This window comes from Lygodium microphyllum, chromosome 26 (genome assembly GCF_053477565.2).
Source record: "Lygodium microphyllum isolate KBCC chromosome 26, Lygodium_microphyllum_v1.1.10, whole genome shotgun sequence".
In the NCBI taxonomy this organism is placed as follows: Eukaryota; Viridiplantae; Streptophyta; class Polypodiopsida; order Schizaeales; family Lygodiaceae; genus Lygodium; species Lygodium microphyllum.
Genome location: NC_141160.1, coordinates 21859080 through 21931168, shown reverse-complemented (window position 1 = coordinate 21931168; position 72089 = coordinate 21859080).

Here is a 72089-nt window from a genome sequence, read left to right as displayed (position 1 = left end):
TTAGTTATTAGTTAATTATTACTAATTATTCAATCACTTAATTAATTATTAGTTGGTTCCTTATTAATAATTGGTTAATTAAATAATTATTACTTAATTAGTATATTATTAATTAATAATCAATCAATTAATTAGTTACTAAGTGATGACTATTAATTAGTTATTTAGATATTGATTATATAATACTAATTAATACTAATATTTATTTATATAATTAAATGCTTAATTAGTCATTTAGTAAATCAATAATTAGTTATTAGTGAATTATTACTAATTATTCAATCAGTGAATTAATTATTAATTGGTTAGTTATTAATAATTAGTTAATTAACTAATATTTACTTAATTGGTAGATTATTAATGAATAACCAATGAATTAATTAGTTACTAATCGATGATTATTAATTTGTTATTTAGCTAGTAATTATACAATACTAAATAATAGTAATATTTATTTCTATAATTAGATACTTAATTAATTATTATTAATTAAATAATGGTAATTATTTATTAGAAAGTAATAGGAAATAATTAGTTATTTTAATAAAAAGAATTTAAATGTATTAGTTATATTAGTAAGTAAATATATAATATTAATAAATAAATTAAATAATAGTATCAATTACTAATAATTAATTTATTAATATTAATAAATAATTACAAATAATGAAAAACTTAACACTAGAAAATAAATAATGTTAAAAAGTAAAATTATTATATACTAGTTAATTATTTATTATTAATTATTTGTTAGATATGCATTCAATTTTTTGATTGGTTAGCTATTTATAATTTAGTTAATTAATTAGTTATCAATGAGTTAATTGCTTAGTAATTATTACTTAGTTATTTAGTTAAGTGAGAATTAGTTAGTTACTAGTTAATTCTAAGATAAAAATTTTATTACTTAGTCAATTAGTTAATTAATTACTTACTTAGTTTTTAATTAGTTATTTATTTAGTAATTAGTCAATAGATAATTAGTGATTAGTTATTGATTAATCAATAGTTACTTAATAATTAGTAAATTATTTAGTTATCAATTACTTAATTTATTACTAATTAGATAATACTAATTAAATAATTGATTAATAATTAACGAGTATGAATACTAACAATTAAAGTGAATTAGCTATACTAGTAATTAAATACATAATACTAATAGTTAAATAATAATAATAGGATTACTTATTTCTAATTAATTTTTTAACGCTATTAAATAAGTACTAGTAATTCATAAAAATGTAGTATAATTAACGCCAATGTAAATAACTATATTCAAAATAAATACTAGTTTATACTAATAAATAAATAATTAAAAGTAATGAATGAAAGAGGTTAGCTACTTCACAGAAGATGGTGATGGCACTGCCAATAGGGCCTTAACTTTATTTGGATCCACTTCAATGACCCTCTCACTTACGACATGCCCTAACAAAGTTACACTGCTTTCAATGCGACACTTCTCATGGTTTAACTGCCCCCCCATTTGTGAGAGGCGGTTGAAAGCTTCATCCACCTTTCCTAGATGCAGAGCCTTAGAGCTATAAATACAAAAATCATCAATAAAGACCCAGATGGACTTACCAAAATATGGTTGGAAGACATAATTTATGAATCTCTGGAAGGTAGCCGGGGCATTTGTTAATCCAAATGGCATTATTTTGTAAGCAAAATACCCCCAAGGTGTGATGAAGGTGTTCTTCTATTGATCCTCTATTTACCGCAGCACAGAGGAACGAAAAATGGAGCAGAAGTGTGAGAAAAATGGAAGAAGGAGACAACCAAGAAGGCACAAGACAAAGGAAGGAAAAGGCATCTTGGATGGAGGTCAGATTCTGAAAATCTGAATGACGGTGTCGCCTAAAGAAAAGAAAACAGTAAAAGCTCGCCATTAAATATGAAGATGCTCTCGAATCCTTGTAAAAAGAGCGCCGGTCTCACTCCTGTGCCAATTGTATGCATTAGTGGGAACGTGATAAGTTAGAATGGTGGGAAATAGGAAAAGAGGGCCTAGAGGCTAATGGCCAGCCATGTAAAAAGTGGGGATGACCGCCCAAAGAGTAGGGCATGTATATAAAGTTCAAAGTGAATGAGAAGTTCATTCTTGGGTGTGGCTAAAGCTTCTTCTTCCTCTTCTCTTGCTTCTTACTTTCTTTCTTGTGCTTGAGTGAGGGAGTGAGGGAGTGAGTGTGTGAGAGTGAGGGATCATGGAGAAGAAGCTCCCCATCTTCTCTCTTCATCTTTCCTTCCCTTCTTCTCTTCTCTCGTCTCGCGCAGCTATGAAGGATGGAGCTTGACGGAGAGGGATTGAGGTTGCTTGAGCTTGCCACAAGGATCGTGGAGCTACTAGAGTGTGAGAGAGAGGAGGGAACTCGATCGAGCATCAAGGTAAGCTCACTACACCCACAAGGTAGGCATTGCGCATCGGCTATGTGAGAGGTAGCCATGGCCGCTCGGCTTGAAACGCTTGATGAATAAGCAGTCCGTAGGTCTCGGGGTAGAGCTCCGTAGCTCCCCTACATTTTGGTTCCGTTGCCGGGACAGACGGAATCGATCTTTGAGCGCCACATGCATCATATTGAGGATGGCAGTAGGGTTTGCAACTTGAACTGGTGCTCGAGATAGTTAGGAGGATTAGGAGGTTTTAATCCCTGGAGCAAGTAAGTATTTGCTGCTAAATGTAGAGTAGGACCATCTGTCTTTATTTCTGTTTCTGATTTCTATTGCAATAGGTTAAGGGTAAGATAGGAAAAAGAAGGGAACAGAAGGGTTCTGCTGCTACTGGAGACAAGGAAGTTGGGGCACAGATTCAGACATCTGGCTGGTGGAGTGTATGAGATTAGTCTCTGAGTCTACAACAGATTGAAGGAGGTAATAAGGGGCCCAGTAGACTAGGGTACCCACATTTGACACCCTGTTTTCTGAGGCGACTATGAGACTGGGAGCCTGAGAGAGAGCGAGAGAGGGAGAGAGCTGCGGGAGATCGTGAAGTGCTGACCGATCGAGCACCCCATCACTTCGAGGTATGCCAGACATTTCCCTCTGTTGCTCGCATTGATTTGGAAAAGTGTGGCATGATTTGATAGACTAGGCATTGACCTAAAGGCACTGTGTGCAACTTGCGGGCCATCGGCCGCACCGTCGGACCAATTCGTGCGATTCCCAGAATTGGACCGTCCGATTTTGAGAGTCGGGCCGTCCAATTCCCATAATCAAATCAGTTGAATCTGATTCCCAGAATCAGACTAGCCTACCAAGTCAAGCCACATGTCGGAGTCCCAGACTTGAGCCACTCGACCCACTGCAGTGGTCGGACCATCCCCGTTCGACTGAGGGAAGCTGGACCAAAGTAAGACTGGACTCGCCCATCCGATTCGCAGAATCAGACCAGCACCGTTCGATTCCTAGAATCGGACCGACCCGTCTAATTCCCAAAATCGGACCGGAATACCAGAGCTTGAATAGAAGGTGGTTCACCTAGGCCACAGTCCTGGGTACCCTGGTCATGTCTCTAACTCCCCAGGGAACCCAGTTTGATCTTGGAAGCTAGAGACCAGACAAGGTGACCGAAGATTCACCCCGAATAGCTAGACACCAGGTGGACATAATTTGGAATTGGACGTGACGTTCAACGACCAGCCAACCAACTATCCGACCCTAAAGCAGGATAGGGAATGCAGCAGGGTCTTTCTGTAAGACTTTAGATTGGCCAGGACCTACACCAAAAGCCACATCAGACCAAGGATAAGCTTATCAACAAGCTAGCCACGACATGTGGCCGAAGAGTGGTGACCAACGGGGAAGCCAACAACCCAGCGACCTCCTCACCACCTTAGTAACCACCCTAGTGACCGTTAATTTGGGAGACCTGCTTCGACAACACCCTCCATTGTGGCGATAATTGAGGCACTGGGTGGAGGGGAAGGGGGAGCATGCTGCCGCTGACTTGCATGAGCAGGATGCAGTCACGCAAATTCCAAGCCTAACGCTGCACTCGGCTCCAAGATCACTGCACATCAACGCTTTCTGGGAAGGCATGGAGATGCATGCAGTCCTACCTATCTTAGCCTTAGGGGACACAACACAGAAAGGAATTGTGGACACCGGCGTAGTGGTCAATGTCTTGAGCCACGCAGTTCTATAGGCCTGGGGAAACCCACCTGTGGAAGCGGCTAGGTTCAATGTTACATTGGCCAATGGAATGAAGGTCAGACCATTCGGGGTCTTAAAAAACTGGCCAGTGAAGATCGCAGGAGTGTAGTTCTCCGTAAATTTCATTATCATGAAGGGGGTGAACTATGACATATTGCTAAGCAACCGGCCATGGATGAGGAATGCACGAGTGGTTGAAGACTGGGGAAACAACCTCATATTCTTGGGGAATAGGACGGAAGTGGTAAGGGTTGAGATGGACACATGGAAGACTACCCCAGTCGACCTCGATGCTATCTCAATCATGCTAAAAGGTGATGCCCAGGCACGCAAGCACTATGAGATGCTGACCAAGTATATTCCCTGCCCTGAGGATGAGAGGGATTGGATGCACATCTTGGAAACCATTGACCTGCCATTCTCAGATGAGGAAGAGTTGTATAAGCAAGTGGCTAAGTCATCGAGCATGCCAACAGAGGAGCCCACTGTGCCACTCTGCATGATGGCGGAGAGCTCGCAGGATCCAGGGAGATCGGTACCATTCCACACCCCCACGAACAAGCTCGAGCTTCAGGGAATCGTAGGGTACCTAACCACTAAATTGAAAGGCAGCAAAGTGGCTAATCTAAAGCCCCTAAGTGATCTCTTGGCTCGGCCTTAATGGGAATGGACCAAAGTGCACGATCTCAACCTATCATACAACTAGGATTTAATCACCAAAGAATAGGAGATCAGAGAGGAAAGCCTAGGGGATGACGAGTAGTCAAAGGGGCAAGATTTTGGTGATGAGGAGTATGAGCACTATCGCTCTAAGACAGATGAGAGCGAGGAAGGGTTTAACATAATAGATTATGACATTGAAGGGAGAGCAATCGAGCAGATCGAGGTAGACTCTAGGCCGAAACGGGAAAGGGATGGAAAAGGAGTCATGCGGATGGAATGCAATAGGACATGGCTGGAGCAGGTGGGAGCTATGGATTATGAGCAGGTAGGGGTGGCACAATCGCTGGTAGTCCCAATACTGAAGACGGAGTCGCCTACTGAACTACGACCCCCGGGCGAAACCCCTTCCTCAAGCGAGGGATGCGAGTCTGAAGTCAGTACAGAGAGTGATCCTGAAATACCCCAACCCTCTAATGTCAGACGCAATAAAGGGGACTTGCCAGTCCACTTAAGGTGCAAGCGGATTAAGGAGGGCACCAAGAAGCAAACTAGAGACTCAGAAGGAGAGAGGCAAAAGAAACCACAGGACCTATCCAAACGCTTCACAAAGTTTAAGAAGGGTGATAGAGTGGTGGTTTTGCTAGGAGCAAAGAGACAAGGGCAAGCTAGGGAACCAATTGAGGGACCCGTCAAGGTTAAGGAATTCGACCTGGCAGGGAAGGGCAAGAAACCTCGACCCCTGCTCATTGGTGACGACCTGACCAAGGAGGAGGAGGCGAGACTGGTTGCTCTCCTGCGAGAGTATGTCGATGTGTTTGCCTGGTCCTTGGAGGAACTGAGAGGAGTTGATCCTAGGGTTGTGACCCATAACATTCCCATGGTCCCAGAAGCGGTGCCAACGAAGCAGCGACCTTACCCTATGAATCCCAAACACGCTCATGCAGTGAAGGTAGAGATCGATAAGCTCATGAAGGCGGGATTTATATATGAGATCAAGCACACAGATTGGGTATCACCCATTGTGATTGTTATGAAAAAGAAAGGCAAGATTCGAGTGTGCATGAATTACAAGAAGGTGAATGCCACTACGAAGAGAGACAACTACCCTTTGCCATATACCGAGTACATGCTGGAGAGAGTAGCAGGCAAATAAGCTTACAGCTTTTTGGATGGATTCTCATGCTACAATCAAGTGCAAGTGCATCTTGACGATAGGCACAAGACTGCCTTCACCACAGAGTGGGGTGTCTTTGCCTACATCGTTATGCCCTTTGGGCTGATGAATGCTCCTGCAACCTTCCAACGACTGATGTGCACGATCTTTAAGGATATGCTATGATGCGAGCTTGAGGTGTTTGTAGATGACCTATGCGTACACTCCAGTTGATCTGAACACTTAGAGAGGTAGGGAGCCGTCTTCGAACAATGTTGACTATACAACCTCTCGCTGAACCCCTTGAAGTGCCAGTTCTGGGTGAAGCACGGATGCATCCTAGGGCATGTAGTGTCACAAAATGCCATTGCCACTGACTTCTCAAAAGTCAGGGCCATAACCGACCTCCTACTACCCACCAATTACAAGGGCATCGAGTGTTTCTTAGGCCACACGGGATACTACTGACGCTTTGTACTAAACTACGCGCTAATTGCTAGACCATTGTACAAGCTGCTGATTGTATTCGAGTGGATTGAGGACTGCCAACGCGCCTATGAACAGTTAAAGAAGGCTCTCACTACTGCACTAATCTTACAAGCCCCAGACTGGAATGTAGCATTCCATGTACACATAGATGCCTCCAAATTTGCTATCGGAGCCATTCTATGCCAGCCTGGTGAACATAGTCTGGATTACCCCGTGAGCTTTGCTAGCAGGCAACTCACCGAAACAGAAATGAACTACTCCACTATGGAAAGGGAAGGGCTAGTTATGGTGTTCGCTGTAAAGAAATTTAGGCATTACCTGCTGGCCACACCCTTCATCTTTTACATGGACCATCAAGCCCTGTTGTATCTTGTGAAGAAGCCATGTGCCATAGGTCGCATAGCAAGGTGGTTACTTCTCCTACTGGAGTTTGATTTCTCCGTGATTGTGTGCAAAGGAAAGTAGCACTACATGGTGGATCACATGTCCCACATACCCACCAGGGAAGCGGCTGGCCAAGGCATCCTTGACGATTTACCGGACGCGCACCTCTTTGGCCTGTCTAGCGAAGGGGACTTGTTTAGAGCTGATTTGACACCTTACTGGAGGGCATACGATGTTGTCCAAGTGTTAGAAAATGGCCTGCTAGAGAGACCTATTGAGAATGCCAGGCTAAGGAGACTCATCTTAAAAATCCAACCATACCAATTAATTGCTGGCCAACTCTATAGACTAGGACAGGATGGGCTGTTATGTAGATGCGTGTGCGAGCACGAGATGCACAATGTATTGAGAGAGGCGCACAACAGGATAGCTGGCGGGCACTTTAGTGGGGACACAGCTGCTCGTAAGGTATTACAATCCCAACTCTGGTGGCCCACCCTATTTCGTGACGCCGCTAAGTTCGCGTCAAACACTGCGATGAATGCCAGAGGACTAAGATGCCCATGCACAAAGATAAGATGGAGTTAACCCCCATAATAGCTCGACAACCCTTCGAGAAATGGGGCATTGACTTTATCGGACCTATTAGTCCAGTGGCTCAATACTCCCAGGTGTGCTACATCATTGTGGCAATGGACTACCTGACAAAGTGGGCGGAGGCATGAGCCACCAGAAGGAATGACGCTAGGACCACTGTGAAGTTCCTGTGGGAGCAGGTCTTTTCACGGTTTGGTTGCCCAATCGAACTAGTGAGCGATCGAGGTGCACACTTCGTTAACGAAGTAATATCCCACCTGCTCTCAACCTTCTTAATCATTCATAGAAGGTCCTCTCCCTACTATCCTCAGGCAAATGGCCAAGCGGAGTCCACAAATAAAATCCTGGTCAATGTGCTTACTAAGGTAGTATCTATATAAGACGGCTGTCGGGCAAACACCCTTTAGATTGACCTACGGGACGGAGGCCATTCTACCTCTAGAATTTTTTGTCCCTAGCTTGAGAATAGCAGTGCAGGAGCATTGGGAGGGGAGAGAGGCTTGGACTACCCGCTTAGAGGAACTAGAGCGTCTCACAGAAACTCGGCTTTTAGCCACCCATGCTCTAATCTATCAAAAGGCATGACGAAAGCTGTGGTATGACAAGCACGTCAACCAGTGTAACTTTGATCACGGGGACCTCGTATTACTCTACTTAGTGAAAGGGCACAAATAGAAAATGAAATTTTGAGGGTTGGGGCCTTTTTGGGTGCGTGCAATTAGCAGAACGGGCAATGTCGAGTTGGAGATGCTCGAAGGGAAAGGAATAAGCTTCTTCAATGGTAGTCGCATGAAAAAGTACTATCCCCCTTCCCATCCACTGCATGAACCACCGATGCGCAAACCTCTCGTTGCTGTCTGCATGGACACAATCACCGAACTAACCGATCACAATGAAGAAGCAGTGGCACCCACCTACCTTCGAATCACGGTCACCGCAAAGCGGACATATTCTTTTGATGCTCTGATCGACGAAGGGGCCGACCGTAATGTCTTGACACACAACCATTGGACACGCATTGGTCAGCCCAAATTACAGTCCACGAACGCGAAACTTAGCCCATTTGGGGGCAACACTTACCCTCTCTTAGGGACATGCCAAGCGATTGTCTCTGTCGAGTCTGGGAGTATCCTAGTCATCTTTTATGTGTTACCAAACACTAAAGGGGCCGGTGATAAATCACTACTAGGGCACACTTTCAAAAAGCAGACAAGCTGCAATGTGGACTACAACCTAGACCGCATTCACTTGACCATGGGTAGTGTGCGTATGGTAACTACTTTCAACAAGGGCCATCTTGCGCCTTCTATAACTGCAGAGCCATCAATGGAGACCCCCGTAGCCAAGCCTAAGGAGAAGGGTATGGATGTCTTACCCTGTATCCCAACTGCCAGAAGCAAACCCACCCAAGCTGGCCACATTGCCAGGGAGCCCAGCACATATGGGTGCCGAAACGGCGAGCGCCACCTCCTGGTAGACCACAGAAACATGCTCCTAAATGCAAAAATTATCAATTGTGGCCTAAGAGGTAGCCCAGGCGCCCTCGACATGGGTGCACCGCCACACCACAATGGATACTGAAAGATCTCCTATGAGCATAGGGATACTATGAGTGCAACCCCTGGGTATGGGTGCCTAAGGTTAGACACCCGAAAGAGTCAACTTTGGGCAGCCCCACTCTAGCTGGATAGACCGACATAGGCAAAGCACAAGTCGCACGGAATGTCAAACCAACATCAATGACGGTTAAGGCCACCCAACACCTTCAGTGTCCCAAACCGGATGATCTAGCACCATCCAGGTCAGAGGAGGTGCACACCCCCATGCCCGCTCAAATGAATTGCAGCACGCTCCCTATGGCACGGGAGCCCGCCGCAGCATTGCCAAATGATCCAAAGTGCACAGTCTCATTAACGATGCCTGCAAGGAAGTCACTACTGTCCAGCCCAACTACTCCATTGCCACCAGCGAGTCTGAAACCTTCGTACAAAAGACGATCCTTCCTATCAGCGGCCAAGGATCTCGCTGAGACCTCTGGGAATGACGTAGTGACATGCATCAAGGAGTTGGACAACACCTTCACTACATTCGCTAGAAGCTACGAGAGACTTGACCTAGGACTTCTTGACAAACCCCTCGCTTTCGTTGCCATGCACTTGGGAGGACTACGAGTTCATGACCATCAAGTTTCCCAAAATTGCGGCCGAGCTAATCGCTAATGGAGAGATCTCGAAGGAACAAGCTGTTCTCAGATGACTAGTCACCTCATACCACAAGCCCGCTCACTCTACGTCGGAACATGAACTAGAGGAGCTTGTGCAGCTTGCCAGCTCTGCTTTTCCATTCCTGCAACTATGGTACGCCTTACGACTCCAATGGGAGAAAAAAGGCCGCCAGATCATGACTAATGCTGAGCAAAGGAGGGCAATCAAAACAATCGAACACGACCCTACGTATGTGGCACCTCTTTCATTCAGAGTTCTGGCCATTACATGCAACCTGCACTTAGATGATTAGGTACTGGCCCATTTGTACATTGACCAATTCCTCACAGAAGAGGAGTTGCACATTGCTAGTCGCCTCAACTCGGGAGACATCTTTCATGACGTCTTAACCTACATCACTCAAGCTTCCCTGCAACCTGGCGAACTTGATCACCATGCCCAGTTTGAGTACAACCCTAACCTATATACTTGTCTTATGGCCAAGTAGCTCACCCCACACAGCCCATGCGAGCCTTCCCTCCCCCGTGCCACTTAGAAAAGAGGGGGGAAGAGCCAGTGACAACCAAGGGACTGACCAAGTGAGGTAGCAAAAGGGTGAAGGCTAACAACGCTCTACTAAATTCAAATAGGAAAGAAAGCAAGGAGGAAAAGATGTTGGTTGATATATTTCTAAAAAAGTTTCATCTCCTTAAATTTGCCTGGTAAATTGGCGCATATATTTTTTTCTTGGGATATGCTAGGAATGAATCAGATCGTAACTCTAATGTTGGTTGGGGTAATGACAGGCACATACCATGGCAGGACAGGGCAGACTTCCATTTACGAAAGCAGAGATGACGAAATATGGAATCAGCATCAAAACATGGGGATTCAACCAATTTACTTTCAAGCATACCATGAACTTGGATGAGGCTATCTCGAAGGAGCCGGTCGTAAGAGAGCTGGTGAACAAATGCAGCCTCCAAAAGTACGTAGAGAAAGTCGGGCAGGCTGTCGACTACAGCATGTGTGCAGAGTTCTTGAGAAATTTCAATGAAGGATGAAGCTGTAGCACGGTCATGGTAAGGGAAGGTAATCAAGAAAGATGGGTACAAGTTCCCCTTGACGCTGCCACTGTTGAAAGAGCCCTGGGACTCGTGCCCAAAAAAGAAAGACGCCCAAAAAGGGACGTGAACGCCATGCTAGGAGTCAAAAAGAAAGATGTACACATGGTCGATGGAATTAGTCTAGCTGACATTCTAGACCCGGCAACAAGAATGCAGGCTAAGATGATTCATTCTCTCTTCTCCAGCCACCCACAGGTATAATGCCCTCATGAATAGGATCAGTGTGCCACTGTTGGAAAGCATTGCGATAGGAGTCCCAGAAGAGGTGGACTGGAATGGTTTTGTCCAGAAGACTATAAAGAGTTCAGCTGCCCTTCTAGCTCTAGCCACAATGCCAGCCGATGGGGAATCCCCAGCCACCACCGCACGATCCACGAGGAAAAAACCTGCCATCAAGGCCTTCACGATCAGGTACGAAGGTATACTTACAGCAATCATTGACGAGGCCATCAAGGGTGCTGGCATGGAGGGAGAGTAGATTGAGCACCAAGACTCACCATGTCGAGAGGAGGAAGACTTGAGCGAGAGGACGGCTAGCAATGCAGGAGACCCTAAAGTACCACCCTCTCAAAAGGTCGGGCCTCAAAAGCAAACGAAGGACGGCAAGGGCCAAAAGAAGGCGAAGACACTGAGCAAAGGGGAGCGAGTTGCCGAGGTGAAGAGGGCTCGAAAAGAGTCATGTGGATTGAAAGAACAACTGCAGAAGGAAGAGGAGGAAGAACTCGCAAGAATTAAAGAGGAGTCAAAAAGGGCAGAAGAGGAACCACAGAGAAGGGCAGAAGAGGAAGCCTATGAACTGAGCATGAAGGAATTGGCTGAGTTGGCTGAGGCCACTTGCAGGTCTGTTGAAGAAACTCACAGACCAGGAGGAATCGACTCCTATGGTCCTCACCATGAAGCCGAAGCGAGTGGCAGTGCGAGGGCAACCTCGATGGTCGCAGGCAAGGGAAAGTCACCATTACACCCCCTGCCTCCCTCCTTCGTGCTGATGCCAACAGACACCCCAATTGCCCCATAGCCCACGCCTTCTCTGGACATAGCCCAACTGATGAGCATGATGTAGATGCTCATCAGTAAGGTGGTAGAGATTGTCCCAGAACCTAGCGCAAAAAGACCTACCACCGCTGATGCTGAATCCAAGAAAGACCCTAAACATCAAAAACTTGAAGCATCGACCACCACAGCTCCCATCGCCCTATCACCGAGAGCAGACTATGATGCCTACGTGGCCGAGCTCCTAGCGTAGCTGGAGGTGAAAAAGGAGAAAATGAAGGTGGCCCCACTGGAGCTAGAGAAAGAAAGGGAAACCTCAGCGGCCCTAAAGCTCAAAGTTTCAAAGAAAGAGGCTAACCGGTGAAGGGAGGTCAAGGCATTACAAGACCAACTGGAGACAAAAAAGAAGGAGGCCCAGGACAATGAGAAATGCCTACCTGTTGGGCTGAGGACGAAGAACAAAACCTGGTGGCTGAGCAACAGAGCTTAAAGTTGCTGGTGCAGTAGTATGCCGACCTAGAGCAAAGAACAGCCAGACTGGAGGGGTATGGACTATTGGCAACTCAAGGAGGTGAAGCAAGGGCAAGGGGACGCCATGGCAAAGCTTCAGTATGAGCTTGAGAAGCAAAATAGTGTCAAGATTGTGGGAGAGAAGGAAGGAGTCTCACTTGTAGCTTTCTTGCTTGCACAACGGGGGAATACACACAGAGATGGAGGCTGAAAACAGTTTTCCTCTTCTTAGTTGTGTAAGCCAAAAAGAACTTTTGTACAAAGAAATAGAAGAACCCTATATATGGGTCTCAAACCAAACTCAACTAACTAAGGTGGCATACTAACTGAGCCACGAACTAGAGTAGATAAGGATAGCTGTCATGTAGCTATTATTCATGGGCGGTGTACCAACCCATCTGCAACAACTGACAAGTCGGTGACATAAATGCAGAACGGTCACCCTGGCATATCACGAGTGGAGATCGATATCTCAACACTCCCCCTCGAGCTCAATCCCAATTCCTGCACACCAAGTAGGTCTCTGAACTTGCGCAGCTTCTCTGCGCCCAATGCCTTCGTGAATATGTCAGCTACCTGATCCTCTGTGCTGACATAAACTAGATCAATAAGACCTAGTAAAACCCTCTCCTGCACATAGTGATAATGCACCTCAATGTGCTTTGTTCTAGCATGATAGATTGGGTTATTTGCCAAGTGTATACTACTCATGTTGTCACAATAAATGACAACTGGCCCATCTGTAGGCTGATGCATATCATAAAGTAGCTTATGCAACCAAGCTATCTCACATGCAGCCATTGCTGCACCCCTGTACTCGGCCTCTGTGCTCGAAAAGGCAACTGTAGGCTGTTTCTTGCTGCTCCAAGTGACTGCAGCACTCCCAAAAGAGAACACATATCCACTGGTAGATCGTCTATCAGAAATACTACCATCCCAATGAGCATCAGTGTATCCATGTAGCTGTATCTGAACCCCAGTCTCATAAAATAGTCCATACTGCAATGTGGACTTCACATACCTGAGTATGCGTCTAGCCGCATCCAAATGCGGTTTCCTTGGAGGCTACATAAACTGACTTACCAATCCAATAGCATAGCTCAAGTCTAGCCTGGTAATAGTCATATAAATCAAGCTTCCTACTATGCGTCTATACATAGTAGGGTCTTCCAGAAGCTCACCTACATCTGTGCTCAGCTTCACATTTTGCTCCAAAGGAACTGAAATAGGCTTACAGCCTGTCATCCCATATTTGGACAGCATGTCCAATCCATACTGCCTCTGCAAGAGCTGTATCCCACTTGGTGATCTAATCACCTCAATGCCCAAGAAATAACGCAGCTCTCCCAAATCCTTCATCTCAAACTTCTGCTTCAATAGCATTTTCACATGAAGGATATCTTCATCACTGTCACCTGTCATAATCAAATAATCAACATAAATGACAAGTAGCATAATACCTTTATCTGTTTTTCTCACATAAAGTGAGAAGTCTGCCTTGGAAATCTGAAAGCCAATAGTGACAAGATATTGTCCTATCTTGTCAGACCATGCTCTAGGTGCTTGCTTCAAGCCATACAATGCTTTCTTCAACCTGCAAACAAACTCAGGATGAACAGCATGCAACCTCCCACCAGATGAGCCTGAAGATGCCCACATGCTGGAGCGCATTGTGGCACCCACAAGAAGGAGGCAGGAGCTGGCAGGGAATGCACAACATAGAGCCCCAGACAATTCTCTGACGAGCCAGTACCACTGCGAAGGGACCCCAACCCCATTGATTGGCCGCAGGAATTGGTCATCTGGTGTGACCGGGAGTTTCAGACGAGGCCTTTTGAGATGTCCTTCTCCTACCCGCGCTCGCTGGACTGAGCGCTGCTGCTCAGTATTCTATCCAAAATCAAGGATCTAGCCAATGCCCTTGCAAACAAATGGGTGGAATAAAGGAGCCTAATTATGACCAGGTGGAGGCAAGAGCCTACAGACTACTGGTAGGACAAGGTGAACAAGATTCCCAAATCCGTCCAAGGCTATGAGGCACAGCCAAAGTGGTGGCGGAGGATTTGGGACACCAATTTCGATGCCTGGACTGCCTTCTGCAGCTCACTCCCCGAGGAGCAAAATGACCCCTCCTACATGCCCTACCCCCGCCGGCATGGAGTGGACTATCACCGCGCCATTCATGGGGATTTTGATTTTCCTAAAATATATAATGTAAATGCCCACACCCCCGAGGAATGCTTAGTTTTTAGACAACAGGATATCCTTCCATCCATCGCCCGCTTCCTCGCGGACTTCTTCTCCTTCCGAATCCTGCCTTCCTAACCACCTGCAACTATCTTAGGTTGCTCAAATTCCTATTAATACAGAAACCTACCATTGAAGAAGCTCACCTTCGCCCCCTCTTTTTTGACATCAATCTAGGCATCGATAGTAGAGCTATGACTTGATTAATGATGAGAGCATCCCTCCTCCCCTCTTTTTGCTTAAAGCTCTTAGAAAACATGAATGACACCCGCTTCACAAGGTGTAACCACCCCTTTTTGTCATCCACACCTTTGAAGGCCCGAGCTGCAATTAAAGAATATCTCCAAAGCCGTGCCTTTCTATCCCAATGCCTGCGACCTCCCCGCGCTTTGGCTGGTGGTGATCGGCACTAGCCAAATGCCTTCTATATTATTATTATTATTAAAAAAAAAAACTTTTCTCCCTGCACCTAGGGATCGTGTTGGAATATCAAGCTCCCATTACTCTCCTATCAATATGTATGACTGACATTTAGCTGTGTCGAGCTATATCAGCAACTGTGGGACATTAAATAAGTCGGTGGTCTTAGACCCAGTGTGAATGGTCCTACGGACCTTAGTACTATTGTATACACTTATGTTATATTAGTAGTCTATGAAATAATGGAATATGATGAACGACCTGAAGGTCAGGTTGCTACTCCATTACATTGTCTCTCTCCCTCTCTCTTCTAACATGGTATCAAAGCCATCATGGATGGGCTCTTGAAGGCATGAAGCTGTGAGAAAGACCTACAACCTGAAGACTCAAGGCAGTGGTTGAAGAGAAGCAGGCTGTCATTGTGCAGGCTGTCATTGTTTCTGCAGAGAGGTATGTGTTGAATGCATCTTCAATATACTTGAAGGAGAGTGTGTCAGGACCTGTTTGGAGCCTTGTAAAGGCTTGGTTGGTCATCATTGAGTGGATCTACAGTAAAGTGGTCATCAATGTGAAGCAGGAGAAGCTCAAAATAGTCCATGCAAACTGTGCCAATTTGCTAATCTGCATCTGTTGGCTGAATAAGTACATTTGAATGGAATGGAGCACTTAAATGATTGTTGAATCATCACTGGAAGATGGTTTATTATCCTAGAATGCTAACCCATGATGTAGAGCTCATTTATGAGCTGTGACAGTTGATTACAGATCTGAAAATAATGAAGACCTGCTGTAATCTGTGAGTATACAACATATACTTGAAACTCTTCTCTCGTCTCGCGTGGCTATGGAGGATGGAGCTTGACGGAGAGGGATTGAGGTTGCTTGAGCTGGCCACAAGGATCGTGGAGCTACCGCATGGCCGCTCGACTTGAAATGCTTGATCAATAAGCGGTTCGTAGGTCTCGGGGTAGAGCTCCGTAGCTCCCCTGCATCCTCCTCAACTATTCGGATCTGGAAATAACTTGAATACCCATCACAAACAGTGTATCTCTCATGCCCAGCCACCTCGTTGAGTATTTCATCCTGAAAGGGAAGAAGAAAGTGATCTCTCTTTGTTGTAGCATTTAGCAGTTTGTAGTCCACACAAATCCACCATTTGCCATTATTCTTGGGTGTCACCACTATAGGTGAAACCCACTTTGAGTCCCCTATTGGATAGATGAAACCTGCCTTCAAAAGTCACTGCATCTCAGTGAGTAGAGTGTTTTGTTGAACTACTCCTAACCATCGTAGTCGTTGCACCACTGGCCTTGCTCCCTCTTTTAGATTAATGTGATGTTGTACTACTGTCACACCTGTGATGTGTTCATAATCAAAATAAATAGTGCAGAGTGTTTTATTACCACTTCCATGTAGGCTGCCTTCTCCTCAATTGATAGATCCTTAGGCCTTGGCATGGTTGGTAAAACCTGCATGGGCTCAACTCCCCCCTTCAACTGGTCTTGATACTTCAATTATCTATCTTTCTCCCTGGCATAAGTGACTGATTCTTCATAGGATGTGGGAAAATTTCCTTTGACCTTATCCCTTAGTAGAGAATGGAGTCTAGCCAAAAAACAATCTTTCTTAAGGCAATCAAGTACTCTCTCTCCTTCGACTAAGGAGGTTGTCCATTTATCCCATAATTTTATAAACATACCTTGATATGCTTGGTACTCCCCTGGTAAGGTTTGGCGAAGATGAGCTATCTCCAAATATCTTTAGGTGGATTTGTATCTTGGTACTTGTGCATGAATGTGGTCTTGAGATCCTCCCAATTACCCCTTGTAGCCTTTGGAAGAGCTTGATACCACACTCAAGCATCACCCTTTAGAACTAAAGAGAAGTCCCGTACTTTGGTTGCTTCATCGTCTTGGTCTATGACTAGGAAGGCCATTTCTAAGTCATCCAAAAAGTCTAGAGATTTCTCCCCTTTATGCCCAAAAAAGCTTGGAAAAGCCATGATAGGAAGATGTTGATCAAGCTCAATACAAAATAAAGATGAACACGTCTAGGCCCAAGTCATATCTTATTAAGGGTAGAATAAATGGATTCACAAATGCATAAATTTCAGCAAAACGACAAGGGCCCAATAAGCCCCTTATGATATTTTGAAACCTGAGCTTTGTGCTAACTATTATATGCACGGTTTGCCTAGCAAGTGGACGAATAGGTCCATACAAATCCTTATGGTTCATGGGATACACTTAGAGTAAAATGAATATGTGCATATTAAAGGAGATGTTATAATCCAAAATAGAAAATATTATGGAATCAGGGGACAAAAAGATCTCTCTCAGCCTCTCAGCTCCAAAATAGAAGACCAACCTTTGCTAAAAATGTATTTTTCTACTAATGCACATATCCACCCGAATATTTTGAACCGATTGAAAGTTGTAGAAAGTAGGAGTAGTCATTTATGCATTAACTAAAAATTTCTAGTACAAACTTTCATGAAGTGTGTTGTTGAAGCTCTGGCCTCTTAGATCCCACCAGATGCAAAGGATTTGCTCACCACTGATTAGCATAGCTTTGGTGTGACCATCATCAGCCTTGTAAAGTTCATAGGCTTTGATAGCTACCTTCTCAATTACTTTGAGTCTTCTTGCTAGTAATAGTTGAAGCACATCACCATATGTAGCCTCTCGTCAATACTGTACATCATTGATGTGTAACTTCCCCTCCAAAAACTTGTTAATCCCCAAATTTGAAAGCGCCTTCACCACTTGAAGACGAGGCTCCTTAGGGAGTGTCTTTACACTAGACACCAAGCATTGAACACAATGCCTTGACCTAGAGACTTGATGAGAGTAAGATTTCTCTTGAAGCAAAGAAGGGTGTGTGTAATTAACTTGCTTTACCTGCATACATGCCATTTGTCGATAAAGATTCTTCTTCTCTTGAGCTTCTTTTGGAGACCATAGTGGTACTCTTGAGCAATGAATCCCTTGAATAGGGTTTATTGAAGATTCCTCAGTGATTCCTTGACAAGAAGAAGAGGACAACTCTTTAGATGTTTCTTCCTTCATAGAAGTTGTAGAGCGTAGCTTGAGAACTCCTTAGTGGGGGCACCAAAAATGAGGGCTAAAATGATGAATGGGTTGCCTCTTACCCATCCAACCTCCAATCCTCACTAAGAGAACTAAAGAGGGACACCACCTAGCTAAAGGGAGGATGGGCTAGGACATCCCTTTTCTCAAAGAGAATCAAAAGAACCAAGACACAAATTTACAAGAGAGAATATATGTACTAGACACCATATTAGAATATAAGAGAGAGATGAGAGGAGAGGGAGACAAGAGAAGAAGAGGTAGAGGAAGCTTGCCATTATGCTACATAATAAAAGAACTCACTCATAGCTTACCTCAAAGAGATGGACTAGCATGAGGGTATTCTAGAGACTGTGCTCTTGTTAACCCCAAAACGAAGAAAGCAAAAGGAAGTGGAAAAGACGCAAGGCAAAGGCGGAAAAAAGGTAGCCCGACTGAAGAAAGAAAAGGAGAAAAGGCCAAAAGCACAAGGGCAACCTTAAAAGTCCTAGGCAAAGGCAAAAGGGGAAAGGCACATTTTAAAATAAAAAGGCGCACCCTGAAATCTTGTAAAAGAGCGCCCGGCTCTCACCCGTGCAATTTGTAAATGTAGATGGGCGGTGGAAAGGAAGCTAGGAAGATAGAAGGACAATGGGAAAAATGGCCAAGGCTATGGCCGGCTATGTAAAAAGGGAAAAGGGGATGACCGCCCAAAAGGGATTTAGGGTTTTGTATATAAAGTTGAAAAGTGAATGAGAAGCTCATTCTTGTGTGTGGCCAAAAGTAGCTCTCCTCTTCTTCTTCTTCTTCTTGTTCTTGCTTGCTTGAGCTTGTGCTTGAGAGAGGGAGTGTGAGAGTGTGAGGGAGTGAGTGTGTGAGGGTGAGGGACCGAGGAGGAGAAGCTCTCCATCTTCTCCTCTCTTCTTCTCTTCTCTTCTCTTCTCTTGTCTTGCTCGCGGCAATGGAGCTTGGAGCGTGGAGCTTGAGGATGGAGCTTGCTTGAAGCTTGCACTTGGATCGTGGAGCTACCGGAGTGTGCGGGAGAGGAGGTAACTCGAACGGCACGGAGGTAAGCTCACTACACCCATAGGTATGGATGGCGCGTCGGCTATGTGAGAGGTAGCCATTAGTGCTCGGCTTGGAACGCTTGAAACAATAAGCGGTCCGAGGGTCTTGGGGATTGAGCGAAAGCTCCCACATTTTGGTTCCGTTGCCGGGACCAACGGATTCAAGCCTTGAGCGCTTGCGCACTTCGAATCAAGCATCAAAGTAAGGGGTTTCCCCCGAACCAGTGCTTGAGGTAGATAGGTAGGAAGCGAGGGGTTGAAGATGGTATTCGATCTCCTTGGCAAGTAGGTTTGTTGCTTTCTGAGATTTATGTTGTGGAATAGAGTGGCATAGGTATTTATTTTGTGATTTGGATGCATTTAGGGTAGGAAAAAAACAAAGAAAAAGAAGAAAAAAAACAGGCAAACAACAGGGTTTTTTGTTGCTGTATAACAGGCTAAAATAGGGAAACAGGGGACCAGATTCAAGTTCTGAGTGAGGCAGGGACATGGAACTAGCTGTGAGGTTCTGCAGTGCTGGGAAAGGACCTTAAGAGGCCTGGGAGGACAGGACGGACCTCATTTCCTTGGTTTGCCTTGTGAGAGAGAGAGAGAGAACTTCTGATTCATAGGACGAGGAAGCGCTGCCCCGATTCCTAGGCATCGGTGATTCGTGCTGCTCCAGGTGAGTCTGGTGTTTTCCAACAAGTGCTCTGATTAGATCTAGAAAGTCTGTGGTGATTTTGTGCACCAGACAATGAGGAGGGGACAAACGCACGGGAATCGCGCTCGCCGCCGACGCACTCGGACCAACTCGCTGTGGTCCGATTCCCAGAATCGGACCACCTGAGTTTGGGAGTCGGACCGTCCGATTCCCAGAATCGGACCGGCCCGATCGGAGGTGCCACATGGCACTCGGACCAACCTGTCCGATTTTGAGAATCGGACGCTCGGACCAATCCGTCCGACTCGGACACTCGGACGAGTCCATAATCGGACCACTCACAATCGGACCAGGCCGTCCAAGTCCCAGACTCGGACCAGTCAGAATCGGACCAGTCAGAATCGGACCAGCCAGAATTGGACCACCCTGTCCGATCCGATTCCCAAAATAGGACCACTTTTAAAATCGGACCACTTCTTGATCCGACTCCTAGAATTGGACGTGACCAAAATCGGACCACTGGGCCGATCGGACCAACCCAAAATCGGACGTCCGATTCTGATAATCGGATTCCTGAAAATCGGACATCTGAGAATCAGACAGAAAACTGTCAAAATTGGACACGTGTCTAGAACACAAATTTTGATACATCCAAACCCCGAGATTGACCCCTAAGGCTACTAGAGCTGAAGGCACATCACAGATCCATAACCGGGCTAAAATTTAGAGCACGTAGTTCAAAATTTGGCTATAAATGGTCCTCCAAATTGCATATGGTGTCTACCGTAACAGCCCTGCGGGCCGGGGGGGACAGCCCCCCCGGACCCCCGCAGAGGGGGCTCTGCCCCCTCCGCACCTCCCCCGAGTAGGTTGGAGAGAAAATGCGCGCCGTGACAGGTCCTCCAAATTGGACCTTAGTGAAGTAATGGCTCTACACGAGCATGGATTCTCATGTGCAAAAGAGGAGCCAAAAGCCCATACCCGAACAGAGACAAACAGAGACCCTAGAACCTCAACGGGCCAATCTAGCCATCAAGGGCAAAAAGGCCACACCACAAACACAAAGACATTGTGTTCATACCATGTCTAGTCAGAGCAAAATGCAACATCAGCAAGCTACAAATGCCAAGATGACTAGACATGACACTCTCGACGAGAGATGTACATTGAATAGCACTGCACTGACGATCGAAGACAGCAATGGAGAATCCACATCTGGTCGTGCAGTCGAGAACTCAAGGGCATCGGTCAGAAGGCTTAAATTTACAAGCCAGGACCCGGAAGATGAAGACATAGTACCACCTGCTTATCTTAGGGTCAAACTCACCGCGAAAAGAGAGCATACTATCGATGCTCTGATTGATGAAGGAGCAGATTTTAACATCTTGACCTATGAATCATGGACCCTACTAGGCCAACCGGAGCTCACACCGACTAGTGCAACTCTTAGCCCTTATGGGGGACACCCACAAGCACTCATAGGGAATTGCAAAATCCTTGCAACAATTGAAACAGAAAGCTTGCCTATCCTATTTCATGTTCCTCCAAAAAGTGCTAGCTGCAGGAAAGAAACCCTCCTAGGAAGACCCTTCAAAAGGGCGACCAAGTGTGAGGCTGACTATGTAGCACAGAGGATACACCTGACACTACCGAGTGTGAGGATAGTCACAACCTTTAGCAAGGGTGACCTCATCAAACCTCGAGGGAAAGGCAAGGAAGGTGCTGACGTAACAGTCAAGCCTACAAATGAGGGCAAGGAATTGTTGGAAGAGTTGATACAAGCACAAGTCGAACAACGAGGACCAGTGAGTGAGGCCAGGCCTGAAAAAGAAGGTCAAGAGACAATGCCAAGGACGGGCTTTGGACTTACAAATATCGTAGAAGACCCCAAAAGAAGCCCAATCCTTATAGACGAAGGCATCGATGGAGAGTCAGCACAACGCCGCGATGGATATCCAAAGCGTTGCTACGTGCTCAAGGATACTACGTAGGTAACCAATGGATTTGGGTACCAAAATCCCCTGCTAAACCACCTCCATCAGCTGAAGGCCAGAGTGCCTCAAAATCATGGCACAGGAGGAAATCTAAGAGAAACTCTAGGTCTCAAGGCAAGAAACCAGACATGACTGTTCGAAGGAAAGAGCCCCAGCCTAGCATGCTAAATAGACAGATGTCATACGTAGCCATTGAGCAGGCACAAAAATCGTTAGCGCCTAAGGAGCCTTCGATTCCCCAAGGGGAGAACAAGCATCATAGGCACAACATTGCTCAAGGCAAGGCTGATCGCTCAACAAAGAAAATGGCACAATCATCTAGTAACCTCGAGCAGATCATTCAACGAGTGCCAAGTCCACCTAAGAGTCCTAGATCTCCTACGCCCTCTTCTCCCAAACGGACACAGGAAGCACAACACCGGTTGTCAAGGGAAACTGCTCAATCCCAATCTCTATCTCCATCTAAGCTTCAAAATGTCCAAGAGGTGGGACATGGCTCCATCTGTATCTCTCGACCCAAGGATATGCATGAGGAACCTAATGTGACCAGATCAACTCATGCTCGATCTACACAGATGAGTGCTCAAAGGCCAACAAAAGACACAACCACTTCTGATCGCCCTAGGGACTTGACACCGCAATCCACCAAGGGTAGCCAGCCCACTAAACTAGCTGCTACTACTTCCAATCAGGGACCACAGCAATCAGAGCCCTTGGCTATGACAACGCCCCTTGTGGAACGTGTCCTTAGTAGTTTACCTGTGGAGGAGGTGTCGCAACCAAATCCCTTGACAACTCCAGCACTTTCAAAGTGCCTAAAGCCTAGGATGGAGGAGTCAAGCACAAGGGAGTTGTTTGAAAAGCTAGACTCTCCGAAAAGAGCGGCAGTTGTGCCCTCACAATCGGGCAAGGCTATTCAGCAAACCACGGCTATGTCCCATAAGGACACACTAGAGAAGGGAAATGCTGAGGCCCGACCAAGCACATCAACGGTCGATATAGCCCAGGGTCCTGAGTCGTTGAGAGAGGCACCTTCATTGACCAAGAAAAAGAGGAGAAAGCAGAGAAAACAACAATAGTTGCAGGTGGTTGTGGACCCCGAGAACATTGAGACGAAGGGCGCTGGAGAGCTGATGAATAAAGCATCGAGTCCACCCACCAATGAACCCACTGATGCCTCTCCTAATAGCGGTGAAACCTCAGACACCTCTGTGTGCTCTGACAAACCAAAGCAACAGTTGCCATAAATAGTTGCTTGCAACACTCTATCCACTGACAATAGAACTCACATTGATCAATCAAGAGTGGATACAACGCTGTCACAATAGGGTGACAAATCTATACCAGTCACATCCAAGAAGAACCATGACAAAATAGCAACAAAACCTCAGGAGAAATGTGAGAACCCCAAGAGCATAAGAAATCCTAGTGTTGACCAATCTTACTCATCTAGGCCTGAGCCCCCAGCCATGCTAAAGCCTAAGGAAACTCTTAGAACTTTGCATGAGATAGAAACCGAGCAAGCCCTCGTTGAACATAGAAGTGTCGCAAATGCTTAACTGAGTTGGAGGCTAAGCTCAAAGTGGTTGCGCGTGTCTACGTCCTTGCGGATGTGGGCACGATCCCCAAGGAGTAGCTTGGAGATTACTTGACCTTTCCTCTATCATGGGAAGAACAAGAACATCTTAACGGGCACTACGATAGGCTCCTGCATGAACAGATGCGACTCATCCCTAACGAGGAGGCTGACGAACTACACTTAACTGTCACGTTCAATGAAGTGCTCTGCCGACCGAATCTCGTAGACATCGAGCTACTAAAGCGACTGTCAGCAGGCCAGAGTCAATTTGAGCAGCGTTGGTGCGAAAGCCGCGTTGTAATGGCCGAACTAGGGGCTCAGATCATGACAGTCTCTGAGGAGCGATTGGCCAAATGGCGGTCTCAAAGAGACCCAACCTACGTGGCACCAACTTCCCTTCGAGTGCTCACTGACATTCGGGGTGCGGATCTGGCTGGGACTAGGCTACAGGGCCCTTTGATTGATAAGGTTCTCACTGAGGAGGAGTTACATATTGCCAGTAGACTCGGTCAAGGTTCCATGCTACTCGACATGGCAAAATATCTATCAGTATTAAGTCAGCTGCCACGAATACTGGATGTGTGTGCCATGCTCCGATACAACCCCGAGTTCTACACTTGGTTCTTATCCTTGTGATGTGATATGGATTCATAGATATGTATATAAATAAACACTGATTTTTGTGTCACCATGTATAAACAATATCAACACACACAAGCGATGATAGTCAAGCACAGGGAGAAGAGTCGGGTTGGACAGGCTAAGCTCTTCAGGTCCTCCTCTCATCACACTTTTGAAAGTTGTGTGACCAGCCCCACCTCCAAGTGAAGGGCATGCAACCCACATTACCTCCACAGGAAGCCTTGACCAACAACTCTGATGGTGTAGATAGGGTGGAGTATCTTTCTATACACCTTCTTCCCTTTTTGGTCTATCCTCCCGAGGATGTACCCTGTCCCACTCCACGACAACCAGTCCACGCGACTTAGCATAAACTAATATCCGCTAATGACTGGAGGCAACGCGAACATCAGCATGGCGACCATTCCCCTACAACAAACACCGCATGCCTCACCCCTCCCCTTCTTGTCATATGCGCTTGATAAACCACACTAAAATCCCTTCCATGCGAACAATTGTATCCTGTATCAAGGTCTAACCCTTGGTTCGCACCTTGCAGGTTTCCTTTTTTAGCGGAACACATGGAGAATCATGGAGATTTGGCTTGCAAAGATGCTCTTCGCAAGAGATGGGAGCATGTGGCACGCGCCCCTCCACTGGAGCGCTACGTGCCCACCATCGAGAGGTATGCCAAGAAGCGAGGCCCTAAGCGGCATTGCTCAAGGCGAAGGCCAAAGAATCCTCGAGTCAAGAAAGTCGAGACTCGAAACCCGCAACATGTCACAGCACTAGTGGTACGCACTTCCAGCTCCCGCTCGGGCCCCAGACGTTCAAAGGCAGAAAGGGCAGCTCGGGAAATAGAAGAATTTAATGAACTATTTAAAGATATTCTGGAGACGGTAGCGGGCCGGGATTACACCATTCATGTCCTGGCCGACATGTTCCCTGCTCACCCCCACGGGAGTCCCACACCAGCAGAGCCCCAATCACCCGGCCACCCCGACTCGCCCCGCCTCATACAAATCGAGTAGCCCATAATGCATAAGGGGCTTATCAAATGATAAGTGGCCAGGACTTTTGGTTTTTAAATGGTTAAGTGTTCCCGACTTGTCAAGTGTTGACATGTTCCTGACTTGTATGAACTTATCATATCTGCGTTTAATATATGCTACGCCTTTAGCAAAAGAAAAAGCTAATCAAGCGCAGGTGATAAATGTCTAGTCAACACCATAGAATTCAAACAAGTGATGTCTCCTTGCATTGCACTGGTTTATTATAGTTGCGGCATACACAATGCATATGCTCTCATGAAGCGACAAGTGGATGTAGGATAATACAGGTCCTTGTGCGAAACTGCTCAATGCCCAAATCACCGCAACACCCACAACCCCACAACGAGCTGCGGCAAAGCCACGCTGCCGAAAGCACCCTTGCCAACCGCCCACATTGCATGGCCCACAAAACATTCCTGGGCCACGCCTCCTTTCTGGGTCAAGCTCTATAGTTGGCTCACAGCAGTCGTTACCTCAATTGTACCCACATCGCATGTGCCGCAAGGAAGGTTGCAATATCTCAAGTGTATCTCCCCCTTTCGCCAACTGCTTCTCTAACAGCGAGGCTAGGGCACCATCCTCATTGTACTATTCATTTTCTGAGCCTTCGAAGCTTGACATGTTCCAACCCATTGAAAGGCTGATACCCTCAACATATTGTAATGGTTGTACTCAGGCAAAAAAAAAGAAAAGAAAGAAAAGAACAGAAAAGAAAAAGAAAAGAAAAGAAAAAGAAATGACTGGAAAAATAAGAAGCACCCACGATCACAGCACAGCACCTAGGGGTCCTCAATTTAGGTACGTCTGGTGACCTTGGTCGACCGGCTTCGTCCCTAGTCCCCTAGCCCCTTACAATCACCCACAATTGTTCAGGGCACATCAAGGGCAGGACATACCTAGGGAGCTTGTCTCGCCTAGGGTTAGACCTATCACCCTGACCCACTTGCACAATTTTCTTTTGCACTCTGCCTTAGTACCATTGCAATCATTGGTGATAAGCACCGCACGATTGGCCATGAAAAGTACACCGTACTCATCAAGCAAGTCCAATAGTTTCCAGCTATACTGAAAGTGCGGTGTCCTTGTATTCCATTATGCTCCATCGTGCAGTCACAATGCAAAGGATGTCTCATATGCCTTCACGCATACTCCTTCTCCACATGGACAACTTTGCTTCATCTACGAATTGTTATGAGAAACTAGCCCACGGTCTTCTAACTATGTAATATCTAAGTATGCACGAGCACTTACATAATATCTGCACCAAAGTATATGCATAGTTTGGGTCCTCAAGTGCAGGACAATACTCTCAGCTTGCTTAGAGTTCGACCTGTCTCCCAAACTAATCAAATATGTCTTGTGCACAATAAGAAGACTAGCACTACCCCTTAAGGAGAGACCGCATGTGAGGTTTTCCAATTGTAGGTATAAGGTGTTGTTCGCTCTTCATCAACACTCAACTTTGAATGCTTGTTCCTTACCATCCGACAAGCCCGCAAAGAATCGTCATGTGCAGAATCCCTAACAAACCAACACTTGTGCTGGCACCATCAATGCAATTCGCAACACAGCATAGCCCTACCACTAACTCCACAACCTTCCACCAGCCCCCTAGGCCACCAACAAGCCCCAGGACCTTCTGCAACACCACCACCAACACTCCTCCATGGAAACCACAGGCGTCCTTGTTACCCACGACTTCGGTGCATGCTACAGCCTGCTACCTACGACAGTGAGTGCCATGGGACTGGCACTCGTCTAGGAGGGGGGTAATGTTAACCCCAACACGAAGAAAGCAAAAGGAAGTGGAAAAGATGCAGGGCAAAGGCGGAAAAAAGATAGCCCGACTGAAGAAAGAAAAGGAGAAAAGGCCAAAAGCGCAAGGGCAACCTTAAAAGTCCTAGGCAAAGGCAAAAGGGGAAAGGCGCATTTTAAAATAAAAAGGCGCACCCTGAAATCTTGTAAAAGAGCGCCCGGCTCTCACCCATGCAATTTGTAAATGTAAATGGGCGGTGGAAAGGAAGCTAGGAAGATAGAAGGACAATGGGAAAAAGGGCCAAGGCTATGGCCGGCTATGTAAAAAGGGAAAAGGGGATGACCGCCCAAAAGGGATTTAGGGTTTTGTATATAAAGTTGAAAAGTGAATGAGAAGCTCATTCTTGTGTGTGGCCAAAAGTAGCTCTCCTCTTCTTCTTCTTCTTCTTGTTCTTGCTTGCTTGAGCTTGTGCTTGAGAGAGGGAGTGTGAGAGTGTGAGGGAGTGAGTGTGTGAGGGTGAGGGACCGAGAAGGAGAAGCTCTCCATCTTCTCCTCTCTTCTTCTCTTCTCTTCTCTTCTCTTGTCTTGCTCGCGGCAATGGAGCTTGGAGCGTGGAGCTTGAGGATGGAGCTTGCTTGAAGCTTGCACTTGGATCGTGGAGCTACCGGAGTGTGCGGGAGAGGAGGTAACTCGAACGGCACGGAGGTAAGCTCACTACACCCATAGGTATGGATGGCGCGTCGGCTATGTGAGAGGTAGCCATTAGTGCTCAGCTTGGAACGCTTGAAACAATAAGCGGTCCGAGGGTCTTGGCGGTTGAGCGAAAGCTCCCACAGCTCTCATGTTCTTGTCATTATCATTCTCATTGTCATCCTCCATCTTTACATCTCCATGGGCTCCTTATATAGCCTCCATGAGGGATTAGATTAAGCTAATCTTCTTGATTAACATAATTCAAGATGATGTATGGCATCTTTGAAAATATAGAGAATACTGGATGGGACAAGTCCCCACCTTGGTCATCATGCAAGAAGGCAAGGGTAATGGTAGAAAAAATAGAGAAATGGAGCTAGATTACAAGAGGTGGGTACCCAAAGCACATTATTATAATATATTTATAAGAAGGACTGAATGGAAAGTTGGTGTGATGAAAGAGAGAAGAAAATTGCATTAGCTAGCAGTCTATGCCTTCGTAACTTCAAATCGTGAAAAAAGTTTCTTCTCCAACTTTGTAGACCAGGTCGAAACCAATCAACACCATATTGGGGAATATGGGAATTTTCCGTAAGTTTGGGACATGTGGTCAAATCTTTGGATTTATCATAACTTGAACACTATAACTCCAAATCAAGTGCTCTATAGTTCAATAGATTCCATTTTTCAAGCGCTTTCTAATGATAGGTCACATCATATGGTTTTGACAAACTTATGGGCATGTTATCCGGGTGCCGCCTTTTAGTATTCAAAAAATGGGAATTGGGAGATTCCCAAACTCACTAATATTGTGTTAATCGAGCATTGCAAAAATTTTCTTAAAATTTGCGTTTCCTTAGGAGTTATTGAGATGATAAAAAATAGCTTCCAAAAGCTGCTTTGACTTTAGTCTCCCATATATATACAAATACATATAAGCATGTGACAAAAGGGGTCCATGCTTGTAAGCTTTTGTGTAAGATCCAAATAACACCATGATGTGGATATTAACTTGTGTACTAGGGTGAGGTGTCCTCTAATGATGGTGATAGATTACAAATCTTAGTGATGCAGGCGGAATCCATGTGTAGTTGGAGGCTAGTCCTTTGAAAAATCTATGTACTCACTCAACTCCTAGGTCCATTTCCATCTTCACTAAGATAACCATCCCTTTTACCCTTTACATTGACATCCCTCCTAAGAACTTGTTCCCCCCATTTGCTAGAGTTATTATAATCGAGAAGAAATGTAGCATACCTAGTGCTTGAAGAGTAAACCCAAAGTGATATGGTAAGGTGCTTGATAGGGGTTTTGGACAAATTTTGTGGTAGAAATTCGGTTTGTAAAAGACCCGGATCAATAGATTACTCGATGCAATTCCCTAAAGGATGCATGGGACATACTCATGAAGAATTATGGAAATGTAACACATGCAAGAAAGATTCAACTAAAGCAATAGTTCAATAACATGTCTAGGAATGGCAGAAGCACTCAAGCCTACACTACAGAGATCAACAACATAACGGATTAGTTTTCCACCATTGGATCTTCAGTGTGTCTGAGGATGCTGCCTGATGGCAAGAAAAAAAGCATGCATGATGTACTACATGTACCTACAATAACCAAGAATTTGTTGTTAGTAGGACAGATGGCAGAACAGAATCTGCAGGTGAGATTTAATAGAGATGGATGCTTTGTTGCAAAATATGGTAATGGCTGCAAATTGATTGCTAGAGGCCAAAGAGATGGCAGAATGTTTACTCTTGATGCATCAATTCCAAAATTGAAAAAAACCATGTTTGCACATGATGATGGTGCTATATGGGATGTTGAGATATGGCATAAGCGGATTGGCCATGTGAATGTACAAAAGCTGAAATCTATATAGCAGAAGGAGATTGTGCTTGGACTACCTAAGTTCAAGTATCATGACTTTGGACATGTATGTGATGCATGTCGGTTGGAAAGAAAGCACGGTTTCCATTTATGAGACATGTACAGAATAGATCACGACCCTTGGAATTGGTACATTCAGATGTATGGGGTCCGTCTCATAATGCTTAGTTTGGTGGTGCTCATTACTATGTATCCTTCATTGATAATTTCAGCATGTATACTTGGCTTTACATACTAAAACATAAGGATGATGTGTTTGATGCATTCAATGACTTCAATAAGCATGCTGAAAAATGAGTTGAGCTGTAAAATTTTATGTCTTAGATCAGATGGAGGTGGAGAATATGTCTCTCTGATTACTTTGACAGGTACCTTGCTAAATATGGGATTAGAATACAGTTAACTTGCAACTATACACCATAGAAAAATGGTGTAACAAAAAGGAAAAGTAGGGTACTTATGGAATTAAAAAGAGCTATGTTGAATGAGAAGAGTTTACCAAATGGTTAATGGGCTGAAGTTGTAGTGACTACTGTCTATGTGCTGAATAGAACCCCTACAATAGGGATTCATGATGTAACTCCATATGAGAGGTTGTATGGTCATAAGCCTGATATTTCACACTTGAAGGTATTTGGCATCATTGCATATGTGCATATTCCTGATGAAAAGAGGAAGAAATTGGATCCTAAAGCTATCGAGAGTGTGTTCCTTGGTTATGCACGAGATCGGAAAGCTTACAAGTGTTATGTACCATCTACACATGAGACATTGATTAGCAGAGATGTTTTTTATGAGCAAGCATCATGGTATGGTAATCCTATTGCAGTGGCTACTGATGGATCAGCTAGCACTAGTAATGCTAAAAATACACCTATAGTGAGTACATCTACGAGTGGTCCTATAGGTGATGGGTCACCTACAGTAAGTCCTTGGTCAGGATGCTTGCAGAGTCATACTCCTATGTCCACTGACAAGGATATGTTAGTGAGGAGGAGATTGGATAAGGGGAAAGAAAAGATGATTGAGGATGTGAGAGGTCCACTTATAGCAGGTTATGAGTCATCCAACAGTAAAATTTTGGAGAGTGAGTTGGGCATTCCGTCTGTTATGATGCCTAGAGCAAGGCAGAGTCGTTATATGTTCCACCTCATGAGAGGCAAGCTCAGAGTGAGCCATAGTTACAAAGATCTGAGAGAGTCAGAAAACTAGTTGACAAGTTTACATACACTGGTTTTTCAGCCTGCCATTATGCATGTATGGCCAATGTGACAAGTTACAAAGAACTTATAAAATTTGATGATGCAGTTACAGATGATAACTAGTGTGCTGCCATGGATGAGGAGTATGTAGCCTTGGCTGAAAATGAGACATGGAAACTGGTTGAGTTGCCTAAAGGAAAAGTCCCCATTGACTTCAAATGGGTGTACAAGGTTAATTGCAAGTCAGATGGTTCATTAGAATGCTATAAGGCCAGGCTAGTTGCAAAAGGGTATGCAAGCAATATGGCCTTGACTATGAGGAGACTTTCATTTTGGTGGCTAAAATGGCAAGAGTCAAAAATTATGGAAAATGGATTTCAAGAATTCTTTCTTGAATGGTGATTTGGTTGAGAAAGTATATATGGAGTAGCCTAAAGGCTATGTTCACCTGGACTTTCTTACACATGTATGTAAGCTGAAAAAGGCTTTATATGGATTGAAACATGCACCTAGAGCATGGAATGCTCGAATTAGCAATTATTTACAGCAACATGGATTTAGATTGGGTGATGCAAATCAGAGTCTATTCACAAAGAAGACAGATCATGGATATGTGTTTCTAGTGGTTTATGTAGATGATCTTATCATCTCACTGGAGATGTGTTAGATATGATCAATGCCCCACCCTCATTAGGTGCTACCAATGATCCATGGTGCTCAAAGTTGTAAGGCCCCCATTATGAGGAGAAGCCAAGTGTGAGCCCGGACATTGGTTGAGTCCTGACTTGTATATCAGATGAGGTCTATGTGACCGGATGGCAAAAAAGGTGACTGTTGTGGGTCTAATCTTTGGGTTAGACGGAGTGATTAAGTTGGTAGCAACTCGAGGCACATTGCATTGAGTTGCGTGGTAAGGGAGTTAAAAGGGGCCCCTATTGTGGGGTCCGGGGGCTGCGGAAGCGGCCCCTGGCTGGGGGGTCCCAGGGGGGCCAGCGGCCCCCCTGGCGGGGGTCCGGGGGCAGCGCCCCCGGCCCGATGGTAAAGGGAATATTCCCTGGAATATTCCCTGGCCGACTAGTGGAGGCTCATATGGTAGGTCGGTCAGCAGGCCGACCTAACGACCTTCGCGGGCTATAAAAGCTAAACCCCTTCGCAGCCATCTTACACTCATCTTTCACCCAGTCAGAGTTGTTGTTCCAGCTAGCCTTAAGCTCTTCACCTATCTTCTGTCTAGATCGCCATCTAAGCTTCATTCATTGGAAGCGCACGGGTGGACAGAGCCATCTTTGTATCACTTGTTTGGAGTTAAAGAATTTTACTGATTCTCCTCTTATCTGTTGTGTACTCTCTATCTCTTTCTCAGATTCTGTTCGCTGCGCCGTGTATTATTTTTACAAGATGATGAAGAGGGCATAACTGAAATTAAATCATGTTTACAGGCTGAATTCAGAGTAAAAGACCTTGGTGAACTAAAGTATTTTCTTGGGATTGAGGTAGTCTCTACATCTCAAGATATATGATTGTTACAGAAGCAGTATGCTCATGACATATTACAGAAGTATGGTATGGCTGAATGCAAGCCTATGGAGACACCTCTTGATCAAAATGTCAAGCTGAAAATTTATGTTGGGAATGATATAGAGAATGTGGATGGCCATGTATTGACAAATGGTAAGCAGCTTGATATACTTGCATCCTGACTTATGTTATGCAGTGGGGTTGATTAGTCAGTTCATGCAGAAGCCTCGCAAACCACATTTAGATGCAATTAGGAGGATCATGAGATATGTAAAGGATACTACAGATTATGGGCTATTTTATGCATTTCGAAAATCTCTTGACTTGATAGGGTTTACTGATGTTGCTTGGGTTGGTTGTGCCTATGGTAGGAGGTCAATGAGTGGTTATGCATTTGGATTGGGCAGCAGTATGATCAATTGGCAGAGTAAGAAACAACCTATTGTTGCATTGTCTAGTACAGAAGCTGAGTACAGAGGAGCTGCCTTAGCAGCTTGTGAAGCAGTTTGGTTGATGAAACTGCTAAAAGACTTGGGAATACAACTAGAAAGCAGAGTGAGATTGCATTGTGATAACCTCAGTAGTGTTATGTTGGCTAGCAATCTTGTCTACCATGCTAGGTCCAAACATATTGAGGTTCACTACCATTTCATAAGAGAAATGGTTCTTACAGGGCGGATTGACTTGATTCATGTGAAGACTGAAGACCAGGTAGCATACATATTTACCAAGTCACTTGGTAAAGAAAATTTCATATACTTCAGACATCTACTTGGAGGTCATCAGATGGTTTGAGCTTGAGGGGAAGTGTTAGAATATCAAGCTTCAATTACTCTTCAATCAATATATCTTTATGTGTGTGACCAAATATAGCTATACACGTGTGTGCCATTCAATAAGTCAGTGTAGTTAGTGACTTAACCACAGTTAGTCTTGGTTAGTCATACCTATGTGTGTAAGTCTCTTTCAGTTTGTATGATGGAAGAATAATGGAAGAACAACAACAATGAGTTGAGGCTCATCTTCTACTCCACTCTGTCTCTCCCCCTCTCTTCCAACAATCAGGAACTCCAATATGTAACTTTTTCCACCCATCGTAGTCCTACGGTCTACGAACCATGACATTCCCGTTCTCATTGATGGGTGCTGAGAGAAACTTCCTAGCCTTTGCTCCTCCAAAGCAAGCCTTTTTTGGAAAATTACCAAATTTTCCTGATCTCTTCTCATCTTTTTCAATCGTCACTTGATGCTTGTGTAGCCCAATTTTTGATAGTACTCGTTCCACATTCCTACACGTTGCAATGGCTTCTTTTTCTGGTTTCATCCTATAAGCAAAGAAAATGTATTCATATACAAGTTTCTCCATGATTCTTACAAAAGCATGCAATGAACAAATGGAATACGATCCAATGGAATGTTGAAGATGGGATCTTCTCTATTGCGTGTCGGTGCAGCACCACTTGTTACCCTTTGCCAGTTCTTCTTTCTCTTCTTTCCTTCCACCCTCTTTGTCAAGCAATATAGGCATGGATTCTTTGTATTTGCATCATTGGAGATTCCACACATGCATTTTAAAGTCTTCAAGTCTCCTGTAAGATGCCATTTAACCAAGTATTGGCTATACCCTTCAACCAAGAGCATCTCACCATGTTCCTGACAATCGATGATGCTTCGAATGCTCCTATGCATAAAGAACAGATGCAACACCTCAAATGTTTCCTTAGGAACTTCAAATGCAATGAGCCACCACAGATGGTGCTCGGATTGAACACTAAAGTTTCGTGGGTTGTTTTTGTCGAATTGTAAAGCTCTATTCATTAGGGTTACACTAACTCTTTCAAGCTTTACTCCATTGATGACCTCACTTTCATCTAATTTATAAAAAATTTCAATTTACCATTACATTACTCAACAAACATATTGTAGTACATTACCATTGCCGACTGCACCTTGTACAAATCTAAATAGTAATTGTTGAGTTCACAGAACTTCACCTCATATGCATTTTTGGTCCCAATCTTTAGTGTTTCCATGCATTGAACATGCATGGGATCTCCTATCAGCTCCAAAACCTTTGTATTAAGTTGCCGTCGGGCCTCTATTAACTTTGAAGGTTGAGGAAAAGGTATGATTCTATTTCTCTTTAACACATGACCAAACCCAGCCTTCACACCTTTGAATATCTTTAAGTAAGTCGTTGTGCTAATACCGACCCTCTCATAAATAGATTGTGAATCCACAGCTAAGAACTCATTTGACACATCTTTTAATGTGCACTCAATCACCCTTTTCTTCATAGCCTTAAACTTAGGATTGTTCAAAGTGTTTTCCAATGTACTTGCCTTCAACAATCTAATAATACATGATCCAACCTCACCCTCACTTAGGTTCTCTTTTTGAGCTACCTTACATTGCTTTGATACATCACTTCCATTGGCTACTATTCACAATTAACTCATTGATTGGCTTCTTCTTTTGTTTGTGCTCTTGTGTTAGCTTGTTGTTGATCTTTCTCAAGTTGTCCAATTGTGCCTTTACCTCCTTATATGACATACCAATGTCATGGATAGTGTCCCACATTGAAATAATTTGATTTTTTTGTTGAATTATAGTGTCATTCAGCTATACCACTTGTCCTATGAGTTGTTGTATATGAAGTTGATGTGCAGCGATCACATCATGACAAATTTTTATGGTTGCTTGGCAAGTTGTAAATACTTTGAATGCCTGATCATTGAGCCACCTAGTGTAACCGAGCAACCCATTTTCACCCTCGCACACATTCTTCAGCAAATTTGTGATTCCTGAGAAAGTTGGAGGTCTATTGTTTAAGGGGTAAAGTATGTACTTGATCCCAGGGTTTCCTAATCCCTTGAGTTCTTCCCTTGCCTTTGAGGCCTAGAGATGTTGTTTGTGTCTAACACAATTATTGAATAGGATTGATAAACATATTCACTATCGGTGGATCTCAAGACATCTTAGTTTTTAGTCCTTATGATTGTTGCTTGTGTTAACTATGCACTAGAGCTTAAAGATTGAATTTCCTCTAGGATAGATTACTTACCATGTGATCTGTCAAGCGTGCAAGCTCAACATACTTGTTTAAGGGATTAGGAAACCCTGGGCTCAAGTACAGACCAATACTTCTGAACTTGTTGGGTTGGATTGTTGATCAATGTAAGTGCTCAATAGAATTTACATTCTTGCATAATTGCATGAAACCTTGGCATGTGTCTTAGCCGAAGTGTTAAGTAAAGTTTGCATAGAATCACTTAGATCGCAAGGAGGAGAGTGAATATGCGATGGAAGGTTATCCAATCTATTCTTGCAATGCTGGAAAGGGATATCATTGTTTTGTTGATTGATCTAACATCATCTTAAATGCTTTTTGCATTAAAGTGATTGTTGGGATGTGATTTGGATGATTATTCCAAGTGCTGGTGCTTGATGGTAAATGCATGGCAGGGGTCTATGATGATAAGTTGCCATGGGAATAAAGGAATGTTTTCTTGGACAATGATATTAGGGCTGAATGCCTTGTTCCTGCTTGATTCCTAAAATGGATTAATTAAGGAAAGATATTTTTCAAAAGTGGATCATCTCCAAGATTGCATCGCAGATTACCTCGAGAGGGTATTACTCGACAGGCCGAAGGTCGAGTGTGAAAAGGTCAACCACTAAATTTGTGTCTCACTCCTAGGTCGCTTGGGGTTAGTGGAGCTCTGGACACCCCTTGCCTAATTTGGAGCAGAGTTGTAGATTGCCGTGAGCCCAACATTGGTGGCATTGGAAGATCCTATTCTAGATAATGGATGGAAATAATGGTGCCATGTGATTTGGACCGCGTACTTCTGTTGGACAGAAGGGATACATAATTTCTCCTATATGGGCAGGAGACAAAGATTAACATGAAGATAAGTTAAGGAATTTTTTTGAACTTATTGTCAAAGGATTGCTTGCTTTATATTCATGTTTGTATCATAAATTACCCGAACGAACCCTATTCCCTAAAAGGTCTAATTAATGAAGCTGATTTTAAATGTCACACATAAATGTGATAGGATCTAATTAGAAAACTAAATCTATCAGGGGAAGTGGGTGGGCGGATCCCCAACGGGTCCATCCTATGGTCCATGGGAGTGTGGGGCAGTGATGCTTAGATTTGTTTCTCAATGGACTGCTAAAATGTGCTTGGACAGCTAATAGGTGGGCACGTTACACAATTATATTGATAGATACACCATGCACAACCAAGGTTCTTCCAAACTCAGTATCCAAATGGTACATGTGATCACCACTTGACTTTGTATATGGTACCTCAAAAGATAAGTCACTAGATTGTGAATCATGCATTTAATGGACACTTATAGCTTTTTCCATGAAGCCAAATGTTGCACATTTTTCTTGCTAGAGACAATAATGATACCATTATCCCTTATGTTCTCCATTATCTTGAGTTTTCATTCATCTATTAGTACTGCAATCTCCATCTCCTAGTGAAAGCCAACCAATCAAGCCATTTGAAAAGCCAAAATAACATACAATATAATTTTTCATTTCTTGACACATACAACCAATACTTGTATTGATGTCCCAATCAATGAATTGAGATAGCAACAATCTTCAACAATGATAGAATTGAATTTCTATCATTTAGAAGAATCCCACAATTATAACAACAATCCAATGGTAGGTAGAGACATTATTTGTAAAACCAATCTGTGAAAATGATAGAATTGAATTTTTGTTAATTACAATCACTGCAATCTTTCACCACTCTTTTGCTACCAAAACTAATAGTAAGTGCTTTCACGCATTCTGTGTGTGTGTGTGTCTCTCTCTCTCTCTCTCTCTCTCTCTCTCTCTCTCTCTCTCTCTCTCTCTCTCTCTCTCTCTCTCTCTCTCTCTCTCTCTCTCTCTCTCTCTCTCTCTCTCTCTCTCACAGAGCAGTGTCTCCCTCTCCCCCTTCTCTCTCTATATATCTCCTCCTCCCTCCCCCTCTTCCCCTTGCCCCCTCCCTCCCTCTCTCTATTTCCCCTTGCCCCCTCCCTCCTTCTCTCTATTTCCCCCTCCCCCCCACTCTCTCTCTCATGGACTTCCATTGTTGTTGTTAGGATTCATGTTGCTAGAAAGTCTATATCATCATAAGAAATAAATGTTGTAATATTTCTAGGTTGTTGAGTACCTCATGAATGTAGAGCCTTGCCCCACTCAATATAGTTGTCTATTATTGATTTATTGAATGGTTATCTTTGTTTTCATGCTAGATAAGCATCTAGAAGCTACGACTCATATGTTGCAAAAATAAGAAAATATAATCCTTGTTGCTAGTCTAAGCTATAAGCATCAAGAAGCTTGAAATGGCTATGCTCAAGAGTTGGTCTAGAGGTGCAATCTATGGACAAAGTAGGTGAATGTAAGATGTATTGTAGGTTGGCTACTAGACAAGGTGACATTGATGGTGGGCAGGTTGGGCTGCTTCTCATAGGGGTTTGAAAAGGACTTAAAAAGTAATGAATATTGGAGCATCCTAATCAAAAAATATTTATTGTTTGGCAGGGAAACCATAGGGCTATAGCATGGATGTAGAGCATTGATAAGATATACAAAAATATCAAGGCAAGAAATGTAAGAGTACAATTGTTGTTCATTTTTCCAAAGCCCAAGGATGAATTGGTATTGATTTTAACATTGAACAATTCAACTTGAACAATTCAACTTGTAATTCCTTCATGTGTTTTTTTCTTCTTTACTTCATTAGGAATGGTGCTTTATTCTACTTTGATTAGATTTATGTTTCTCATTAGACTATGTTCATATAATTGCAAATTTGTAGGTTGAATGAAGATGCAATTTCATCACAAACCTCAAGGACTATTTGTACCATACAAGCAACTTGTGTTCATGTGACAAACAAGTATTAATTGATAGATTCATAGAAGAAGAGAAGAATTCTATTCAAAAAGCTCAAGCTTTGGAGGCAAGTATGGGTAGAAGAGTGTGGTATCCTCTTACCCAGTCCAATCTAGGGCACATGATTTATGTGGTGAGTTACCGAATTTTGTTTTGTCATTTATGTCTTTCACAAACTTTGATTCAACTTTATTCTTGTATTTTATTTAGGGAAAATGGAAAGCCAATTTTGAGGTTATATGCAAGTAGATCCCTTCCAAACTTCCAAAGGATGAAATGGAGGAAAAAATCAATTTGGCAAGAAAGGCCCTTACAAAAACCTACAACAAAAAAATTTCATAAGTAAGAAGTTGGATGGTTTAGCGTCGTGCTTATAATCTCTACTCACACCAAAAAAAAGTATTATTAAGTCAAGGTTATGTATTTCTAGTTCTTGACAGTGAAGAATCCATCGCTAGGCAATGACTAGTTTCAAACATTATGGAAGCTTCCTTTTAAGGATGTCAAGTTTAAAATAACAATTGAGAAGTTGTACTCCATTTCTTCAACTACATATTGATCATTTCTTCATCCCATGGTTGGAAAAGGAGGTATGGATGGATTAAGTATTGGAAAAGACTTCTCGATTGCTAAAGTGAATGATTGAGTCCAATGTTTCGAGAGAGAGGATTGAGCTTCCATCAAAGCCAACATTAGATCAATACTTCCTTGACATTGTGGCCAAATACAGAGAGGTCCTATTTCTTCCTATCTAAAAGGAGATGTATGTGAACACTCTAGCAACAACCAGGCATGTGGACATGCAAAATACCTCTCACTGATTGGTGTATATGTTAGTTACATGTTGCACATGTAGTGCATGTGTAGCACCCCATAGACACAAGTGTCCACACATACACATACACACCCCTACCCACTATACACACACACACACCCCTCCTAGTCCACACACACACACACACATAGTGATCCACACAAACACCTTCCACTGCATCCACTATGTGCATCAACACAAAACACCTATGTCCTACACACCCACTATTCATCTGCCCACTACACATATCTACATAGTGTATACACATGCATCCACAACTCCACATGCATTGCACGATGCATCCTAGTACATTCGTGCATCTATAGATACACACTCTTACATGCACACTGATTTGCATCACACTCTTGCACACTTAGAAACATAGAGCTATATTGAAGAACTTGGAGACCCTTCTCATCCTACATAACCCAAGTCCAAACCAAACATGAAGGAAGGATAGTGGGAAAGTGAGGTAGGAGGAAGACACTATGTGTTGCATTGTGCACACCACTGTGTGCAACTAACTACACATGGTGCATACACTACATAATTGCACATATTGCATCTACTGCTAGTTTATAGTGCATCTACATTCAACTTAGTGCATCCAGGTACATTTGTGTGCATCCATCTACACACAGCGCATTTGACACAACACATAATATTGTATCTTCTTGCACATAGAGCATCCATGTGCATCCAACCATACATAGTGCATCCATGTGCATATGACCACACACGTTGCATTCATGTGCATGTACTCATATGTAGTGCATCCATATCCATCCAATAGCACACAATCACACAATGCATCTGTATGCATTTTCCCACACGTAGTGCATCCATATGCATCCAATCACACACATGCATCCATGTGTGTTTGGCTACACATAGTGCATTTGTGCACCATGCATCCACATGTGCATCTATACATCCATAGTGTGCAACCACACCCGCTATGCATCCATTCACACATGTGCGTCCATGGCACTTCATTATGCATACACTTATAGTACCTAAGGCTCGCATAATACACATTAAGCATCCATTCACGCATGCACATCGCGTCCATGAAGCACCCCACTAAGCATTGTGCATGCACATATATCCAATATACCCCTACACACACCCATGCATCTTAGTTACAAATATAGCTTCTTTACATCATTGTCACATGTACATCTAAACCCCTAGTCATGCACACTATACCTAGTGTACCCACTCTACCCTTAAGCACACTCATACACATGCTAGGATACTTGTGCACATTCAACAAACTAGCACACCTATTCACACATTAGAATCCACTCATGTGCATGTAGTTCACTTGTGCACCAACCATATCTAGTAGTGCACTGCTACACTCGACACCTCTGCCTAGGAGCACTCTGTGCTTAAGCACCTCATTTCCCCACCACTCACATGATTAAAAGCACCCACATTAGTACACAAAGGGTAGGCACAAACCAACACTTAGGTGAACCTTAGATCGCATGAAGCTTGCATTCCATTTAGGGTATGAGCACATAAGTACATGGATGCACACATAAAAAGAACATTTATGCATTTTAAGTGCACATAGCACACTTTCATCCTATCATATGCATATATCGAAAGCATGCACTATCATCTATCCACCACCACATGTTAAAAATTACCATTAAAAACTCACACATACGTTGCATCGTAGGACATATAGCTAGGCATGCACATTGCATTGACTACAAACAACATCATAAAAATCCTAGAATACACAAACACTAGGATAATGGTAGTTGCACATACACACATTAACCCACGCATCCACCCTATGACCCATGCACCTATGCATTCAGATTGCACCTCTTATCTACATACACCTAGGACAAAGGTATGTAGGTTAGATTGCACCATTGCACATGTGGAAATTCATTGTGTAATGTACCTTGAGGTGTGGGTACTAAAAGCAAAACCACAAGGAATTAAGCAAGCAAGCCCTTAGATACACAAAGCCAAAGGACCCACCAAATCAAATCACAAGGATCCAATGAAGTTCAGAAGCTCAAAAGGTACCACAATTCTTAAACATATTTGTTGATTGTATTATAAGCTTTTACGAATTCATGAATGTTTAAAAAGAAAGAATGCTTGCTTGTGCACCTTGCATGCGCACAAAGTTAAGATCAAGTTAAGGTGCAGACATTACTTCTCACAGTCAACTAATATTAGAGTGCAGAGCTAAGAGAAAATCCATGAGTCGAGAATACTTGAACCATAAAAAAGGGACCTAAAACCTTTAATTATTTCTTTCTCAAAGTTCTTACCCCCATTAAAAACAAAAACCCTAGTGTGAGTTGGAAGTCTTGAACAAACTTGATAAGCAATCATGGATTCTTTCCAACACACTAGGGACTCAATACCATTCAACATGATCCCAACAATCATTGACCTGTATAACTAGGCTAGCTACCACTACACAAAGTCATAGCACTAAATGCCCCATAATTTCCATAGTTGAATCTCATAGTGCCCTAAACCTAGGACAAGCAATGCTTAATTCTTCCAAGGATCAAAACTTGAAATGAGATCACATGCTTAGAAATGTCAAGCTTCTTCTTCAACTCCACAACACAACAACCCAACTGCAAAGTGAAATGTGACTTATATTTGCCCAAATCAAACAAAATCAAACCACCATGAAATCATCTCATGACCCACCCCATACATCATTTATCACACAGCCTTGCAAGCCTAAAGCTTATTGGATTTGCCATCAATCTGGCCATGTGATATGCTGCTGCCCAAGCAATGAATTGATGCTAAGGATCCTCCATGCCTTGGATTCACCTCATGCATCAAGAAGGTTCAAAAAGGTAGAGTTAAGTAGAAATTTCCCTGTGCCTATTGGCCCTAAGGTTTCTACTAGCATGGCAAAGGCTGTCACCATTGACCCCAGTGACAATGAGCTAATTCCACTTGCCTACCTTAGGGTCAAATTAATAATGAATTGAGAGCATATAACTGAAAGATTATGTCTTCAAAGTAAGATGCCTCTTTAAATGCATAGGAGTTGTTATTAAAATATCCACTACCAAGGTTGTTACCAAAACATTCATCAAGGGAGTTTGGGATGAAAAGATTTATGAGACCATGGTAGGAAACCTTTGCTTGAATTTCTCTAACATCAATTATGAACTCAATGAAGCAATCCACGTTGATGGCATGTATTGAGTGAGAAGTAAAGATAAGAAAGTCATAGGTAAATTCTAAGACCCTCAACAAAGCTACATCAAGGCTAAAGTGAATAATACCCAAGACCTTATGGTGGCTGATGTGAAGAAATAGCAACAAGGGATCTTAAAAATGGTCGAGACCTTGACCATGTTGCCACCATATTGAGAGAATACACATTGCATCCATTGTAGTGGACATCACCTCCCTTCAAAATGCTCAAATCCAACACACACTTGCACAAACTATGGACATTTTAGGCATGAAGCTTCCTATTATAGAGTCCTGCAACAAAAACTTTGAGAGCCTAATCTCTACTTTGGCTATGCCCAATATGACTAGCATCTCAATTATCCATGCTAGCTACAAGTTGCACCACCTTTAACCTTGCCAACTCCCTAAGCACAAAAATAATTAGTGCTAAGAAATGAAATCAACCCTTTAGAAATTCCTGGACCTTTGGTCCCAATAATTATCCCCCAAGTGTTGTACCCATCCATTATTTAGAGGAACCAATGAGGAGTACACTAACCACTTTGTTTGCTACAATGAAAAATGGTCACCTAATTTTGATGGATTATAGGTTCGTTCCTATCATGATGTTAGGATTAAGTACGATCCAATTGAGAGAAACAATAAATCATTAGAAAACAACTACATGTCCTCACATTGTCCATGAGGCAAGAACATCCTAAAGAGAATGAAGGAGACCAACAGTGCCCAAAATGTGGATCACATACATGTATCAGGATTGCCCGAAACGGAAAGCCAATAATAATAAGACAATCATACCCTCATTACCATTGAGTCTATTTGTTGTTGAAATGATCAAGGACAAAGATATACTTTCCATTCTAATCAACACTATTACTAGAGTGCAAAGCAAAAAAGTTAGAATAACCATCGAGGGACCAACCATAATAAATAGTCAATAATATATGAAAATAATGCTAAGAAAAGATGAACACCTACGAAAATCAAGTTAAAAAGTGAAGGCTTAAGCACTCAACAATGTGCAGTTCTTGTGTCTACTAACAGAGAGTGCAATGACAATACCTCAAATGGAGAAAGTTGCTACAGCAAATGTGGGAGAATATTCTACCCCTAAGTAGTAATTGGACATGATTGCTATGGTCAAGGAATGGGTAAAGGCAATGCAAAAGGAACTATCATCTGAGGCTATTTTGAAAACCATTAATCTGCTAGTCTCTCTAACCCTTCACAAAAATCTTTGTATGCTCAACCCATGAACCTTGGAAACTCCACCATTGATCTGCTCTATTTCAACTACCAAATGCATGAGTGAGAGACCACAATTTTGAACAATGTAGGACAACACAAATTCCTTTATTATGAAATAGATCCCAATATAGTCCAATCCTTGTATCCACCAATGTCTCAATTCCATTTGGAGCCTTGATGAAAGAAAGCCTCACTCTATGGAAGACATTGAAAAGTTGGATAGACCACATAGACTTTGTAGAAATTAACCTTCAATCCAGAACCCATCATTCCAAATTCAACTACCCTAGGAGCCTTGGGGGTGAACGCCTTTTGGAAAGGGGTAGAGCACCATGTAGTACTTTCAATAGAAGCCCTCAAGGACACTACCAAAAAAGGAATCATTGATATAGGTACTAGACTTACCATAGTTAACAAGAACATACTCCACACTTGAGGAAACCCTCCAACCAAACCTATTCACTTAAACTTGATCATCATCATCATTGATGGATTTAAGGTCTTCCCACAAGGCATATTGAAGGATTAGCTAGTCAAAATAGTTGGGGTATAGTTTTTGATTAACTTTGTCATCATGAAAGGGGCCGAGTATGACCTATTTCTTGGATATTCTTGGATATAGAATGCACGACTCATTGAGTACTAGCATAATGGTTTAGTCCTCCTTGAGTTAACCTAGATCCTATCTCTAGCATGCTATAAGGAGATGCTAGCTATGCTCTTGCCCAAGAGCCACTCATGATATACATTTAATTCCCCAAAGATGAGCAAGAGTGGATTCGTATACTTTTTTTTTCCAAATAGAATGTGGCTGATTATATTACTCAAAAAAACTGATTACAACGGAGTGCTCATGCTTAACACACTAGCTGGAGCTGGTGCAAAGTCATAAATACATCATGTATACAAGCCTCTCAAGGTAGTCTAGGGGGGATGGGGCAAAGCCATGGAGGGGGGTGTATTTCCATCTGAGGTTGCTTGCCTAAATCATGAAGAATAGGTCTTGGCCACCCCAAGTGTGCATGAAGTGAAAATGGAGCTCCTAACGAGCTCAAGACTTTCCCTACACCTGGTCCCATCGACCATGAAGGGAGTGGATGATGGAGCTCCAGAGCTCTGCCAAAGTCAGATGTACTAAAAGGCTCTCATTGCCAAAACACTCCTGGCAATGCACCTTCTAGATGTGCAATCCAGTAAGACTCCCTATTATCTCCCATACCTCAAAGCGGTCTGATATGGGCTCCAGTACCTGGCAAATGGGTAAAGCCTCCAAGTCGACTACTGCGTAGCATGACCCAACCTCAATGATGAAGATTGTGTTCTGCATTCCAATCTCATACAAAAGGTGACGACCCTGACTGACTACTTCCAGTAGAAAGCTCCCCATGAGATACATCCAAGGCTGGGTGCTAGACGACGGAATGCCGCATGGTCCTCTCCACACAAGCTACACCACCTCACATGACCAAAGGCAGTGCTTTGGAGTTTCCAAAAGCTATTGTGTGCAATGTTTATACCCTCCATCCTTTTGCATTTGGGCTAAACAACTCCCCACTGCCAAACCTCCATGTGCCAAAATCCATAAGAAATAAGATATCCTCCTCGGTCTCAAGCTGTCCCATAGGTGGCACCAGAAAGTTCAACGAAAGGCATCTATGATGCTATGCTCCACCCAGTATCTACTACACGAAGGCGCCCAATCCATGTCCTCCTATATCAGTACGTGTTTGCCAATCTTGGTTGTGTACTCCAAGAAACTCGGTGGCTTCTTGGTGGCCATAGTGGCAAGCCAAAGCCACTCCCAAGGTCCCATTCCAGCTCCAACTCATCAAGTGGCCCACTCTCCCATATCTAGAGGTGCCACTCTCAGAACTCCTCCCAGAACACATAAGGGTCCAAATGTTAGGTCTTCCCCTAAAGACCAACCACACGAATCCTCCTCCACAAAAGGACAATGATCTCCTCATCCTATTTCCCTCTGTCAAGGACCAAACGCTCCCCCTCCTTCACAATGAAGAAAGTCCCATGTGGGGCACCACTACCAATCACCTGTAGGGGATACCTATTGGTAAAAACTAGCAGTCCATACCTTGCTAGGCTCTATCGGCTCTCGTATTGGGGGATCAAGCCACTCCTGAGGTATCACAGCATCAATCTCCCTTCTCCTTATATTAACTCCTCTTTAACAACATGATGCCTGCTAAAACACCTCTCCTGGTCCACCATCCTATACACCTCCCGCAAAGTCTTGATGGTACAAGTAGGGTCGGCCTCCCAACTAGCCCACTAGATGTGGACTGGTCCACCATCCTATACACCTCCCACAAAATCTTTATGGTACAAGTAGGGTCGGCCTCCCAACCAGCCCACTGGATGTGGGGGCACTCACCAATCTATATCCCATCTCGATCTCTCACAACCTGGGGGTTCTAGATCACCGATTGGCAGTCTATCTCCTCCTGGAAACCTGGGGGCTTTGAATTAGGGCCTTATGAAGGCTCTACCACACACGAAGTAACCTGCAGAGGCAGGAAGATCTAGGGGGTGTGATCTAGGCTATCGTGAAGATCCACCTCAAGGACGGCCTCCAATCACCGCCAAGCCTTGGCCTACACTCCTGAAGACCCTCCTCCATTAGGACCTTCCAGGTCTATCCTCCTGATGTGAGCGCACGGACTACTAGATTTCCCAAAAGGGCTAGGCTCTGATACTCTAGGTCTATGATCCCAAGCTCTCCCTCTCTAATTGATGTCAAATGATGGTCACCCATTCCGCCTTGGCATGAGAGTCCTTGGAACAGTCTGACCTGACCCAGAGAAAAATCTGCACTAGGCGGCAAAGCTGAACTACACTGGGGACGAGGAAAAGCATCAACATGAGGAGATGTAGCAAGCTATTGCTAGGAGTACCTAGTTGACCACCAAGGCTCAGCTCGTTAAGGAAATGCAAGTAGTACTCCAGTAGGTCAGCTTCTGCCTAATAGAGTCGAGGACTGGAAGAAACTACTGGGCAGGAATGATGTTGAGTCCCACACCTAGAACCCTAGGTAATGGACGGTCTACCCTCTGCACACCCATCCGAATCCCAAGTGGACGCCCCACTCCGTGCTAGAGTTTGGGTCTATAAGGAAACCAACCAAAATTTTCCAGTTGATTTTCACTCCCGCTACATTGCAAAACACCTCAAGAGCTAGTCTCACTCTCTCTAGCATCAGCTCATCGTCCTCTATATAAAGTGTTGTATCATCTACATATTCTAAGTCTAACAACTCCGTCTCCTCTCTCACCGGAAGTCAGAGGCCACATAGCCTACTCACACATGACCTAAGGAAGTAAGAAATTTCCTCTGGAAAGAGTAGGAATACATATAGGGTAAGAGACAGCCCTGCCAGACTGACCTCTCCATCCAAAACTCCTCCCACCTATGAGAACCCTGTTGGTAGCCAATCTATAAAGTGCAGAGACCCCACAGATCCATGTCTAGGGGAAGCCCAACCTCACCATGGTGCCCTCTAAGAAGTCCCAATCAACCCTGTCATAGGCTTTCTCGAAGTCTAGGAGTACAACCAATCCCTAACCACTTTGTTGGGTCCACTCAGTCACCTCAAAGAAGGTGAAGACATTGTCTAGGATGCTCCTATCCTGGACAAAACCTGTTTGTGTGTCATGAATGATGTCTAGAAGCACGGGGCGGAGTCAGCTATCGATCATATTGGCTAGTGCCTTACATGCCACTAACAACAAGGTGATTGGTCTCCACTAGGATAGCTCCAATCGGTCTCCCCCTTTGGGAAGTAAACTTATAAAACCTAACGATAGAGTCCTTGGCATCCATTTGAGCTAAAAATCTCCTGAAAGGCCAGCAATACGGGGTCCTTCACCACCTCCTAGTAGGTAGTGAAGAAGGCCTTAGAAAGACCATCCTCTCTTAGGCATTTGTGCTTGTCCTGTACATGGAAAGCCTCCTCTAGTTTCTTCTCTATGAAGGGGTCATCACTGTCCTCTGGCTGAGAATATCTCCTACTGGAAAAGGTGTTTGTAGTAGTCAGTGGCAATCTCCATCATCTTATCTAGGCTAGAGCAAATCCTCCTATACTAATCCTAAAGGCTGCATATATGCTCTCCTAAGGTGTGGAGCTAATGAACCTCAAAAAAATCCTTGCACATCATGTCCCCCTTCTACTCCCAAAAGGCTACTGAGGTGCAAAAGGAAACTCCGAGTGCCTGTCCTCGAGGCCAGAGAGGGCTGCCCATGCACGCACCTCCTGTGTGTGGAGAGTGGGATCCCTTGGCACATCCTAGAGTAGTCTCTACATGGCTCCTACGTCTCGCGCCGGAGTGCTCTCTCCTGCTCCTAGCTCTGTTGCCTGGACTGTAGGGCTACCTCCTAGCAGAAACTACTCAACTCAGCTAGGATCTCTGCAACCTCCTCTGCAATTTGTCCCTCCTGTCCCACTTCCTAGTCTAGAGATTCTCAATCTATCTCTTCACCTCCTCCCTCCTATAGATCGAGCAAGGGATCTGACAGGATCATGCATCTAGGGTAGAGGTTGGGGCATCAAGTGTCAAGAGAATCGGGGCAGTGATCGGACAAAGTGGTGCTAGCCAACTTCCCTACCTGGCCTTCGCGAGAGCATCACCACTCTCCCACATAAAACCTAACTAGCCACTATAGCAAAACTCTGCCCAGCCACCTGTATCCCCAAGAGAAACCAGTGGCCTCTCCCTCCTATGGAAAGCTAGGTCTCTCCAAGAATCATGTGCTCCTACTATGAGGAGGAAGACCTCCCATGCCTACTACTCCTCCCCATCCATACCCTCATAGTTTCTGCCTCTACCCTGCTAGCCCTCTAAGGCCTCCAAGTTGTTGGAGTCTCCTCCAAAAATCCAGGAGTCCACCTCTAGGAATCCTGCTACAATCTCCACCTAGAACATGTTGTGTGCCCTAACCTCAATAGGGACATAGACATCGAGGACTCCAAGGCACAAGTCCCCAATATCCAATTTGATCCAAGAGCCCTTCGTGCCAAATTTGTCTTGTGTCACATACATAGGCGATGAGGCTTGGGCCAAAAGAGGTGCATATGCCTCCACTTTTGACGTGGGCACCGATGGTGTGCTCCCAATAAGTGTGTGAATTGCTTGGGAGTACCTTCCCTACCTGATGGGCTTTGGGAAGGGGTAAGCTTGTGCTCCTGCAGAAGTAAGATGTCAATTCTTCTAACGAGGGAAGGTTGCAACTCCTGCTGAACAATCAACTTCATGGAACCACGTGCCCCACTATAGTGGAGGCTATTCACATTCCATGATGCAAGATGTAAACTCATAGGAAAACCTGTGATTGACTGAACAAGCATCTATTCGATGTGGAAGTTGCTTATGAAGAAGAAGAGCTATGGGGCATGTGGATATGCTTTGCTATAGGCCTGGATGGTGAACTCCATTCCCCCATGGTGCACACCATGGGGGTGATAGATGCTCCTAGTGGTACCACCAGAGCATCTATCAGCTAGGCTAAGAGGCATGACTTTGTACACTGGTAGAAATGGGCCACCTGTGTCAGGGGCCACTCGATCACATCCATCGATGCTCTCCACTATGGAGGGGCTCAAAAGATAAAGCTCAAATGTGGGACCTCGGCACCAGCCCACAAATTAATGTCTATCATGCAACCTGGCCACTGCTGGAAAAGAGTGCTAGTCCTCCTCCCATCCACTAGGAGATCTGGTCTGTGATTTGACTATTCACCTCCTCCTCTATTTGTGTCATTGTCCAGTCTTCTATGTGAGAGGTCTGAAGGTGTTAGAATGTCAAGCTCTCGGACTCTTTAGTTAGTCTATCTTTATATGTGTGACCGACATTAGCTGGATACAACTGTACATGTGTGTGACATTTAATAAGTCGGTGTAGTTAGTGACTTAACCACAGTTACTCTTGGTTAGTCATACCTATGTGTGTAAGTCTCTTTCAGTGAGTATGATGGAAGAATAATGGAAAAAGAACAACAATGAGTTGAGACTCATCTTCTGCTCCACTCTGTCTCTCTCCCTCTCTTCCAATATGGTATCAGAGCCTGAACACCTGAAGCCTCAAGGCTTGGCAATGGCCATTTGACATCAAGACATCAGATCTGAAGAAAACATCATCAAAGGAGACTGTGCCTATAGCCCATTTTTTTGCAGAAGCTATATCTTATAGAAATCAATAATGGAGAAACAACCCACTAGTTTTAACCATTTCAACGTGATCTACAACTTTGCAAAAGAAATTTTTTTCATATTCCTCACAAATTTTGAGATATTCAACACAAACCTGTGCAAACTACTTGTTTACTATGATAAACAATAGGTGATAATATCATTGCTTGATTGAGAGCTCATCTACGAGCTTGAAGAACTAATTACATATCTGAAATAGTAGTGGTCTGCTATATACAGCCAACCCACAGCATGTATTCACCCCTCTGACATGAGCTTGGAGCTCTCAAACTTGTTTAGGAGTAGCTTTAAAGCATAAGTATATGCTAGGAAGTCATATGGGCTTGATTTCATGCATTGAAGCTGGGAGTTTATGCTGAAAAATATTTAGATATGGAATTTTTGAATGGCTGGAACTGTCACTGAATGTAGGAAACAAGCATTGTCTCTTACTGAAGCATTACATGTCATTTTGGAGTACATGTCATTTGTATGACCTCACATATATATGTTGAATGCTTGGAAGACTAAAGAGGGCATTGGATGCAACTAAGGGTTAAAATCTGGAGATGAAACAAATGCCTTGGCATCTACTTGGTTGGTCACTTACAGTAAATGCGATGTATGACATTGCATGTCTACACTCCTAATATCTTAACTTGAAACAGGCATCGTAAATATTCAGGACACCAATACACAGCAATAGAACCAGATATGAGCAACCAAAATCTGGTGCTGTCTTGAAGAAAATAGCATAATTATCACTCGGGATCTCAAAGGAGTTGATTTCTTGAATGTTAAGAAGGTGCCTGAATGTTAGGTTGTAGGTTTTAGAGACTGCATATTCTCTTCACTGTAGTAAGAATACATGAGACAGAGATACAGTACTTGAAGAGTCTATGTACTGACTAAAATACATACGGGTCATCCCACATGCTTGTGGATGTTTCTGAGGTTGTAAAGGGCTGAAATACCCTGGTTTTTTTTGTGCAGAAAATTATTGCAGCAAACTGTCCCTGAATTGCAAAAAATTATCCTGAATTGCAAGAAATTGTCCTAATCTGCAGGAAACCATCTTGGATTGCAAGAAATTGTCTTGAATAGCAGGAAATTGGTCTTGAACTATAGGAAAAGGAGTCAGATACTTACAGGTTGTATACTTCACTGAATACCTAAGCTGCAACTATGGCAAATGCTCAAGGCAATGACAATATCACTCAAATTGTGGGAGAAAAGTTGGACAACAAAAATTTTGCTTTATGGAAGTTTCGTATGAAGAATTTTTTGGTTGGTAGAGTTTATTGGGACTTATGTACAGGTGATGAGGCTGAACCTGAAATTCCTGAAAGGAATCCGACAAATGATAAAAAAAGGGCTCATAAGCTATGGACTGAGAGAGCATGCAAGGTGTTACATTGGTTTTCCTTATGTATATCAAATGCTATGGTTATATAGATTACTAGATGTAGTTCCCCAAAGGATGCATGGGACATACTTATGAAGAATTATGGGAATGTAACACATGCAATAAAGATTCAGTTGAAGCAATAGTTCAATAGCATGTCTAGGAATGGCAAAAGCATTTAGGCCTACACTACAGAGATCAAGAACATAGCAGCAGATCAGCTTGCCACCATTGGATCTTCAGTTTCTGAGGATGATATGATTGCAGTGACATTAAATGGACTTGGCAAAGAGTATAAAGCATTTGATACATCTATTTCTATGAGACATGAATCCCCTAATTGGGATGAGCTAATTGCTTTGCTACTACATGGGGAAGTTAAGCTTGGGCTGAATACAGGTTCTAGTACCTCTCAAATCAGAGACATTGTTCTTTACTCTAGCTAGCATGGCAAAGACGGCAAAGGCCATGGCTCTTTTTGAGGTCAAGGAGACACTCAAAATACTTATGGACAGTAGCAGCAGAATGCCTGGCATGGCACGAATACACAAGGCTAGTGTGAATCTAATGATTTTTTAGGCAAGGGGAGATTCCCTAGGGACAAAGGAGGATCCTAGCAGTCAAATGATCAATCCAATAGGTACAAGGACTATCATTATTGCGGTAGATATGGGCATATAACCAAAGATTGTCATAAGAAGCAGGCTGACATGAAAGCCAAGGGTAGACAAGACGGAAATTATACTTCATCTAGCAGAGTTCTTGATGATTAGGGTGACAGGTTGTTTGCCATGCAACATGTGTCTAAGAATGCATCTAGGCACAATAGAGATAAGAGATGGTACATTGATTCATGGGCTTCAAATCATATGACACTCCATGGAGAATGGTTTGATGAGATGGTTGCAGGTTCACATGGACATGTTTGTACTGGGGATGACACCCAGCATACTATTCAACATAAAGGAGTTGTACCTTTGTTGATGTCTGATGGGGTTGCAGGTTCACATGGACATGTTTGTACTGGGGATGACACCCATCATAATATTCAACATAAAGGATTTGTACCTTTGTTGATGTCTGATGGCAAGAAAAAGAGCCTACATGATATACTACATGTACCTACAATAACCAAGAATCTTTTGTTAGTTGGATAGATGGTAAAACAGAATCTACATGTGAGATTTAATAGAGATGGATGCTTAAGAATCAAGAGCCACAGCTTTGAAAATATATCATTATTTTTATTAGAAAAATAGAGAAATTTGGGAGAAAATAAGAGAAAAATAGGAATATTCCTTAGAAAAATACAAAAAAAAAAAGTGGCTGTGGATGTATGGTAGGGCAAAGCATAAGGTTTGGCCTTAGTTTTCCCTACCTTTTTGTCACAGTGTGTGATTTATTACTTTTTATACATTAAACCATAACAAAACAACCTCTATACACCTATGCAACAAAGCAAAACTTAAACGGTGAGGGGGAGGAGGATTTTGTGCAACAGTTTGAGGGTTGAAATAATACAGCTTCTGATTGTTTTATTTTCAATGCATAGCAATTAGGAAACAATCTATTTGGAAATAAGGGATCTAGTAGCACAAGGTTCGTCTTGGTGCTAGATTCTTGCAACGAAGTATATACGTATTAGTTGGAATTCATGAAAAGATTGTTTGCGTACTAGCACATAGGATGATTTTGAAACATAACTGTTTGTGCACAATGAGACGTCCACTATTGCATTGATCATACATGTGGTATAAACTCCTAGAAATGCATAGCAATTGTTTGAATTATAGTTGACCCACGCTTGAGAGGGTAAGATTTCCCTTGCCGTAGGGTAGTCTTTTGTTTCTTGGGGGAGATTATTGGTGAGGGAACATGGTATCTCCTGGATCTCACTGAAAAAAAGAGAGGAATCTTGTGCGAATGTATTTATATGTAAAAGTAGCGCATCGAGGGGCCAATCCCCAAGATGTAGGAGAGCTGTAGTGGGGCCACAACAATCAGGCGATAGGGTGCCTCCTATGTCTGTGATACGTGGCACTTATTGCCAATATGTGTGAAATACCTCCTTTGAGTGGTTTTGGGGAAGTTGTCGTTGGACTCTTATCCAGCTAAAAATGCAATATTAAATGTATATAGTGTGCATTTAGTTATTACAGACGCTCATGGCCCGCGAGGTCATGTGGTGGTTGAGTTGTCTATTGTGCGCATGAGGTCTAGCTAGTGCCATAGCCAGTGCCGGCCCATTTTTGGTCCCATCAGTGGTGTGTCTGCCAGGAGCCACCTCAAAGTGGTGGTTTCTGAATCTCGGTTCTCTTGGGACTTATTGGTTAGTTGATGTCCTTTGAAGAGATCCGTTAAGCCAAACTCCAAAAATGCAAGAGAGCCGAGAGGGCTAGATGGAGGGCCGAAATCAATAGGCATTATTCTCCTAAAAGGAGTAGTCCTGAACCTATTCAAGGGTGGGGTCTTAATAACCTTAGCATGAATCAAATTCCGTCAGGAGGTGGAATTTCTAGTACTTCCCCCCTCTCAATTAATGTTCCCACTTTGAGTAGTGTGACAACTTTGCCTGTCCCAATTCCATTAGCAAATCTAATCATTGCCATGGCGCAACCTATCATAATCCCTAAAGAAACGGCAGATTTTCTAGCCTTACGTTTCCCCTACCTATTTTTAATGGGTTAGTGGAAGAGGATGCGGAGCTTCATATAAGGGAGTTTCAAAAGCCAATGTTTAATTGCCACATCCAAGAGGAAGGGCATCTAATTATGTTCTTCAACATGACCCTGAAGGGAAGGGCAGCTATATGGTATCATAGACTTGAGGTCGGAACCACAACCACCATGGACTTATTTTATGAAGCCTTACAAAGGGAGTTCACCCTTGGAGAGGGGTGGCCAATATTGGTTGCACGTGTTGAATTTGACATGCCAAGAACCGCGTGAAGATATATAAGTGTATGCGAAGAAGATCAAAGAGGTCTTTCATAAATTGGATGCCTCTATCCCTATCTGACCTGCTACCCAATTACAATACTTCTTGCATGGTCTTGATTTTAACATCCAAGTGCAGTTGAGTAGTGTCACCTTGGCGAATATAGACAGTGCCATTAGACGAGCATAAGAAATAAAATCTTGACAGCAAGCGGCCTATGCTTCTCGAACCAATCCCAATATGGGTCTAGCATTGGGAAATAATTCGCAAGTGATCAATGTCAATGGAAGCCAAGGGATACGAAGGGCCAACCCTAACAAGAGAGGGAACATGGTGCCGAATGTGCCTTTATTGCTAGCTCTGCCTAGTGTGACTATGCCTATGGCTAGTCAGATGCCTCCAAATGTGGGAGGCCAAGCAAGAACCCTAACATCGTTCTTGTGGGTCAGCAACCAATGCCTAATCAAATTGTGTGGCCAAGGGACCAACGGGTAGATGATCAGGGCTATGAGTTGAGTTCATCAAATGTCCTTAGCAAAGTCAAGGACATAATGAAGCACTACATGGATATGATCTTTGAAAAATATCGGCAAATAGCCATTGATGTTAATTTCTAAAAGAAACAACAAAATCTGATAGGGAGTCGATGCCCCGAAAAGGGTGCACCCTCTAGATTCAGCTCTGCAAATGGTGTGGTAGGCAACATTATCCACGTAATTGCCCAAATGTCAAGTGCAATATTTGTGGGAAGTCTGGCCATTTAACAGCCACCTATTGGAGCAAGATCAATTCCCTCCAGCAAGGCAGTCAGCAACCAGGGCATGTTAATCATCATGCACAAGATAACAATTTTCAGCAAAATGATGGGCTGAAACAAATACTCCGAAGGGGTAAGGCTACTATCGAAGAACTGCCAAGTGGCAATGGAGTGAGTCTCATCGAGGCTGTGTAGGTTAATGTTACTGAAGCTTCTAGCCTACGTGCCGTAACAAGAGGCCAAAAACATAGAGAAGGCGACAAAGATAATGTAAAACCTGTCTATGGAAACCCTAGGTAGGATGATAAAGGAACGCAAGTTCTAAATCCTGACGAGGAAGGGGGACCTCTAAAGCCCATAGAGAGTAAGGCTGATACCAAGAGAGATAAAGAGCTGTCGAGAAAGAATGTGAGAGTTGAAAAAGAGGCAATAAAGCTGATGTAGTGTCCTAAAGAGCAGATGGTTTGGCACGAGAAGCGAGCTTTAGCAAATTATCACGATTTTGATTTAGCTAGCTCCCTTTGCGATGTTAAACCAAGCATGAATCTCTTGCAGCCAATCAAGCTGTCACCAGGAGTACGTAAAGAATTTAAAAAGATCTTGCGTACAAGTTATATCGTAGAACCCTTGGGAATAGTGCGGGTAGGGGATGACTAGTTTGAACATGCCAAAAAGCACTGCCCAAGGGTTGCAACCTATGTCGATGGGATTCTAGTGGATAATGCTATCATTGACACATGATCCTCTATTAATATTATGAGTTTTGAATTGATGGAGAGGTTGGGTCTTGCGATTCAGAAAGATGCCTCCACAATCCTTAGAATGGCTAATGTTAGTTTGAGACAGCCGAAGGGCTACATTACTAAAGTCCACGTGATAGTTGCCAATGTATAATGCCTATTGGACTTTAGGGTATTCTAATTTGCGAGGCATCCGAATTAACAAGTATTGCTTGGTTGACCTTGGATTTTGCAAGGAGACTATCAAGTAGATATACCCCTGCTGATAGATTGATATTTGTCAGAGGTGCTAGACGTGTGGTAGTCGATGCATATCCTGAATCACCTCAAAGTGAGTGAGCTCCCCTGTCTTCTACAGCGTTAGAGATAATGGAAGATGTGTATGCAAGTGAGACGTCGTCGATTGAAAAATCCAAAGAGGGATTGACCATAGAAGACATCTATCAAGTAACATTGAATGAGCCATTAGAAACTTAAGATAGAATAAGGGATGCATATGTTATCGGGCTGGACCTTGGTACACCAGATGATGAGTGGCCAATAAAGCTAGGGTCCATGCTTAGTGTAGAGGAACGGGAGGATTATGTCACTCTGATCCAAGATTTCCACGATATTTTCACTTGGAGTTACGATGAACTTAGGGGCATTCCTCCCAGCCTCACTATCCATATAATTTTGTTGAAGGAAAGAAGCTGTCCTGTGCGATAGAAAGTCGGGCGTATGCCGTTTGAGTTGCAAGATGGGCCATTTGAGGAGTTGTAAAAATTACGGAACGCAGGTTTGATCTTCCCTGTGCAGTACAATGAATGGTGTTCACCAGTTGTGATCAAGAAGAAGAAAAATAATCAAATCCAGTTGTGTATGGACTTTCGAGAGTTGAACAAGCAAACAATTAAGGTTTGCTACCCACTGCCCTTTATCGGATCAAATCCGAGGAAGTGTGTTTTTGGCGTACCTTATGGGCTCCTACTAGGCCATGTAGTTAGCTTGGTAGAAATTGTGACGGATCTTGAAAAGATCAAAGCTATAGTCGCCTTGACTCTGCCACACACCCCCAAAGAAGTTCACAGCTTTCTATCATCAATTGGATATTATCAACGGTTCATAAATGCTTTGGCAGAAAGAACGTTACCATTAACAAATCTGTTATCCTTCAATTGTTTGTTTATGTGGAGTGACCCTTGTAAGGTGGCTTTCGAGGATGTAAAGTAGGAACTCATAAGAGCACCTGCACCCTTATGGGTGCTACACCGATAGATACTACCCCGGTGGATACACCAGATGTACAGGGGTCTCCTGGATATACCCAGAAGCATGGATGCAGGTGGGAGAGGACCCATCTTAGGCATACCCCAGAGGAATATGCCTATATTATCTTGTCAAGATTGTGGGAGAGAAGGAAGGAGTCTCACTTGTAGCTTTCTTGCTTGCACAATGGGGGAATACACACAAGGGTGGAGGCTGAAAACAGTTTTCCTCTTCTTAGTTGTGTAAGCCAAAAGAACTCTAGTACATAGAAATAGAAGAACCCTATATATGGGTCTCAAACCAAACTCAACTAACTAAGGTGGCATACTAACTGAGCCACGAACTAGAGTAGATAAGGATAGCTGTCATGTAGCTATTATTCATGGGCGGTGTACCAACCGCATCTGCAACTGACACGTCGGTGACATAAATGCACAACGGTCACCCTGGCATATCACGAGTGGAGCTCGATATCTCAACACTCCCCCTCAAGCTCAATCCCAATTCCTGCACACCAAGCAGGTCTCTGAACTTGCGCAGCTTCTTTGTGCCCAATGCCTTCATAAATATGTCAGCTACCTGATCCTCTGTGCTGACATAAACTAGATCAATAAGACCTAGTAAAACCCTCTCCCGCACATAGTGATAATGCACTTCAATGTGCTTTGTTCTAGCATGATAGACTGGGTTATTTGCCAAGTGTATACTGCTCATGTTGTCACAATAAGTGACAACTGGCCCATCTGTAGGCTGATGCATATCATAAAGTAGCTTATGCAACCAAGCTACCTCACATGCAGCCATTGATGCACCCCTGTACTCAGCCTCTGTGCTCGATAAGGCAACTATAGGCTGTTTCTTGCTGCTCCAAGTGACTACAGCACTCCCAAAAGAGAACACATATCCACTGGTAGATCATCTATCAGAAATGCTACCAGCCCAATCAGCATCAGTGTATCCATGCAACTGTATCTGAACCCCAGTCTCATAAAATAGTCCATACTGCAATGTGGACTTCACATACCTGAGTATGCGTCTAGCCACATCCAAATGCGGTTTCCTTGGAGCCTGCATAAACTGACTTACCAATCCAACAGCATAGATCAAATCTGGCCTGGTGATAGTCATATAAATCAAGCTTCCTACTATGCGTCTGTACATAGTAGGGTCTTCCAGAAGCTCACCTGCATCTGCGCTCAGCTTCACATTCTGCTCCAAAGGAACTGAAATAGGCTTACAGCCTGTCATCCCATATTTGGACAGCATGTCCAATCCATACTGCCTCTGCAAGAGCTGTATCCCACTTGGTGATCTAATCACCTCAATGCCCAAGAAATAACGCAGCTCTCCCAAATCCTTCATCTCAAACTTCTGTTCAATAGCATTTTCACATGAAGGATATCTTCATCACTATCACCTGTCATAATCAAATCATCAACATAAATGACAAGTAGCATAATACCTTTCTCTGTTTTTCTCACATAAAGTGAGAAATCTGCCTTGGAAATCTGAAAGCTAATAGTGACAAGATACTGTCCTATCTTGTCAGACCATGCTCTAGGTGCTTGCTTCAAGACATACAAGGCTTTCTTCAACCTGCAAACAAACTCAGGATGAACAACATGCACATAACCTGGTGGCTGCTCCATATAGACCTCTTCTTGCAAATCATCATGCAAGAAGGGATTCTTTACATCCATCTGATGTAAAGACCATCCCTTTGATGCAGCCATAGCAATGACTGCTCTTACGGTTGCCATCCTTGCAACCGGACTGAATGTTTCTTCATAGTCAATGCCATATGTTTGTGCATACCCCTTGACTACTAATCTTGCCTTGTATCTATTCACAGAACCATCTGCATTGTGCTTCACCTTATAAACCCACTTACAGCCAATTGCATTCTTACCTTTAGGCAAAGGTACCAATTCCCATGTAGCATTTGCTTCTAAGGCATCCATTTCTTCATCCATGGCTTTCTCCCATTTTTCTTTTCCCATGGCTTGCTCAAAAGAAGTGGGTTCTGGTTCCTGTATCACTTTGACCATATATGCATAGTGAATGCTATAAATCCATCATATTTCAGCCTAACAGGATAGCTAGCTCTCGTAGACCTGCACAAACTAGGTTCACTCCCAGGTGCTCTCAAAACATCCCTGGTCTTTCTTACTCCAGATGTAACAATAGAATGAATATCCAACTCATCATCAATGCTCTGTTTTCTGAGCCACTGGATTCACCATCCACATAAGAGTGACCTGCATTCACATCAAACATGGGCTGATCAATCTTCTCTTTTCCTTTTCGTGATACCTGTATACCACTATCTGCATTGCTTTGAGAAGATTCTCCTGATCTCAATCTGCCTGTCCATGGTGAAGAATATGAACCACTGCGAGAGGACACTCCAGGTCCACTAATATTTTGTGACTGCTGCTGTGAATTCTGTGCAGCATTACCATTTTGTGCATCTACATCATCAATCACATTTACTGGTTTATACCAGCTGCTCATCTCATAAAAAACAACATCTCTGCTCACTGTAAACTTACGAGTAGAAGGGTTATAGCATTTATACCCTTTCTGCTGCAGAGAGTAACCAATAAAGATGCACTTCTCAGCTTTTGGATCCAACTTGGATCTCAACTCATCTGGCACATGAACATAGGTAATGCAACCAAAATTTTCAATGCTTTCATGAGGTGAAGAAGGCTCTTAGCACCCTTCTTATAATTTTATAGCCTTGCTGGGATCAAGAGTTTTTTGTCAACCTGAGTTTTGGGGAATATGCTCTAGGGGTAGCACTAGTACAAAAGGATGCTAAAACTGTCTTGATGAGGCCGATTTACTTTTCTAGCACTGTAATGACAGCATCGGAACGAGGGTACAAGATGTTGGAGGTGATGGTTTTGTCTCTAATGTTTGTTGTAAGAAATCTTCGTCCTTATCTTCTCCCTAGGCCGTTCACAGTGATCACAACAGAAGAGCATTTTCCCTATGCCTTACAGCACATGGATGTTTCAGCCAGAATCGCTAAGTGGGTGATACAACTCCAAGAGTTTGACTACACCTTTAAGGTGGAGGACTCTACTCGGGCCTGCCTAGCTGATTTGTTGATCCATAGATGCCATCAAAAGAAGGAAAAAGAGAAGGGAAAGGTAAAAGAGAAGACACCTTCTCTTAAGGATCTGTCACGGGTGGAGAATTCCCATGCCCTCTACTTCGATGGGGCCTACAAGCATATTAAATATAGAGCGACATTAATAATAGTGGTGTTTAGTCCCGAAGGTGACAAACTTTATGGAGAAGGTATTAGCTTGAAGGATGTCCATTCTAATGACATTCTAACAATGAGGCAGAATAGTAAGCCTTGCTTTTAGGTTTGAGGTGGTGTCTCTCACATGGTGTCACTTGACTTAATGTTTTTGGGGATTCTATGCTAATTGTTAAGCAAATGAAAGAAATTTGGGCTTGTAAAAATGATAACTTAGTAGTGCAAATGAGAGAAGCTAAAACTCTCATGAGAAAACTACAGAAAGCCCAAATCTATTTTGTGCTAAGGTGCACAAATGGCGACGCAGATGCTCTAGCAACTAAAAAATTGAAAGAGGTAATGGTGGGCATCATTGCAGTAAAGCTTCCCTTGTTTCAGGGTAAGTTTCAACTATAATATGTGCTTTATTTTCTTGAGCATGGTGAGGCATCTACACATATGAGTAAGAGTGAGAAAAGGTGGCTGGCTACTAAGGCCACTAAATATCGCTTGATGAATGATGTGTTGTATTGCAAAGGAAAGGATGCAGTGCTTAGAAGGGTGCCAATAGCAAAGGAGATTATGGATGTGATTAAGAGTTGCCATGAGGGGGTTGGTGGCGGACATTTTTCTCAAGAAATAACCAGCAGAAGGATTCTCCAAGCCGGTTTTGTGTGGCCTAGTGTGCATTGAGATGTACAACATTGGTGCCGCAATTGTGATGATTGCCAAAAGGCCAGACCAAGGAAGCTAGTGCATGAGGGAAAAAATCCCATAACTACATATGGCCCATTGGAGAAATGGGGGATTGATGCAATAGGGCCACTCCCACGAACTCAGTCTGGCAAGGAATACATCATAATGGGTGTGGACTACATGACGAGGTGGGCAAAGGCTTCAACAACTAGTAGAATCACCGCTCAAGAAGTGGGAAAATTTGTGTTTGAAAACATTTGTTGCATGTTTGGCACACCTTTGGAAATTATCTCTAACCGGGGCCCTGGTTTTAGGGCCAATCTAGGAGGGGAGCTAATGGAAAGGCTAAAAATCAAGCGCATTCGTTCTACTCCCTACTACCCACAGTGTAATGGTTTGGTCGAATTAGTGAATGGTCTGATTTGTAAGTTAATTACCAAGCAAGTACACATGCACCCCAAGCACTGGGATAAAAAATTGAGTGCAGCTCTTTGGGCTTATAGGACTTCATTCAGAACCTTACTTGACTATACTCCATTTCACCTCGTCTATGGCCAAGAGGCTTTGCTTCCTATAGAGGTGGAACTGGCCCATTTCCATGTTTTAGTAGCCAGTCAAGAGAAGAAGTTAGAGGAAAGGATCTTGGATCTAGAGAGGCTAGAGTTAGACAGAGAAGCAGCAGTCCAACACTATTCCATGCAAGCTGAAGAGAGGAGAAAGACATTTAATAAGAAGCTGGCTAGCAAAAACATAAGGGAAGGATCACTTGTGCTACACTATGATAACTTCTTTGATAACAGAAAGGATACTAAACTTGTGTTCAAGTGGGAAGGGCCATTCATGGTCATAAGGAGATATCCAAATGGCAGCTATAAGCTAGGTGACATGGATGGGAGAGTTCACAAGACAAGGGTAGCTTTTGGAAGAAGTTTTTTATAATCTCAACTGCAAATTTCAAGAAAATTCTCATGATGCCCAATTGGTTTCGACCTGGTCTACAAAGTTACAGAAGAAACTTTTTTTAGATTCTTCACGGATTTAAAGTTACAAAGGCGCAGACTGCTAGCTACATGCAATTTTCTTCTCTCTTTCACTACACCATCTTTCCATTCAATCCTTCTTGTAAATATACTATAATAATGTTCTTTGGGCACCCACCTCTTGTAATCTAGCTCCATTTCTCTATTTTGTCTACCATCACCCTTGGCTTCTTGCATGATGACCAAGATGGGGACTTGTCCCATTCACTATTATCCATATTTTCAAAGATGCCATACATCATCTAGGATTATGTTAATCAAGAATATTAGCTTAATCTAATCTCTCATAGCGGCTATATAAGGAGCCCATGGAGATGTAAAGATGGAGAATGACAATGACAAGCACATGAGAGCACTCTAGAATAGCCTCATGCTAGTCCATCTCTTTGAGGTAAGCTATGAGTGAGTTCTTTTATTATGTAGCATAATGACAAGCTTCCTCTACCTCTTCTCCTAATGGCAAGCTTCCTCTACCTCTTCTTCTCTTGTCTCCCTCTCCTCTCCTCTCTCTCTCTCTTATATTCTAATATGGTGTCTAGTACATATATTCTCTCTTGTAAATTTGTGTCTTGGTTCTTTTGATTCTCTTTGAGAAAAGGGATATCCTAGCCCATGTTGAGATGACAAGCTTAACACATGCGGACATTAATGATGGACCGCCTGGTTAGATGGGTCCACACATCTACACTTAGTAGGTAGGTGGTCATTATGACTCTCACATAGCCATTGACTCATTACTTATTATATTCAGGTTGTTACACCTATTTACACTGGCATAGTTATAGCGCCAATCGACTAGTGTAGTCGATTATGCATTGTTTGACTTAGTAGGCCACTTCCCTTTATGTTGTATCTTATCTATACTTTGTGTAAATTGTAAAGTGTGTAGAAGAAGAATAAGAAACCAGCAAGAAAATGTTTTGGCCTCCATCTCTCTTCTTGTCTCTTGAGTGAGCTTCTCCTTGTGCATTCTGTGTGTGTTCGGCGCAACATCTTGAGCAAGTCCCCCCACCATGCGATTGTTGACAGCCCATCCTCCCTTTGGCTAGGTGGTGCCCCTCTTTAGTTCTCTTAGTGAGGATTGGAGGTTGGATAGATAAGAGGCAACCCATTCATCATTTCAGCCCTCACTGTATAACCATAGTGTCTGATATACATAAGGAAAACTAATGTAACACCTTGCATGCTCTCTCAGTCCATAGCTTATGAGCCCTTTTCTAATCATTTGTTGGATTCCTTTCATGTATTTCAGATTCAGTCTCATCACCTGTACATAAGTCCCAATAACCTCTACCAACCAAAAAAATTCTTCATACAAAACTTCCACAAAGAAAATTTTTTGTTGTCCAGCTTTTCTCCCACAATTTGAGTGCTATTGTCAGCGCCTTGAGCATTTTCCATAGTTGCAACTTAGGTATTCAGTGATGTATACAACATGTAAGTAATTGACTTCTTTTCCTACAGTTTAGAACTAGTTTTTTGCTATTCAAGAAAATTTTCCTGACAATATGCTTGCTATAAATTGTATTCCAACAATGAAAAAACACATTCAATTGAGCATAAACCAAGCTCAAATTAGTTCAAAACATTCTATGGTAGTGGCAAAACATCCCAGCAACAAACTATGTCCATACAAGTATCAATGTTTGTAGTGTATGCAAGTATAGTACCAAATACAGCCAGCCCACTGCTATAACCAACAGTATTTTCTATGTTAAAACAAGAGTATTCAGACCTCAAAAAAACCCCATAACATATCATTTAGTTGCCACTCTATGCATGTCCAATTGCTCAGAAAATGTTGCATGTATGTGAAGTGAAGATGATAGATATTCTTCTTGCAGAAAATAACCAGTCAATACCTTGGTATAACCAGCAACAAATCAGTCTAAATTTTGGACTTTCAACACTCACAATATCCCAAAAAGCATCTACCTCTCAAGTGGTATGATCCATGCTAGAAATCAAGCTCACCGTCAGTGTGTCTTCATCTAAGACCGACATCTATGACAGCTAGTGTGTACAGCTGTCTACATGTGACTACATTAAATAAGTCGGGTTAGTAGTCAGTCAGTGACCTGACTAGAGTTAGTCAGTCTAGTCTACACTAGGTCACTTTATCTTGTAGTGTGTGTGTGCTTTTCAGTTTAGTGTGTGGAAATGAAGGAATGAGTTGGAGAGCCTGAAGGCTCATGGATATGGAGTCTTTACCTTTCTCTCTCTCTACTCTTTGAACATGGTATCAGAGCTTCATCCATGAGGCTGTGGGAGAATGGGCATGACAACTTGTAGTGCAAAGGCTCTCTACTCTTTGAACATGGTATCAGAGCTTCATCCATGAGGCTGTGGGAGAATGGGCATGACAACTTGTAGTGCAAAGGAGATGGAAGTAAGGAATGAGGAAGAAGCTGGACACTTGCAAATGAAGCCATAGTCAAAGGAAGGAATCAGCGTGGACTGCCTCCTGAAAATCAGCGTGGACTGCCTCCTGAAAATCAGCAACCCGTATCTGAAAATATGCGCCTGCTGATCTGAATGGACAGCAACCTGTATCTGAAAATCTGCGCCTGCTGATCTGAATGGATAGCAACCTGTATCTGAAAATCTGCGCCTACTGATCTGAGTGGACAGCAACCTGTCAATCTTCAGTGGGGCACCTGGACAAGGTTCATAGAGCATGTATGCTCACTATCGAAGATTTTTGAAGTGTGCAAAAAGTAAATGCTTGTGTGAGAGCTCTGTTATGAGCTAGAGTGATAGACATAGACCTGTAATCATTTCTGAATTGCTGTAAACATGAATGGACAGTATGCATTCAGTCATTACTGACACACAGGAGCCTTGTACTACACTCAGAAGGCATCTTTGGAGCATAAGAATGTGTCAAAGCATGTATACATTGGATCAAATGTCTTGGAGCTGAGATCTCTTGCTCAGAATACTCAGATCTGAAAATCAATGACAGGCTGAAAACTGTCATACACAGTCAATGACAGAATACTCAGATCTGAAAATCAATGACAGGCTGAAAATTGTCATACACAATCAATGACAGAATACTCAGATCTGAAAATCAATGACAGGCTGAAAACTGTCATACACAGTCAATGACAAGTACTGTGCATTACTGAAGCAATACAGGTCATCTTGGGGGTTCCATCATCTATATGAATTGGCCTATACATGCTGAATGCATGGAGAATTGAAGCAAGCAATGAGCATCATTGAAAACTAAATTTTGAAGCTGAAATAAATGCAGTTACACTGTCCTGGTTAATTACAAACAGCTCATGAGGTTTATGCCATTGGTCAATGAAGACAGGTTGTCTATGCCTACTCAGATGCTCATGTATTGAACTTGCCACTACAAAGTAAATGTATGACATGGTCAAAAGACATTTTGGAGCTGCTTGGAGCTTGGTATGCTGAATTCTGGTTGACTGCAACCTGAAACTGAATTTGTTGACACTTGTATGTGCTGGTTATGCACTGTTCTGTGCCCTTATGATCATGTCTTGACTGCCAAATGTACTATCAGCTACCTGGGGGATTTTGGAACATGTATGACATGATTACCACTCAGTTTTGGACTTGAAATTGCTGCTGGTTACTCACAGTTTACAGTTTTCAGACTGCATGTATGTACCCTAGCAGTGAGGTTACATAAGCTTAAGCTGAAGCAAACACATAGCTTATGTATTGACAGTTATATCTATAGTTGAGACCACTTGCTTGAGGGTTGTTTTGGGGTGTCAGTGGGCTGAAATACCCTGGTTTTTTTCTGCAATTTAGTGCAGAAAATTGTCATAAACTGTTACGGACTGAACTTAGTCAATCATACTTATTGGACTGCAGGGAGTCAGGCACTTGATAGACAGTCTATTGCATCATGGCTAATGCACATGGGACTGACAATATCACTCAGATAGTTGGAGAGAAGTTGGATAATAAGAACTTTACATTATGGAAATTCAGAATGAAAAACTTTCTGGTTGGCAGAGGTTATTGGGATTTATGTACAGGAGATGAAGTTGCTCTTGAGTTGCCTGCAGACAATCCAACAAATGAACAGAAAAGAGCCTACAGGCTATGGAATGAAAGAGCATGCAAGGTGCTGCATTGGTTTTCCTTATGTATATTTGATGCTATGGTAATTCAAATCACTGGACGTGAGACTCCGAAGGATGCTTGGGACATACTGATGAAAAATTATGGAACCATGACACATGCAAGAAAGATCCAGTTGAAACAGTAGTTCAACAACATTTCTAGGAATGGCAAGAGCATCCAGATGTATACCACGGAGATTAAGACCATAGCTGATCAACTTGCTACTATTGGCTCAAGTGTATCAGAAGATGATATGATTGCTGTTGCTTTGAATGGCTTAGGCAAAGAGTACAAAGCTTTTGACAATTCCATTTCTGTCAGAGAAGAGCCCCCTAGCTGGGAAGAGCTAGTTGCTTTGTTGCTGCATGAGGAAGTCAAACTTGGTTTGAATACAAGTTCTAGTGCATCTCAGAGTAGAGATACTGTGTTATACTCTAGCCAGCGTGGCAGAGGATCTAGAGGTCGTGGTTCATTTCGAGGTCATGGTGACACTCGTAATACTTATGGACAGCAGCAGAAGCAGAGTAATTGGTATGGTGCAAATACACAAGGCCAACGTGGATCTGGTGGGTTTAGAGGCAGGGGAGATCACCCTGAGGTAGAGGTGGTGGTTCTAGTTCATGGCAGTCGTCTGATCAGTCCAACAGGGACAAGGACTGCCATTATTGTGGCCGGTATGGGCATATTGCAAAGGATTGTTATAAGAAGCAAGAAGATATGAAGGCAAAGGGCAGACAGCATGGGCACTATGCATCTTCCAGTGGTGCTCATGATGAGTTAGTTGATAGACTCTTTGCCATGCAGCATGTGTCCAAGACTGCGTCAAGGCAGAACAGAGATGACAGGTGGTACATTGACTCTGGTGCGTCAAACCACATGACCCCGCATGGAGAGTGGTTTGATGAGATGGTTGCAGGTACACATGGTCATGTATGTACTGGGGATGATACCCAACATGACATAAAGCATAAAGGGATTGTTCCATTGATGATGCCTGATGGCAAGAAGAAAGGCCTGCATGATGTCTTACATGTACCGACCATAACAAAGAATTTGTTGTCTGTGGGTCAAATGGCAGAACAGAATCTGCAAGTGAGGTTTAACAAGGATGATGTTTCATTGAGGAGTATGGAAATGGCTGCAAGCTAATTGCCAAGGGCAGAAGGGATGGCAGGATGTTTACTTTGGAAGCGACCATTCCTGAACTTAAAGCAGATATGCTTGCTCATGATGAGAGTGCCATCAGAGATGTAGAGATCTGGAACAAGAGAATCGGACATGTCAATGTACAAAAGCTGAAATCTATGCAGCAGAAAGAAGTAGTACTTGGATTACCTAAATTCAAGTATAAATATTTTTGGTCATGTATGCCCTGCATGTCAGTTTGGAAGCAGGCACGGTTTCCTTTCATGAGACATGTAAAAAACAGCACTAGGCCTTTACAGTTGGTACACTCTGATGTCTGGGGTCCTTCACATAATGCTTCCTTTGGCGGTGCACGATATTATGTCTCATTTATTGATGATTTCAGCAGGTACACTTGGCTTTATATCTTGAAACATAAGGATGATGTGTTTGATGCATTCAAAGACTTCAAGAAACATGTTGAAAATGAATTGGGCTGTTACATATCATGTTTGAGATCAGATGGAGGAGGTGAATATGTCTCAAACTACTTTGACAGGTATCTTGCTAAACATGGGATCAGAAGATAGCTCACATGCAGTTATACACCGCAGCAAAACTTTGTTGCAAAGAGGAAAAACAGGGTTTTGATGGAGTCAGCTAGAGCTATGCTGAATGAAAAATGTCTGCCAAATGGTTATTGGGCTGAAGCAGTGGTGACTACTGTATATGTGCTGAATCGAACCCCTACAGTAGGGATTCATGATGTCACTCCGTATGAACGGCTGTATGGTCATAAACCTGATATTTCACACTTGAAGGTATTTGGCAGCATTGCATATGTGCATATACCGGATGAGAAGAGGAAGAAATTGGATCCTAAGGCAGTGAAAAGTGTGTTTATTGGATATGCACAGGAACGGAAAGCTTATAAGTGTTATGTACCTTCTACGCATGAGACACTCATAAGCAGAGATGTGGTATTTGATGAGTTAGCATCTTGGTATGGAAATCCTGTTGTTGCAGTGCCTACTGATGGCTCACCCAGTATGAGTCATGCTGAAAGTACTCCTGCAGAGAGTACTTCCATGACTGGTCAGACAGGTGATGTATCATCTACAGTGAGTCCTTGGACAGGACGATTACGGAGTCGCACTACTGCATCCACTAACACGGATATGTCAGTGAGGGGGAGAACATATAAGGAAAAAGAAAAGGTTTTTGAAGTAACAGGTTCACTCACTGCAGGTTATGATTCATCTAGCAGTGACAGCTTAGACAGTGAATTGGGGATTCCGTCTGTTATGACGCCAGGTGCTAGACAGAGTCGTTATGTGCCGCCTCATGAGAGGCAAGCTCACAGTGAGCCACAGCTCAGGAGATCAGAGAGGGTCAGATGACCTGTTGACAGGTATAATTACACTGGATATTCAGCCCGTCATTATGCTTATATAACGAAAGTAACAGGTTTTAGAGAACCAAGTAAGTTTGATGAGGCAGTTGTAGATGAGAATTGGCGTGCTGCTATGGATGAGGAATATTCAGCTTTGGCTGAAAATTGTACATGGGATTTGGGAGAAGGAGAAGAAGGAGAAGAGGGAGAGAAGAGAGAAGGGGAAGAGAAAGAGAAGAAGAGGGAGAGAAGAAGAGAAGGAGAAGAAGAAGAAGAAGGAGAGGGAGAGAGAGAAGTAGAAGAAGAAGAAAAGGAGAGAGAGGAGTAGAAGAAGGAGAAGAAGAAGAGGAGGAAGGGAGAGAGAGAAGAAGGAGGAGGAGGAGGAGGAGGAGGAGAAGAGAGAGGGAGAGAAGAGGGAGAGAAGAGAGAGAAGGAGAAGAAGTAGAAGGAGAGAGAGAGGAGAAGAAGAAGGAGAGGGAGAGAGAGAAGGAGAAGAAGAAGAAGAAGAAGAGGAGAGAGAGGAGTAGAAGAAGGAGAAGAAGAAGAAGAGGAAGGGAGAGAGAGAAGAAGAAGAAGAAGAAGAAGAAGAAGGAGGAGGAGGAGGAGGAGGAGGAGGAGGAGGAGGAGGAGGAGGAGAGAGAAGAGGGAGAGAAGAGAGAGAAGGAGAAGAAGAGAAGAAGTAGAAGGAGAGAGAGAGGAGAAGAAGAATGAGAAGGAGAAGAAGGAGAAGAAGAGAAGGAGAAGAAGAAGAAGAAGGAGAGAGAGAGAGAGGAGAAGAAGAAGAAGAAGAAGAGGAAGGGAGAGAAAGAAGGAGAAGAAGAGGGAGAGAGAGGAGGAGAAGGGAAGAAGAAGGAGAGGAAGAGGAGAGAGAAAGAAGGAGAGAAGAGAGAAGGAGAGGAATAAGAGAAGAAGAAGAAGTAGTAGAAGTAAAAGGAGAGAAGAGAGTGAAGGAGAGGAGGAAGAGGAAGAAGGAGAGAAGAGAGGGAAGGAGAGGAAGAGGAGAGAGAGAGAGAAGAAGAGAAGGAGAGGGAGAGAGAGAAGGAGAAAAAGATGCATCCCATTAAAGCTATCTACCAAAGTTCATGTGTAGGATACACGGCTCCCAATAGGTACTCCCTATTCGTACCTTGTCTCTTGGCCAAGGTTCTTACGGACTTTCTCCCCATGACTCAGAGAGTCTCATAATTGAGGATGGCCCCGAAGCAGAGGTCTTCCCAAGTGAATGGGAATCCCACAACCATGGATGGAGATTCGGGTCAAGATGCCACCACCCATGCAAACACACTGCCAAGGGTAAACACTAAAGTTTCTCCCCACAATCAGGTACTGCTTCGATGTCTTGCTTATCTCATGAGGATAGGGGATCATAATAAAATTCATATTGCATGGTTTGATAGGTAAAGAACCTAGGCATGGATCTGGTTATGATAGTTATAATAATCATAAGATATTTCATGTTTATGGTCAATGAAATGATATGTAAAATTGATTAAGGAAAACACATTATAAGATGCTGAAATGCCTGACACAAACACTTGCATGAAGAACATTCTACTGATTAATAATAGAATATATTTGTGTATTATACACATGAATGGATTACATTAGTTTGCATTTAGAAAGAGCTAGAATCTTGCATTATTTTCATGAGAAGGATTGGAGCCTCGCATTGAAAGAGATAAAAATACTCCCTTATCAAAAAAATGCAATAGCATCCTAAGATTGCAAACCAGTTTTTCATGCGCAAGGATTATAGAGTACATTAAAGTAACAGTTAGATCCTGCACATGTCGATATATGCTAACTTGCACACTCAATGGGATTGCACGATAAACATAGTTAGAATAATAGTTCTAAGAGAAATTCCATTTAGAGATCCTTGTCCAAACTCTAGCCGATAGATGAAGATTGGATAACCTATGGCTAATCAGGTTGGAATCTCGTTAATGTACTCTTGGTGATGTACTAGCAATATGGGTTAGCACTTGGTGACTTGTGATATTAGATAGCTACTCTAGGAATTGGGTTGATCTTCTACCCTAAATAGGTAGCCAGGATTAATAAAGGTCAAGATGAAATCACTTAGAATATTTTAAGGATCTAGAAGGAATTTGTTAAATTGTCCTTGCGAAGCCCTAGCCCAAGGGGGAGAGCAGACTTTATGATAGTTGATTTATGCTAAGCATGTTGCTTGGAATTGTTGAAATGGTTTTAACAAAGGCCGATCTTGTTAAAGACGGATTGTTGACCCAGGTTATGCTTGGTTGTTTGAAAAGGTTGTAAAAGTGTTTTGATACATCCAAGTTAAATTCTGGTTGTGCATGCAATGGGATTGCGATGCCTTGAAGCAAGAGGTTGTGCATTCAATTGTTTGTTAATGTGGTTTTGGATGTTAACCCAAGTAGGTTGTGATTGATAATTGCATGGCCGGGTCTGAGATGGCTGATTTCCATGGAAATAAAAGGGATGTTTTCCCTAGTAAATGTTATTAAGATGGTTGCTTCAACTGTGGTTGATTTCCTAAAGGGATAATTAAGGAAGGATGGCGCTAGCTACCCCTGCGAACTACCAAACCCTAACCAAGGGGGTTATGAATCCCTGTTGGGAATGTGGACTGAACCCCACCGTGAGAGGTCTCTCCGTGGAAATTACTTGGCATAGGAGGATGCTTGGGTGCTAGTGGGGGCTCTGGCCGTAAATCCCAATGCCTCCGGGCCCTACACAAGTGTTCTACGTGACTCGAGATGGGATCTTGAGGCCTTGATACTAGTTACAAGGCGGAATCTTGGTAGAATAAACCTTCGGGTTTTATTGTCAGAAGACAGAAGGATTTTTCCGCAGAGGCAGAAAGGAACACTTAATTCTCCTGTATGGGCAGGAGACAAACATTAATCTGAAGATAAGTGAAGGAAGTGTTTGATCTTGTTTTATCTTACTTTCGTGTCAGTGCCCTAAATTACGTAAAGGAACCTGTGATTTATGGGTTAATTAAGGAAGCTTCTTTTATGTGTCAAACATAATGTGGTAGGTAATTAGATAACTGAAACAACCCCCAAGGGAAGCGTGGTGGATGTGACCAATGGGTCTATCCTACGAAAGGGTGGTCTCGGTTAGCCGAGAGCTTTTCTCAATGGAATTTATTTGATATGAACGTTAGTTAGTCAAGGACCTTAGAACTTGTAAGTTGAAACATTGATTCATACCGTTTTAGGGGGTTGGAATGGGACTATGCCTTACGGGCAAAGAGGTCGAGCGATGCCTCCCTCTCGTTTCCCATTCTCTTTGAACCAAGTGCGATATGAGTCTGCTTGGGTCCAGTTGTATCTACGCAAAGTGGAGCGGCTGTCGACCAATGCTAGAAGGCTGTTAAAAAGACCCGATTACAAGGAGCCCGGACTTTAGGTCAATCCTAGTGGGAATGGCCGGATAAGTTCTGTTGTGGGGCAGACTCGAGAGACCCTAGTTGGCAAACCCCGTGACATTCCTTGGGAGTGCCGGGCAGCGTCTTCTAGATATATCTCTCGATGAACTGCTAAGACGTGTCCCGCGATTTGAGGAGCGGGGATTTTACACTCTTTTAATGGAAACTTCTTCTTTCTCTCCAATTTTTTGGGGATTTGTGCCATTAAGACTATATTTGTATATGGGTATTTTTTATGTTGGGTTTTGTTTGTTTTTTATATTGTGAGGAGCTGATGAAGATGAAGCTGTGAAGATTGCTGATGATGGTTATAACATGGTTGCAGTGAGAATTTGGATGCTGAACTCTTATAATATCCTTTAATAGTTTGAGTTATTTTGGTTTTATGGTATTGGAATGGTTTTTGGTGTTATTGGTTTTCCTTTCATATGTGTTTTAGATACAGGTTCTATGAAGTTGATATGTTGGGATTGTGATAGTAGCTAGTGATTTGAGCTCGATTAAAGATTCTTTTTAGTAGATATTAGAGCTTTTATTCATTTTTTTTCAGAGGTCGCG